This window comes from Microcaecilia unicolor, chromosome 8, assembly GCF_901765095.1.
Source record: "Microcaecilia unicolor chromosome 8, aMicUni1.1, whole genome shotgun sequence".
NCBI lineage: Eukaryota > Metazoa > Chordata > Amphibia > Gymnophiona > Siphonopidae > Microcaecilia > Microcaecilia unicolor.
In genome coordinates, this window is record NC_044038.1 from 175709869 (window position 1) to 175781957 (window position 72089).

Consider the following 72089-nt stretch of genomic DNA (forward strand, 5'->3'; position numbering starts at 1 on the left):
TCTCTTTTTTTATAATTTTTTTGTATGCTGTTGAATTACTAACTATGAGATAGTCATCTCATAGTTAGTAATTCAACAGCATACCAAAAATTATTTAAAAAAAAAAAGAGGTAAGAAGTTAAAATTTAATGCCAAGAACTACAGAGTGATGCACTTGGGGCGCAGAAATCCAAAAATGATGTCCAGGATAGGAGGGGAGAGATTGGTAAGCTTGGCTCAGGAGAGGGACTTTGGGGTGATGGTGTCTGAGATCTCAAGGTAATGTTAACAGTGTGACAAGGCGGTGGCTGCGACCAGAAGAATGCTAGGCTGCATAGAGAGGGGTTTAACCAGCAGAAGAAAGGAAAGGAAAAGGGAAATGGAACTTGATATACCACCTTTCTGTGGTATTTTGCAACTACATTCAAAGCGGTTTACATATATTCAGGTACTTATTTTGTACCTGGGGCAATGGAGGATTAAGTGACTTGCCCAGAGTCACAAGGAACTGCAGTGGGAATTGAACCCAGTTCCCCAGGATCAAAGTCCACTGCACTAACAACTAGCCCCACTTAAAGCCTTATCTTGCAAAGGATGTAAAAAGACTTGAAATGGTTCAGAGAAAAGTGATGAAAATGGTAGGGGGTTTAGGCAGCAAGACGTACATGGAGAGACTAGCTGACCTAAAATGTATATACTGGAGGAAAGGAGAAACAGGGGTGATATGATACAGAGTTCAAATATTGAAAGGTATTTATTTGCAAACAAAACCTTTTCCAGAGATGGGAAAGTGGTAGACCTAGAGAGTATGGATTGAAATTGAAAGGGGGAAGACACAGGAATAATGCCATGAAGTATTTTTTCACTGAGACGGTGGTAGATACCTGGAATGCCCTCCCGCATAAGGTGGTGGAGATGAAAATGGTAACGGAATGCAAAAATGCAAAGGAATCCTGTTTAGGAGGATCGGATCCAAAGACGCTTAGGGGAGATTAGGTAGGAAAACTGGTGCTGGGCTGACTTCTACAGTCTGTGCCCTAAAAATGGCAAGGAGAAATCAAGATCAGGTATACATATGATGTATCACATCATACCACATGCAATGAGTTTATCTTATGGGGTAGACTGGATAGACCGTACTGGTCTTGATCTGCCTCCATCTACTATGTTACTATGTTATGTTACTATGTGCAGAAGGTGAAAACCTCTTCCTCTCCCACATTTGTTGATGTATAATGCTGTTTTATTTTCCTACACTATTTTCTGTGTATGGTTCTTTTAGTACTGTAACTGCTTTAATGTTACTACAGATAATTTGTATTCTGTATACAGTATTTGGCCCAGTATGCATTTTTTTGTTTTTAATTGCCTGACAAAATGCAAGCTGGAACCTAACCCTGTTATTTCTCAACGGAGCAACGCTTCATTTTTCGCTTTTTAATGAAAACAGAGATTTGCAGGAACCCAACCCTGTATTTCCCATAGGAATGTTGCATCGGCCTTTGTGGTTTTCACGATTCGCACAATTTTTTTTGGAACCATATCTGCGCAAATAGCACTGTACATAGAAATAAAATATTTTGCAAGAACCTAAAAGTATAGCACAAAAGTAAAATAATTAGCTGTATATCTAAACATTGCGGTTAGGGACATTTGTGAACCTTGGATTGACTTCTGATAAGTCCAGAAGAGGCAAACTGGATACAAGTGACTCCAAATGTGATTAAGTGAAAATTTTATCTCATTCCAATTTTTCCCTACAACCACCATTAGATAATTTGCTCATACAACCCAACTGCCTTGATTCTGAGTCTTCTTATTGTTTCTAACACATTGCGAAGACTCTATAGCTCTGGGTGTTTAATTATGATTAATAGAAAGCCTGCAGCTGCAGCCTGCATCTTTATATAACAAGACTGGGTTTTTTTTTCTTATTTTGTTCAAGGCAAGAATCGCTTTCATTTTCAACTCTGAACGCCAGCTCAAAAGCAGCACCTAGTGGCTCAGAAAGGGAAATTGGTTTTGTCTAAAGCTCTCCACTACAATATGAACCAAAGCCTGAAAGGTCGCTACATTTCCACAATGCAAACTGATTGCCCCCTTCCAGCTCAACAGCACAAGACTACAGATTTTATAGCCCAGAAAATCTTTTGTGTCTAGTTGGATTATAGGGACACGGAGCGATCTCCATCCTTTGTGCATCACGATAGCAACACTTTCAGATTTACAATACAGGGCTGCAGATATCTTGTTGGAGTTTTGTACAACTCTTTAAGGGGCCCTTTTACTAAGCCGCGTAAGCATCTACGTGCGCCCAACGTCTGCCAAAATGGAGTTACCGCACGGCTTCCGCGTGGCTCTTGCAGTAATTTCAGTTTTGACACGTGTCCGATATGTGGGGCTGAAAAATCATTTTTATTTTCTGCCGCATGCATCGGATGCATGCCAAGTGGCATTTGGCGTGCGTAAGACTGCCTGATTACCGTGTGAGACTTTAGTGCTAGGTCAATGGCTGGCGGTAAAATCTTAGACCAAAAATGGACGTGCAGCAATTTTCATTTTGACACACGACCATTTTCAGCAAAAATAAAAAAGGCATATTTTTCCATGTGTGCTGAAAAATAATTTTGCGCATGCGCCCAAAATACGCGCCTACACTACCGCAGGTCATTTTTCACCGAACCTTAGTAAAAGGACCCCTAAATGCTGCACTTACCTTTTTTTGTAACTGTTTTATTTTTTAAAACATACAGAGAGAGATACATCATATCTAGAATATTCTTATAAAACAGCTATGCATGGTTTTCTAAGGAGTGTAAAAAAGATATGAACTGAAAACTTAAACCTAAAAGCAGTGTCTAGTTCAACTTGAGGTAACAGAGAAATTCAGAGTAGATGAGCCTGCATAAAAAGTCCACTATCCAGCCCAGTGATATTCACTCCTAGCCCTCAAGGGCCACCAACGGGTCCAGTTTTCAGGATGTTTATGTTTATTCAAGCTTGATGAATTGCCCTTTTTAACAAATAAATCAAAGTGATTAACAAATTAATTAAAAACACAGGAAAAAGGAAAAGAACATCACAAAATATGTAGGAAAGACACAATCACACCAAGAATACCATTAAAATAGAACCTACTATTACTGGATTACTCCTCAAGTTCCCCAAACCTCAAATACAGAAACACACTTAAATGAAAAAAGATGGGTTTTTTAGGGCAATCTTAAAGTTCTTTAATGAAGGTTCAGCTTTCAAATGCAAAAGAAGATTATTCCCTAACAAACACACATGAGAGAGGAGGAGTAGCCTAATGGTTACTGCAGCATGCTTTGATCCTGGCAACTTGGATTCAATTCCCACTGCAGCTCCTTGTGACCTTGACCTTGGGTATGTCATTTAACCCTCCATTGCCCCAGGTACAAAAAATTAGATTATGAGCCCTCGAGGGACAGTAGCACTAAAGAAATTATTAGTAGTAGTAGATCTGCATACCTACAACTTCCATTCCGTGTAAATCTCTCTCCTGCTGCTGTTAAGGGCATTGGGAGGGAAGTTTCAGTTTGTTGCCATCATTGCCATGTTCCACAGATATAATAACGTTAGATCCTGAGATGGACTGATTAGGCATCAGCAACGATATTAGCATTTTATCATATTACTAGTAAAAAAGGCCCGTTTCTGACACAAATGAAACGGGCGCTAGCAAGGTTTTCTTCATAGTGTGTATGTTTTGAAGAGTGTATGTGAGAGTGACTGTGTGTGAGAGAGAGAGTGAAAGTGCGAGTGTGTGTGTGTGTGAGAGAGAGAGTGAGTCTGGGTGTGAGTATGTCTGTGAGAGAGTGTGTGTGTGAGAATGAGACTGTGTGCAATTGCGTATGTGAGACACAGTGTGATAGAGAGAGAGAGAGAGAGAGTGTGTGTTTCTCACAGATACAGTGTGTGCGAGAGAGTGTGTGTGAGACATTGATTCTCTGTGACACTGAGTGTATGAGACCAAGCGAGTGTGTAAGTGACTGTGTGACACATAGAGAGTGAATGTGATACACTGTGAGACATAGAGTGTGTGAGAGTGAGAGACAGAAAGACATTGTCTGTGAGAGAGAGAGTGTGTGAGAGAGAGAGAGTGTGTGTGTGACAGAGATACCTCCCTCCCTCCCTCTCTCTCTATGGTGTCAGGCCCCCCTCTCTCTCTGGTGTCTGAGATTGCCGCCACTGCACCTAAGCAATTGGTGTGCTGGAGGCGGGGGAGAGAGAGAGTGTGTGTGTGGGGGGATGTGTTGGAGGGGGTTCAGCTTGGAAGAAGAGGGGTGTGGTGTGTTCAGGAAGCGTTGCCAGATGAGAGTGAGAGAGTGAGTGTGTGTGTGTGGGGGGGGGGGGGTTCAGGAAGCAATGCCAGATGACATTGTGAGTGAGTGTGGGGGGGGGGCAGGGGGTTCAGGAAGCGCTGCCAGATGAGAGAGAGAGTGAGTGAGTGTGTGTGTATGGTGTTTCAGGAAGCGCTGCCAGATGATTGAGAGAGAGTGAGTGTGTGTGTGTGTGGGGGGGGGGGGGGGAGGGGAGGTTCAGGAAGCGCTGCCAGATGAGAGATAGAGTGCGTGTGTGTGTATGGGGTTGGGGAGTGGGAGGTGTGTTGGGGGGTTCAGCTTGGAAGAAGAGGGGTGTGGGTGGTTCAGGAAGCGCTGCCAGATGAGTGAGTGAGTGTGTGTGTGGGGGGGGGGCGGTTTTTCAAGCATTGCCAGATGAGAGTGAGTGTTTGTGTTTGTGGCGTGGGTTCAGGAAGCACTGGCAGATGAGAGAGTGAGAGAGTGAGTGTTTGTGTGTGTGTGTGTGTGTGGGGGGGGGGGGGGGGGGGTTCAGGAAGCGGGGCCAAATGAGAGTGAGTGAGTAAGTGTGTGTGTGTGGGGGGGGGGGGGGGGGGGGTTCAGGAATGGCTGCCAGATTAGTCAGTGACTGTGTGTGGGTGGTGGCAGGGGTTTCAGGAAGCGCTGCCAGATGAGACAGAGTGAGTTTGTGGGGGGGTGGAGGGGGTTCAGGAAGTGATGGCAGATGAGATTTTGAGTGAGAGAGTGTGTATGTTGGAGGGGTGTGTTGGTTGTGTTGGGTGGTTCAGCTTGGAAGAAGAGGGGTGTGGGGGGGGGGGGGGCCTGGAAGCACTGCCAGATGAGTGAGTGTGTGTGTGTGGGGGGGCGGTTTATCAAGCATTTGCAGATGAGAGTGAGTTTGTATGTGGGGGGGGGGGGGGTAAGGAAGCGCTGCCAGATGAGAGAGATTGAGTGTGTGTGTGTGTGTGTGTTGGTGGTGGTGGGGTGGTTCTGGAAGTGTGGCCAAATGAGAGTGAGTAAGTGTGTGTGTGGGGGGGGGGGGTTCAGGAACGGCTGCCAGATTAGTGAGTGACTGTGTGTGGTTGTGGCAGGGGTTTCAGGAAGCGCTGCCACATGAGAGTGAGTGTGTGTGTGTATGTGTGTGTGTGTGTGTGTGTGTACGGGTATTCTGGAAGCGCTGCCATATGAGACAGAGTGTGTGTGTGTGGGGGGGGGGGGTTCAGGAATCGGTGCCAGATGAGTGAATGTGTGTGTGTGGGGGGGGCAGGGGTTTCAGGAAGCGCTGCCAGATGTGAGAGTGAGTGTGTGTGTGGTGGGGAGGAGAGGGGTTTGCCAGATGAGTGAGTGAGTGTGTGTGTGGGGGGGGGCAGGGTTTTCAGGAAGCGCTGCCAGATGAGAGAGTGAGTGTGTGTGTGGGTTCAGGAAGTGCTGCCAGATGAGAGAGTGTGTGTGTGTGGTGGTGATTGATTTATTTATTTATTTATTGCATTTGTATCCCACATTTTCCCACCTCTTTGATGGTGGGGTGGTTCAGGAAGTGTGGCCAAATGAGAGTGAGTGAGTAAGTGTGTGTGTGTGTGTGGGGGGGGGGGGGCGGTCAGGAACGGCTGCCAGATTAGTGAGTGACTGTGTGTGGTTGTGGCAGGGGTTTCAGGAAGCGCTGCCAGATGAGAGTGAGTGAGTGTGTGTGTGTATGTGTGTGTGTGTGTACTGGGTTTCTGGAAGCGCTGCCATATGAGACAGAGTGTGTGGGGGGGGGGGGTTCAGGAACCGGTGCCAGATGAGTGAGTGTGGGGGGGGCAGGGGTTTCAGGAAGCGCTGCCAGTTGAGAGAGTGAGTGTGTGTGTGTGTATGTGTGTGGTGGGGGGGAGTTTAGGAAGTGTGGCCAAATGAGAGTGAGTAAGTGTGTGTGTTTGGTTGGGGGGTTCAGGATCCGCTGCCAGAGTGTGTGGGGGGGCAGGGGTTTTTGGAAGCGGTGCTTTGAAGATGAGGGAAGGTAGCGCTGCCAGATTGCAGGGGTTTTTTCGTTTATTGCCGTCACTGCCTCCTCCGTGTGATGTTCCCCCCCCCCCGCCGCCATCCCACCCACTGCGATGCCCCCTCCCCCGCCGCCATCCCACCCACCGTTGCGTTACGTAGTTTTGCTGGCGGGGGTCCCAAAATTCCACCAGCAGAAGTCCTTTGTTGTCTGCTGACTCCGCTTGATCTTCGGCATTGCTAGCCTTTGCTGGGTGGGGTTCTGTGCGTCTGACGTCCTGCACGTGCATGACGTCAGACGCACAGAAGCCCTGCCTACATAGGCTAGTAAATGCTGAAGTTCACGCCGGAGTCTGAAGACAGGACTTGTGCTGGCGGGGTTTCGTGTCCCCCGCCAGCAAAGCAACGCGATGGTGGGTGGCTTTGGGGGGGGCGGCTCGGGGGGTGGGTGTTGCTCCTCCATCATTTTGTGGGCTGGGCTTCTTTGGTTGTTTTGGTGGGCGGTGCGCGAGGGGGGGGCGGTGCAGTGGGGGTGGTTTTGGACCTCCATCATTCTGTGTGCGGGGCTTCGGGTGGTTTGCGAGGTTGTTGCCCAGCGTTTCCTAGGCAGGGGGAGGAGTAGGGAAACACGGTCCGCGTGTTTCCCTACTCCTCCCCCTGCCTGGATGCGGTCCCTTCTTTCATTTTTCTTTTGGTTTTCTGCCCTCGACATCATTACATTTGACGCGAGGGCGGGGCAGCGAGTCATGGTCAGTGGCTTCACCACCATGAACTTACGAACCGTTCTGGGAGTCTGAGTGACTTCAGAACGTTGTCCTCAGAACGTTGAGGGTGAGTTTTATTATATTAGATAGTTTTACACTTTTTATTTTTTTGATGGCATATGTCTAATAGTGCATGCTAGCTGATTGTTACCTGCCGGGAAATATTATGGACGGGCAGGCTATCAATGAATTTAAATAATTAAAATTGAGAAATACATAAGCTATCCAACCACATTGCAAGGCAGGGGGTCAAGCAGAGAATTCCTGCACCACTGTTCCCAGTGGAACTGGAAGCCGAACTTTCCTGACAGCTGTGGAGCCAGAGAGGCTGCTCCAAAATCGGGGACAATCCTAGAAAATTATGGACTTCTGGTCACCCTAATCAACCTGCCACGTAGGAACTCTCACAGATCAGCTCGTTCGTACTTAAATCTCCATTACCCAATACTTTGTGGCCTCAAGTATAAGACCACCTACGCATCCACCTTCTCCTATATTAGCGCTCACTTGTGGAATGGTCTACCTAAATTGGTCAAACTTACCCCTGATCACCCGACCTTCAAAAAGCGTCTCAAGAACTTTTTATTTGGAAACGCTTACGCTCCAAACCCACCTGGCATCTCTTACTTCTGAACTGTAACTGTCATAGCGGCATTTTGATCACCACCACTCTTTCTCCTTTTCCCTCCTTTGCTATTACCCTTTCTCTCTTTCACTCCTTTGAAATTGTTTGTTTGCTGAATTGTTGTATGTTTTTGTATACTGTTGTAAGCCACATTGAGCCTGCCCGTGGGTGGGAAAATTGTGGGATATAAATGCTATAAATAAATAAATAAACTTAAAGATTTTCTAGGATTGTCCCCGATTTTGGTGCAAAGTCTCTGGCTCCACAGCTGTCAGCAAAGTTCTGCTTCCAATTCCAGTGGGAACAGTGGTACAGGAATTCTGTTTCAGGGAGCAGCTATATTTTTTAGGGCCCGTTTACAAAGGCACGCTGAAAAATGGCCTACGGTAGCGTAGATGCATGTTTTGGGTGTGCCCAGAATAATTTTTCAGTTCACCTGTAAAAAATGCCTTTTTAAAATTTTTGCCAAAAATGGACGTGCGGGAAAATGAAAATTGCCGTGTGTCTATTTTGGGTCTGAGACCTTATCGCCAGCCATTGACCTAGCGGTAAGGTCTCACGCGGTAACTGTGCGGTAATGGTCTACACGTATAGAGTGATTACCGCCCGATTACTGCCCGCATGCCAGAAAATAAAAATATTTTCCAGTGCGCCTAGTGGACGCTCGTCAAAAATAAAATTACTAGGCCACGCGGTAGCCGGGCAGTAACTCAAAATTGACAAGCATTGGGTGCGCGGAGGCATCTACGCAGCTTAGCAAAAGGGCCCCCCAATGTGGAAAAATTAGATCATACATGTGGTTTCTCTTTATGAAATGGAGAATATACATGTAGGTTTGGGGCCAGGCCCAGGTCATGTCTAAACCATATCTCAAACATGGGCATCCATGTGTTAAGTGATCCCTTCCTAAAATCACCTTTTACCCAAGGATGTTGTTTCCACAAATAAATGTCAGAATATTTCCATGGAAATTGCTAGTAAGGCTTCTAAAAGAATCTCCATAATGAACGGGAAAATTCATCTATCTCTCTTCCTACCATCTTTTTTTTGTGTTTATCTGCGTTATATAGCATTTATTATTGTAACTTATTTAGGGCCTCTTTGATGGAGTGTGTAATTGAATGACAACATTGTATTTTAGTTACTAGAAAAATAATCAGTTTTAGAACAATTTTAAGATGACAGTTTTACAATTTTAGCCCTAAGAAAAGTTCAAGGGTATTAATTCCCAGTAGGAAACATTTCATTTATGGTGATTGCAGTTTTATCTGTGTATGTGCACTGAACTATTGCTTATTTTTTTTAAATAAAAAAGTATTAAATTCCATATTGCACATAATCATCCAGAATGTATTTTCATGATTGCTTATATGAGTTTTCTAATGCTCTAGTCCCAATTTCTCAGTACAATGGAAGGTTAGATATAGCAGTATATCGGCCTATGCAATGCAATCCAGAGCTTTGCTAGGTTAGTGATCATGGGAGACTTTAACCTCCATATTGAAACTCTAGACTCCACCACCACTGCTTTCCTTGATATAACAGGTTGGACCAGCACTTTTGGGAGCCTTGATTAGAGGGAGGCCAAGGGGGAAGGGAATGGGACTTGATACACTGCCTTTCTGTGGTTACAATCAAAGTGGTTTACATAGTATATACAGGTACTTATTTGTACCTGAGGCAATGGAGGGTTAAGTGACTTGCCCAGAGTCACAAGGAGCTGCAGTGGGAATTGAACCCAGTTCCCCAGGATCAACGTCTGCTGCACTAACCACTAGGCTACACTGGGGGGAAGGGGTACAATCTGACCATCAATATGGTTCTGGCGCATGCCCCTTTACCAGCTATCACGCTGTTCATGGTGTGCACCTGATACACACTGCAAGCCACATTATTGTATTTACAAATTAATGAGCTCCTTTGCATACAATTGTATGCTTTATGTGTCATTACAATGTAACATGGGGTACCCTATTTAATGCAACAGTTGATGCACTGTACCCAATATTAGAGCTCTTTAGCATGTAGTAAGGGGTAAATAACACAGGTTAGTGTCCTAAAGCAGCCTGATATCTAGCAAGCATCTGTACCATCACACATCTCTCTGTGAAAAGGAAGAAGTGTGTATTTTGACCCTCATGAAAGCTAATTTTGAAGAACTATTAATACAGTAAAATATTCAACACAATGAGACGTGTTGCTTCTTTACAAAAAACAAAACTATTTCAAGCTATTTTTTTTATTTTTACAGAAGGAATCTTTTCAGATTAAACAGTTTTTACAGTTAGAACCAAATTATTATTATTATTTTTTTAGAACCAAATTATTTTCATAGCAATTCAATTATTAACATACATTAAACAGTCTATTTTGAGTTGCAGATTTCCAAGTGGGAAATCTTAAGCATCTGAATGGCCTTTAAACAGCTCAGTACTTCTGCCTGAAAAACAGTTTAAGCAACTTTTTAAAAAAATGGTTTCTTTATAGTTAAATCCTGTCCAGCAATGGATAAGATGAACGCTGAATGTTGCTACTTCAGCTGCCAAAATGCCTCAGTGAACAAGATATGTCATTTTTGTAGGCCAATCTTAGATAAAAATGAGAAACACATTGATAGATTAGAAACATGCTTTGATTCATTACATCTAACTAGTTCCTCTTAAGCTGCTCTCTCAATTCTGCTTAATGAAAAACAATATAATTACAGTAATTGTGGCCAGATATAGGATGTAAAGTATGTTGATTCCTATGGGAATGAAAGAATGAAGCAAAAGAGAGATTATAGGGTTGAAGGATTATATGTGGGCGTTCTCCTTTTCTCTCTCTCTCTCTGCATTCCTGAACTCCAGCTACACCTGATTGTAAAGCCTCAGATGGAAAGCATGAAGGAATACTTTTTATGCACCAGGGGCTAATCACAGTGGGCCTAACACTGAAAGGATTTATGCTTGTAATGTTGAGAGTTAGGCTCATAAATTGGCTTCCTTGAAAATTTACTTTATGCTCAACATTTTACTAAACAACTAAATTTAGGAGAATAACAAGTGGGTGGTAAAAGGGGCAGATTTAGGGCAGGGAAAAGGGGAGCTTAGCACTGATTTTAGGCACTATATATATTTGGTGTCTAAATAATCGGCAATGAAATCAGTTTTGCCTCATGTCCGTTTTTGACAAAAAAAGGCATTTTTTTGTAGGTGCACTGAAAAATAATTCCGTGCACTCCCAAAACCCGTGCCTGCACTACCGCAGGCCATTTTTCAGCGCACCTTAGTAAGAGGACCCCTAAGCGACTTACCCAGTCACAAAGAGCTTGCCTGGGAATGAATCCCAGTTCCCCTGGTTCTCAGGCCACTGCACTTAACCATTAGGCTCCTCCTCCACTCTAATTAGGATGATATTTCAGGTGAAAATATATTCTCCTATGTCTGACTGAAAAGGGTGCACAAATTTAGGATCTAACTTTCAAACATTTATTTAGAGCTCAGCTCTTTTTGAATACTGGGTCCAGTATTTTAAAAGAATACAAATATGGGAAAGAGACAGATAAAAAAATAATACAGACTGATTAAGGCCTCTCCTCCTGCATGCTAGGGGGGAATTCATCAAGCAGTGTTAGGGCTTTAAGAAGAGTTAAATGGTGCTTAACATGACTTAAATGGCCCTAACATCGCTTGACTAAAAATACCACAGCGATACTCAAGTCACTGTGGGCTACACAGTAATGAGATGCGAAATATGCAAATTTATTTGTGTAGCAGTTTTAACTACAAGTCAGTGGCGTAGTCAAGGGAGGGCCCGGGTGGGCCTGGGCCCAGCCAGTCCCCGCTCAGGCCTATCGAAAAATCTGACGCCCTTATGGCTGGTGGGGATCCCTAAACCCCGCCAATTGAAGATGTTGTTTGGCAGCCAGAACAAGTGATTTTCCTACCTGCTACGGCTGGCGGTGCTTTCCACCCGTTATCGCAGTACCAAACCCCCTCCCTCCCCACATCGTGTGTATGCTTGTTTTTTTGCACATGCCTGAAAACCGAGCATTTGCAGGAGGAGAGAGGCCAGCATGGCAGCAATGGATGGAAAGTGCCGCTGGCTGTAGCAGGTAGGAAAATCACTTGTTTTGGTCGCCGAAGGACATCCTCAGCTGGTGTGGCTTGGGGATCCCCCGCCAGCGCAGGTATTTATTTTATTCTTTGGGGTCGGTGGTGTGGAGCAGGGGCAGAAAGTGAGTTTGGGGGGGGGGATTTTATGCAGGGCAGAAAGCTCACGTGGAGGGAGGGGATTTTATGCCCACCCAGTTTGGTCTCAGGCCCACTCAGAATACTATATCTGGCTACACTACTGCTACAAGTAGAGACTCCCTACAATATAACTACATGACAATAACTTTGGACTGAGTGACTTCTCACCCAGGCATCATTGCTGAAACACGGCTGTGTTGTGTCCTTTTACTCTCCAATTCTTCATGTCATGAACATTTGTACTGGAGTGGAAAGTTCCTCTTTGTTGTTGGTACTAATAAACATTTCAAGGACATACAGTTCTTTGCCATTTTTGTCGTGGACAACATCTCCTCACTGTTCTGTTTGGAAACTCTGTAAAGTTCCACTTTCAATCAACTCTGCTTGAGATGTACATAAATGATTTTGATTTCAAGCTAATAACCTTTAGATTTTGTATTCCAAATCTCAACTCAGAAAAGAAGCTTGACCTTAGTAACCAGGCTGACATGCTTTATCCACTTGAGAGTAATTCAAATATCAGACTTTGGTGTAAAGCAGGATTAATTTTGCATGGAAATGTTCTTCCAAATGAATGACTATGCAAGTAATAGAGACAAGTACTGTAGTCGGAGTGTCGGACTTCTGATTAATTAGTTTCATCTATATAAAATTACTGCCATACCATAGTAGCCTGGTATATCAGGATTGGTTAGTAGCAAAACAGGACAGGCTTTTAAAGAGTCTGATCCAGTGCACCATGATTCATGATGCAGGCAGCAAATTGCAATGTGTGTTGATCAAGAAACATTTTCCATCAAGTGAACTCTAGAGTTAGAACACTAAGGGGGCAACCTGAAATGTTTTTCTACAACTTTGTTGAACACAGCACAGTTCTTTTGCAAAAGCAGCTGGCTTTCTTAACAGTTCCTCCAGTATTGTTTCAGATGATGATTATGGCCAAACAAATTTGGATGGGCAGAAGTAGGCTTTGACAGCAGTTCCAGTGGTTGAGAAATAAGACCAGTGCCGGGCAAGTGAACTCTATAGCTAGAACACTAAGAGGCAATTACATAATGATTGCCCAAATTTGGGTACTAAAACGCATGGTACTGAGTGCAAATTTTATAATGGCACCTGGATGCCCAGATTCACTTAGCGGCACTTTCACTAAGCAGTGGTAAGCCCACCACGGGCTTACCAGGCGCCAATCTGGAGCTACTTCCAGCCCAACGTGAGCTCCAGTGGAAGTTCCACTCCTAGCCTGCAACATTTCTGGCGAAAGCTGAAATATTCAAAAAATATTTCTGCAGGGGGTTACCAGGAGGTAATCGGGCAGCGCCGCGGGCTACTCAGTTACCGCTGGGTTAGTGCGGAATACCCTTACCGCCATCTCAAAGCGCTGCCCCAATCATGGCCACGTGGTAAGAGCAATCTTACCCCATGGCCTTTTTACCCGTTGCAGTAAAAACAGCCTCAGTGTGTAGCAAACACGGCCCCCACCGCCAACCCAGGGTCCTTTTTACCACAGCTTAGTAAAAGGGTCCCTAATAGAATACAGCATAAGTTGGCATTTGTGTGTCAACATTTCATTGCTATCACACCATGCAAATATTAGCATGTAACTGTTACACTTTAGCACACAGGTTTTCAACCCAGTCCTTGGCACCAGTGCCGTAGCGAGGGTGCCTGACACCCAGGGCGGGTCGCCGCTGCGCACTCCCCCCGGGTGCAGGGCATGGCGCACCCCCCCTCCAGAGCGCACCCCCCCCCCCCGAAACGCACTCTCCCCCCCGAAATGCACCCTTACCTTGCAGCGGAGGGCAGGCAGGAGGGCCGATCCGCCCCCAGAGCACGTCACTGGGAGCTGCGTCGGCTCTGCTGCTTCCCTGCTTTCTCTGCCCCGGAACAGGAAGTAACCTGTTCCGGGGCAGAAAGAGCAGGGAACCAGCGAGCCGACACCTCCCCAGCGGCGTACACCCGGGGCGGACCGCCCTACTGCCCCCCCTTCCTACGCCACTGCTTGGCACACCCCCAACCAGTCGGGGGGGTACCCAGTCAAAATGGCCCCAACAAAAAAGCTCCAAACAAAAAAGTTCCAGACATAATACCCCTGACATAACAGCCACTGTCAAAACAGCCTGCCCACAATATAGCCCTTGGCAAATTAGCCCCCCCCCCCCCCCCACCCCGACAAAAGGGCCCGATCAGGCTGCCCAGAATAAGGCACTGCATTTTTTTCTAGGGGGCTATTTTGCTCAAGCACCCACAGAGCCGGCTTCTGTGCTTGCATATATCAATTACACACACATTACTCTCTAGGTATACGTATGCACACATGATCAATTTGCATACACTTTAAATTTGTAACAACCCCATATGAACCAAATGCACAACCACAGCAAAAATGCGATAAACAGGGCCAGAAAAATCAACAGAAAATAAAAGACATCTCCATAAAGGTCACTAGAAGTCAAATTTCCAAAAGGATATAGATAGAACAGAAAGAGGCCAGGGAAGGGCAACCAAAATAGTGCAGAGTTTGTACCAAGAGACCTACAGAAGAGAAGGGAGAAGGATATATGATAGAGACTCCTGGAATCCCTCAGAGGCATAAATGATGGAAGAAGTATAACTAAAATCCAGGGGTGGAAAACCTTAACACACAGAGGGCCGCGTGAATTTCACTACCATCCCTAGCAGGCCGCACTCAGAAAATTAACAAATGTCAACAAAACTCAATGTGATAACTGAATGAACATAAATTATTACCAGAATGGTCCATTACTGTATACTTTAAAAGTTTAGGGCCCCTTTTACGAAGCTGCAGCAAAAGGGGGCCTGTACTAGCATTGGCATGTGTTTTTGATGCACGCCGAGGCCCCCTTTTACCGCAGTGGGTAAAAGGCAAGTCTTTCTTTTTTTTCAGGAAATTGCCACACGGCTATTTTTTGGGGGAGCACTTACTACCACCTTAATGGTGGCAGTAAGGGCTCCCATGCTAACCCAGCAGTAACTGGGCAGCATGCAGCACTGCCCAATTACTGCCGGATAGCATGGATATGACGTGCACTGGGGGTGGGCACTACCACTGGGCTGTTGTGGTAACCTGGTGGTACTTCCCTTTTAGCGAGCAGTAAGCTTGTGTTGGGCTTACCACCAGTGGTGATCCTTGGTCAGCTGCGCACCCCCCCTCCACCGGGTGCAGTGGTGTCGCCCCCCCCCCCCCCCCAGCGCAATCTTACCTGCTGGGAGCAGCCGCCCGGCTGTCGGTTCCGCCTCTGCCCCAGAACAGGAAGTAACCTGTTCCGGGACAGAGGGAGCATGGAACCAGCGGAGCCAATAGCCGCGCGGCTGCTTTCTGCACCCCTTCAGCAGCGTGCACCTGGGGCGGACTGCCCCCACCGCCCCGCCTCGCCCTCGGTAAGCCACTGCTTACTACCACTTTGTAAAAGGAGTCCTTAATGAGAGCTCTGTCACTATTCTGAAAAATCAGCAAAATTATGGTTCAGATTTATATGGGCCGTTTTCTGTAAATACTTCCCATGGTCTTATAGGCAGCACAAAATTCAACAGCGATTAGCAGGTTGCCCACCCTAGTCTAGGGAGCCACAGGGGATACAATGAGGCAGATAAAGCAGGTTTTATGGTTTTGACAGGAAGGAAATGGGGAAGTTTTGAGAACTGTACAGTCGTTTCCATCCTATATATGAGTCTCTATAAAAAGTAATTTATTTCACTGCAAAATATTATATTTATTGTAATCTAGATTGTAGTTGACCAACATTTTTTTGAAGTTTTATCAGCAATATATTTATTTTTTTTAACATACAAAAATTCAAAACTAGGTTAACCTTGCTGCTGCAGAAGGAGCTTAGCAAACTTCCCAAACCTAAGAGCATTGAGCTCACAGCAGGAGGTGGCAGAGCTTTCTGGCTCATCACCAGGGTTACATGGCGTACCCAGGCTTACAACAGGTCCTGTGCTAATTTGAAAAGACATGATTGAAATGAATTCCCAATCTTCTGCAGGGAACAGAAGTCAGAACTGGTTGAAGCTGTGAGTTTAACCATTCTGTAATTGAATTCCTATTGATGTAACTGAGGTAAGGTACAGAAAGGAATCTTTCCTGTGGGTAGCTTTGATAACGATAGCTGAGCTTCAGCCCTTCAAGTGGCAATAAATCAAATAAACTGCAGGCATTATGCACTGGAGAAACAGAAAACAATAACCACAGTAATTCATTTAAAGAGGAACTCAAGCAGATAAAACTATACATGATAAGACATTAACTCTGGGATTCTATATATGGCATCTTCATTTCTGTGGGGATATCAAAGCGTATTCTATAACAATGCGGTAACTTAATTGGTTAACAAGCAATTATCAGCACTAATTAGCATTAAAATTTATGTGCACAGCTAAGTGTACTCTGTAACGTGTGCGCCTAAATTCTAAGTCACTTAGTTGAAAAGGGGTTGTGGCCATGAGTGGGGTATGGGCATTTCTAAAATCCATACATTTAGCTATAGAATACACCCACTCTGCAACTAATTTAGGGGCCCTTTTACTGAGCCATGTAAGCGTCTACGCATGCCTAATGTGTACCAAAATAGAGTTACCGCCCGGCTACTGCATGGCTCTTGCGGTAATTTCATCTTTTGCGCTTGTCCGATACACACAGTTGAAAAATAATTTTTATTTTCAGACGCGCATATCGTACGTGCGCCAAGTGGCATCTGATGTGCATAGGTCATTACCACCTGGTTACCGCGTGAGACTTTACCACTAGGTCAATGGCTGGCAGTAAGGTCACAGACCCAAAATGGACACGCTGCAATTTTGATTTTGCCACACGTCCATTTTCAACAAAAATTTTTAAAAAGGACTTTTTTTACAAGCAAGCTGAAAAATGGATCGGCTTGCGCCCAAAACCCATGCCTACACTACCGCAAGCCATTTTTCAATGCACCTTAGTAAAAGGACCCCTTAGGCATCAGGATTTACACCAAGTAAAATATGGTGTAAATCAGGGGCATAGCCAGACCTTAAGGTGGGAAGGGGCCAGAGCCCGAGGTTGGGGGCACATTTTGAGTGCCGCCCGCCACCCCCCACCACTTCGCTTCGCCTCACCTCCCCCTGCCACCTCCTCGTGCCTCCTCGCACCCCCCTCACCTCGCAAACAAATACCTTTACTGGCAGGAGTCCCCAACCCCTGCCAGCCGAAGCCTTCTTCAGCGCCGTTCTCCGGCGCAGCTGCGTTCCTGCCCTGCTCTTCTTTCTTCACATAAAGGAGCGTCAGCGTGCACAGGACAGGAGGAGCAAAAGAAAGAAGAGCGGGGCAGGAATGCAGCTGCGCCAGAGACCGGCACTAAAGAAGGCTTCGGCTGGCGGGGGTTAGGGACCCCCACTAGCTAAACCAGGGGCCCAGATGAAATTTGCGGGGGCCTAGGCCCCCTTAGCTATGCCCCTGGCATAAATGGCTGTGACTACATTTGGTTGCGTGGAGAGACATTTGGCGTTATTCTATATACCATGCAGAAATTTAAGCCTATTCTACAAAATTTAGATGAACTTTACAGAATATGCCTAGGCAAATGATTTTTTTCCATGCTGAATTTTCAGGTGCCATATATAGAATCTAGCACTAAATTCTATTTCCCCATAATAAGCTTCTCAGTTTAGTTTTCTATATTGCTGCCATAAATGCTCAAAATTATTTTAAGGGACGGTCTCCCTCCTTGGGGCTCATATTCTTATGCAGTAATCATCAAACAGTATTCCTTAGTAATTCAGGCACAGAACATGAATCGATCACCAATGGTAAAAGCCATACTGACAGCACATGTACCACATGCTTTAAAACGACGCAGTACGCATGGACTCTAGTGGAAATTCTTGTCCTTCAAGTTGATAGTTTGATAATGAATGAAAATGTTGTGTCATTTAGGAACTGCAAAGCAGACCTTCCAATGTGTTGTCATAAAAATGTATGTGAGGTGAGTGGGGGGGGGGGGGGGGGGGGGGGGAGGGGGAATGAAGAATGCCACAATTTAAATAAGGCATTGTAGGGGAAGCACAACACTTGAAAGATAAGAAACTTCTGTGCCAGGGACAAGAATAAACAACCGGAAATGCTTTTCTCCAACTTTGTTGAGCCCTGCACAACACTTTCGCCACACTAGCTGCCCTTCTTCAGAATTCATCCAGTACTTTTTCAGAATCCTTTAATAGAAGAAGTAACTAACTGCTAGTCACACATACACATGAGTGACACCGGCTGCACATACTACAGGAGGATATGTTTATTCACTCCTGTGACGGTTTGTTTTATGCCTGAAGTGTATTTCTCTAGTTTGGCCAGCAGGTGGTGCATGTTTATGTTTAAAGCTGTTACAAAGAAATGACTGTTTTTTCTTTAGTCTAACACAGATAGGAAATAAGATGCAGTATACGTTTGAAAAAAAATGTTGTTCTGGGCTCTGATTGACCCAGGAGCTCAATTCATCTAGGATTTACTGGCTTTTTTCCCCAGTCAGCCATGGAGAAGAGAGAGAAAGATCTCTTTGCTGAGGCCCTGTGAACAGTTATATTTGAAAACCTGTGAGCAGTTATATGTCCTGAACTCCCCAGGTACTATTTAGATAGTAAACACATGTTTAGATAGTTTTATAATTGATCCATATTTCAGTTACCTGTGATTGTTTTGCTGATTGCACCTTTTCTGTTCATTGTTCTAATTTTTCATGACAATAAACATTTTTAGTATATTGCCTCTGCTTGTCTGGACTAACAATCCCGGTGGTTTCTGTGTTGGGTCTGTGGGTGCTTTCAAGGAACTGTGCGACTACTGGGAGTGTGGCCCTAGTAACCTAGGAATCCCTGAAGATAATTTGAGAACGAGAGACTTCTCCAGAGGCGGTTGGGATCTAGTCGGTGGGAGGAGGGTGCTAGTGTACAGCAGAAGTGGCAGGTGCAGGCGGACTTGAGCTGTGCTGGAGATAGACCTTCTAAGTGACTGCAGGTTTACTGCATCTTAGTAAAAGGACCCCTTATTTTCTTACTTCTCTTACTCTGTTTTATCAATCTATATTGTTCCATCTTTGCTTACACCCTGTGCTGTCTATTAAAATGTTTTATTGCATGTTGTGTTGACATTGTAAGTAGTATACTATGCCATACTTTGTATTGTTATTTGAATATTTTTACTGCTGTAATTGTCCATCACTTATGTTTGACTTATTCTTGCTGTACACCGCCTTGACTGAATTCCTTCAAAAAGGCAGTAAATAAATCCTAATAAATAAATAAAATACCGGCTGTATTCTGTGAAAAATGAGCAGTGAAGTCTATTCCATAAAATATTAGAGCACACAATAAAACTGCTTTTCTGATACTTGACGTTCCACAAGAAGAAAATTCCAAGAGGAGGAAAATTATTATGATGTATTGAAAGGGTTTTTTTTTTTACAGAAAATCAGATTTGTCATGGTAGCTGGTCAGTTGTTCCACACCTAATTTTCTCTGCCCGATGTACTGATTTTGTCCTATGCCCAGCAGAAAAAAAAGACAAGGAGCGTGATGCTTAAAATGATGTAAATGGCCAGGAGAGGATCCTGATGGTTTAAGTCCCCTGTCTGGGGCTAAACCAGCATACTCAATTAGGTTTCAATTTGCTGGTTTCAAGTTTACCTCATTTAGGGGGTCTTTTACAAAGGCGCGTTAGCATTTTTAGCGTACGCTAATAATTAGTGCACACTAAATGCTAAAGACACCCATAGGAATATATGGGCTTCTCTAGCGTTTAGCACATACTTATTTTTAGCATGCACTAAAACACTAGTGTGTCTTTGTAAAAAGTGTCCTTATTGTATTTGTGTTTACATTTCGTCATTTTACTATTGCTATGCTGTTCACAAAAGTGATGAACACCACCTTGGGTGAATCTCTTCGTAAAGGTGGTTTATAAATCCCGATAAATAAATAAATGAATATTCGGTGACACTTAACTACTTAATACAGTTGAAAATGTGCGGTTAGTGCCCATGTTGAAATCAATTCCTTTGGGGGGAGTTACGGGGCAGAGTTAGCATTTGGCCAGTTAAGGGACGATTTTCAGCACTTAACAGGCCAAGGTAACCGCATAAATAGGACCGCAAAAAAGTCAGTCCTATTGTTATGCGGTTCACCATAGTCGGTTAAGTGCTAAACATTATATTTAACTGGCTATGTTTTCGCTGCCCCCATAGACTCAGAAATTCAATGCCAGAGCCAATTCCGGGGTTAACACCAGCAACAGTCTGCACAACGCTGATTGCTACTGGCTGAATATTGGGACTAATATTTCTCTCTCAGAATCTAAAAAGAAAAAAACTGTTCAAGCGAAACCTACCTGACCATTGGATAGGACCCAATACAATCCAGTTGAGATCTGATTGGTTAATACTAGAACAAAGGAAACAAAATGACACAGTTTAACACAAGTTTTATAAATTGACACTGCAAGCAGTAGGCAAACTGTCAGACACTTTATTTTTAACAATGATACACTGTCAATTAATTATTTAAAAAAATAGCATCCAGGAGTCTAGTTGATTAACTATGTAACTACCTCAGCCTTCTAAGCACTGCTTGGAGCCACTTTGCAAACCGCTGGCGAGAGAATAAAAGCCAAAAGGAGAGGCCTAGCAAAGTCACATCTGTGGAATTCAGTCTTGAAAACAGTGAAGATGTGAGGAAATGTGCAGAACTTGAGACTAAGAGTAATTGTGAATTCCTTGGTTAACAGCACAGAGGAAAATATTGTAGACCCAAAACATTACTAACAAGTGGTGATCTAGTGGTTAGAGCTGCAGACTAACCATGGAAGTGAGGTTTCAAATCCTACTAATGCACCTTGTGACCTTGAGTCATTGCCTCAAGTACAAATTTAGGGTTAGATTTAATAATGCTCAGAATTGCCCATTAATACAAAATATGCATGTAATTAGAAAATATACCCTACTGATAACGATAGGACTTTCATAAAAAAACATTAATGTATGTTAGTGGGTCTATCCCATAGATTATAAGCACACTGGAGAGAGACCTACAGTACCTGAAAGTAACTTTTCTTGAGATACGAATTTAAACTAAATTCCACCTACATCCTAAGCAAATCACAATAAGACATACATAATGAAACCAAATAAAATTAATACATGGCAACAATATTGCAAAACAGACAAAAATGAATGCAGAAAGATCATATGGCCCACCCATGCCAACTACTCTCCTTTCTTCTTCCTTAAAGATCACTAATTCTTGAATTCAGATAAGTCTTCAGCACCCCCCTAGGAGGCTGTTCCAGGCATTCACCAGTCTCTTCACATTTCCTCAGGTTACTCCTGAGACCGCCCCCTCATTTCAGAGCTTCTTTTCAATTGAAAGAGACTCACCCACCTGTGCATTCGAGGCTCGCAGAGGAAGAATTACTGTAAGCCACATTGTGCCTGCACTTGTGGGAAAACGTGGGATAGAAATGCACTAAAATAAAATAAATAAACAAAATAAATTGTTAGTCTCACTCACACACACAAGGAGTGACTCGGGCTGCACATACTGCAGCAGGACATGTTTATCCATTCCTACCCTAGCTGAGATAATATTTAACCATTTCTCTGACCTCATGAGCAACTTTCTTTAAATCAATCACCTTACTTTCTAACTCTTCCTACTTCTTACCTATCTATATGTTACATCTTTGCTTTACACTTCACTATCAATTATAATGTTCTATTACGTATTGTGTTGGCGTTGTAAGTAGTATACTATTGGTCTCATTTTTGAAAGAGAAGGACGTCCATCTTTTGACATAAATTGGAAGATGGACGTCCTTCTCCCAGGGATGTCCAAATCAGTATAATCGAAACCAGATTTAGGACGTCCCCAACTGCAGTCCGTCGCAAGGACGGCCAAAGTTCAAGGGGGCGTGTCAGAAGTATAGCGAAGGCGGGACTTGGATGTGTCTAATACTTGGACGTCCTTGACCCACAATCGGATGTCCCTGACGAACACTTGGACGTTTTCACCCGGACCTGTTTTTATTACGACTAAGGCACAAAAAGGTGCTTGAAATGACCAGATGACCACTCCCCCAGTGGTCACTAACCCCCTCCTACCTTCAAAAAACATCTTTCAAAATATGTCGTGCCAGCCTCAGATGTCATACTCAGGTCCATGACAGTGCATGCAGGTCCCTGGAGTAGTTTTAATGGGTACTGCAGTGCACTTCAGACAGGCGGACCCAGGCCCATACCCCCATTACCTGTTACATTTGTGGAGGAAACAGCGAGCTCTCCAAAACTCACCACAAACCCACTGTACCCATATATAGGTGCCCTCCTTCACCCGTAAGGGCTATGGTAGTGGTGTACAGTTGGGGGTAGTGGGTTGGGGGTAGTGGGTTTGGGGGGGGGGGTTAGGGGGCTCAGCACACAAGGTAAAGGAGCTATGTACCTGGGAGCAATTTATGAAGTCCACTGCAATGTCCCATAGGTTGCCCGGTTGGTGTCCTGGCATGTCAGGGGGACCAGTGCACTACAAATGCTGACTCCTCCCACAACCAAATGGCTTGCATTTGGTCATTTCTGACATGGACATCTTTGGTTTTAAAAATCGCCAAAAATCAGGAACGACCATGTCCAAATCTAGGGATGGCGAAATTTAAAGATTTAGACATCCCTGATGGTATTTTCAAAATGAAAGATGGATGTCCATCTTGTTTCAAAAATACGGGTTTCCCCGTCCCTAGATTTCGCCGTTTTGCAACGACATCCAAATGACAACTTGGACACTTCTTTCGAAAATGCCCCTCCACGCCATACTTTGTATTGTTTTTGAACTGCTGTAATTGCCTATTGCTCATGTTTGGTCTATTCTTACTGTACACCGCCTTGAGTGAATTCCTTCAAAAAGGCGATAAATCCTAATAAATAAATAAATAAATAAATAATCCCAAGATGTCAAAGAATGGAAAATATACCTCAGATAACATATGACAAGATGCCAAATGGATAGAGGTCCATATTAGTCATGAAAAAGAGCCAAGTACTCAGTGCAAAAACCAAGACAATAATAGATGGGATACATTAGAGCAAACAACATAATTGAGACCAGAAATGCTATTTGGTCAGTTTTGAAGAGTTGATTCACTAAGACTGGATTATTCTTCCATTGGAAGACACTTTAACAAATCAAACCCATGCAGCCCAGCAATTTCCCCAAACCTCTACTAAATGGCAGCACCTTCCCATCCATCTGCTTTATATTGCTTTTCCTAATTCATTAATGACTTCAAAATGCAGATGGCACCAGCATTAGGACAGTATGCACCTTGTACTTCACAGACAGACGAATTAACCAATCAGATCCCAATTGGAATTGCATGACGTGGTTGAGTAGGTCTCATGTAGCAGTTTTGTGTCCTTAAATTTTGAGGGTGAAACCTTATCTTTTTAATAACACTGTAGTTTTAGTTGCCGGGTACAGGTCAAAATCAATACATTAACATGACAAAATTAGGTATGGAATAAACCAACTAGATATCATAATATAATTGATGTTGTTAAAAAAAAACTTTCAATACATCTTAATAAAAAGTTGTCAGAAAAGCAATTTTAAAACAGCTGAATAATTAATCACTCTGCAAGCTATCAGCTGAGTTAGTCTCTATGCTGGTTTTCAAAAATGAACGAACCAAATTTATATATCTGCAAGGTAAGCCTAATTAGTCCAGCACACAAAAATGCAATATCCGATTTTTAGAACCTAATGTGCTAAAGAAAAGATCTAAGCTTTTAAACATATTAGGGAAACAGTTTTGTATTTAATTAGTTCTCATTTGAGTAGGTAATCATTTTAATTTACTTGTATAAACACAGGACATTGTGCTCCATCAGCAGATAATGTTCCTCATTAAACAGAGTAAGAACTTTGTGCATAGGGGCAGATGAAGAAGTAAAACTAAAATGAAACAACACTAGGACTTAAAAATTGTTACCTGACATTTTGTTTTTAATGGAAGCACAATGGTGGTAGATTGCTTGCAGTTTGCTGATCATAAACGTAATGGGCTAGATTCTACATATAGCGCCTGAAATTTCTGCATGGAAAAAATATACACCTAGGCGTATTCTCTAAAGCATGCCAATATTTTATACAAAAGACTTAAATTTCTGCGCATTATATAGAATACGCCAAGTGCCTCCACATGCCCAAATTTATGCCATGTTTTACTTGGTGTAAATCCCGATGCCTAAATTAGACGCAGAATGAGTGTATCGTACAACAAAGTGTATAGATTTTAGAAACGCCCACATACCCGCCCACTTTTCAACAATTCAACTTCGAATTTAAGTGCACACGTTACAGAATACACTTAGCCAGTTGTGCAAGTAAATCTTGATTAATACAATTAGTGCTGATAATTGCTTAATATCTAATTGACAGTGCTGATTAGCTAGTTAACCAATTAAGTTACATGCACTGTTATAGAATATGCTTCGATTTCCATGCGGAAATTAAGGTGCGATATATAGAATCTGGGGAATATACATAAAAAAGGACTGACAGCCTGTGTCAATGACATTAAGGGATCTGTTTATTAAAGTGCTGTAAGCTTTTAAATTGTTTTAACAGCACAAATTAATAAGCAGTAAGCGCAAAGGCTATGTGGTAACTGTAGGGATGTGCCCAACATGGCCCCTGCACTTACCACACAGACACGCTCTTTACTGCATGTTTATTTGCAATTTGCAGAGATGCACTTAAGTTGATAAATGTACCGTGCATTAAGTGCAATGTACAGTCCACATCCGTTCTTACCATAACCCATCCAGTTCCTGTTCCCACTGAGCATATTCATTCATTTAAGTATTTAAATACCACTTAAGCTTGTTTCATTGGGTCTGCCCCTAGTGGGCTCATAATCTAAGTAGTACATTCTACTATTGTAGTACCTGGGGCAATGGAGGGTTAAGTGACTTGCCCAGGGTCACACGGAGCTGCAGAGGGAATTAAACCTGGTTTCCCAGGATCTCAACCCACTGCTGACCATCAAGCAGCAGTGGGAATTGAACCCAGATCACCAGGTTCACAACTTGCTACACTAACCATTAGGCCATTTCTCCATGATTTAGAATGCTGGCTATTTTTAAGTGTGCAGCAGCCATTACCATAGGCCCATGCTAATGGTTAGCTTGGGTTAAATCCTACATTACTTAATGCACTTTGGTAAACAGGCCCCTGTTTTCTTTGACTATTTGGTCAGTAGTGTTACACACCTTTCCAGAAGTTTAAAAGATTATACAAAAATGTTAAGTGGTATTCATAAGTTTGAGCTGAATGCACATAGGCTGTGGTGGTTCTCATCTCCTCAGAGCCAGATGCACTAAAACCCCCGCAAAAAGCTCTTACTTTAGCAAGCCTCGTTGCTGCGAACTGATTTTCAAAAAGCAGGGCATGCATGAAGGAAATCACATGCAAATGAACTGCTCGCTGTAAGCTCATTTGAATGTGATTTCCTTCTTTGGAGGGGAAGCCAGTCAGTCAGCTGAGTATGTGCAGATCAGCCAATCGCTAAGCGCAGCTGATCTGCGCATGCTCAGAGCGTCTTTCATACAGGCACAGAAGCTGCGTATATAAAAGCCGTATAAAACTTCTTTTTTCCTTCTTTGTTCTTGAAAACTGTGCCGAGCAGCACACAGCAAACAGACGAGGCAGCAAATCACTACTCCAGTTACTATGAGAAGATCCTGCTGCCAGCCAATCACAGCGAGTTTAGCTGACACCAGAGAAGCTGAACTCGCTGTGATTGGCTGCTGGAACACGAGGAGGCGGAACACGAAGGAGAGCTCCGGAGGGGGATTTGTAGCTGAGACGTGCAAAACTTTTTTTTTAAACTAATGTGGTTGAGGGGCAGCAAACAGAAATGCTTGCTACACACACGTGGAAGGCAGTCTTTAGCAGGCATTTTTATCCCTCCGGGCTCCAAACACTTCACTGTCATCCCTGTTCCATCCTGTCTCCTCTAACCAGTGTCCTTCTCCTCCTGCAGAGTGGCAAAGGTGGATGTGGAACTGTCAGGACCGATAGCTCCAGACCTCACGTTAAGATTTCAGTGCTGAAGGTAGGGTTTGCTTCTGTGCATCTGGTCGGAAAACGGCTGTGCATTGCCTTGCTAGAACATTTGTATAGTAATCAGCTCATTATAATAGCTTTGCATTCCGTTTTCATTAGCTACTACCATGATAGGAGAGAGCCCTTTTCTGCATGCTGCGATTAACTCCTTGCTCGCTAAACTGGATAGAACTAGTTTAAAAACCACATTGCTGGCTCATTAGGTTTAGTGCATCTGGCCCTTAGTCTCTTGATTATATCCAGCAGTTGCTTAGGGGACACAAAAGAATGCATGTAGAAATAGAATACACCACCTCAAGATATTTTTCCTTGAAAGGCAAAGAGCACATATTGCATCAACATTTAACTTTTGATCACCTAGGCTGAAATTCTAATATAAGCAAAAGTCAACATTATTAAGCCAATAATTGTGAAGTGCATTTCAAGGTACAAATGAAAAGTAGACCTACAAAAGACTGAAAGAAAACCAAAAATACTACTCAGTTGATTAAAATCCTTTACCCCCTTTGACAAGTAGTGCACTGCTAAACAATTGTATGACAGAAGTTATTAAGCCTTGCATTATATAAACCAGATTTAATTAAACAATTTGCCAGTAATACCTTGTCTAAATTTCTAAACAGCATGAAATGGAAGCTATTGTTCAGTTCCAGGGCTTGATGGCACACGAGTCAACAGGTTTATGCTACACGTTTGCCACTATTTAAAAGTGAATAAATCTGGGGCATAATTTGACTCTAAAGTTATCATTGAACAAAAGAAAGCAAAACAAAGGCAACTGAAACAGATCCACTAAATGATCTATTGTTAATCCTTTGTCAGCTGATAAACTACTGTGCATCTCAAGTGAAGGCATCTTCATATACATGGTGATGTTCACGCAGCAGGAAAACTGAAAATTCTACTTGTAAGACTCACAGGTTCAAATTTATTTGATATTCAACCAATAAAAAAATATTTAAGCGGTTTACAATAAAATCAAAATAAATGAGTAAAGGGGAAAAGATATATGAATACGAGGCCTAGGTTACGATAATTCATATAATAGTATTAAGGGGTAAGGGTTAATATTGGGACAGGAAAGAGAGACGTAAGATACAAAAGGAAGGGAGGAGGTGAAGCAGCGAAACATAGACAAAGTGTGAGAGTTTCACCCAGGGCAACGAGAACTAATTCTAAGACTTAAAAAGCAAGTCTAGTTAAATTAAAATATCAGTTGCTGGAATTAAACACTTTGGCAAAATGGTAAGCCTTCAGAAGGATTTCACATTACATTTCATTGCCATTACCTTCAAAGTTCAAGGGGGTTAACATCAGAAATACATAATATCACTTCTTGTTCTGTTCCCTGACAGCCTTGCACTAGTTCATAACGTGATCCTAAAATGTGTGTAATGTCTTTACTGTTATTCTCATTTCTAAGAACTTTCGCTGCTGCAGTCTCTCATTGTAAAGATATATGAGCAAGGCACTGTGGTTAATGTAGTTCACAGGCAGTGCAGGCACACTTGCTTGGTTGTGCAAGAGTTGTTACCACTGGTTGTAAGGCTGCCTGGACCTCCCCTCTCTCTCTCTCTGCCAAACTTGGCTCCTCTGTCTCCCTGCTACCATTTCCTGTTCAGCCTTACTATCTCTGTCCTAAGAAGTCAGCCAGGTATGACCTTTCCTTCATATCTCTAGGACCACCCCTTGCCACCCGATGGCAAGCTCTGTTCCCATTGGCCTCTATCTGCACCCCCCCCCCCCCCCAGCCTGTAAAAAGCCCCATCACCTCTTTGTCCTATCAGCCATGAGGTATGCTAACACCATCCAGCCAGGGGCATGGAGATGACCCCATCTCGCTCCAGACAGCTCTGTCCTGCTGAAAATCCCTGTAACGAACCTGGATTTTTTACCCTGTAAATATCTTCTTCCAAATGAGATATCGCACATTGCAGTCACCCAGCTTTGGACTATTTCTACCTGTTCAACTACCTTCCCCTCCCCCTGCAATACAACTACCTCTCTTCAGATCTCCACCTCCCACAGCCTCCAGATTAAGAAGTCTCTGTATCCTGAACATCTATCTGTGAGTAAATTATCTGTGATTTATTCAATAAAAGAGACTTCATAAAATAATAGAGACTTCAGGTGATTGCTGCGCCAGGGTTATGCTCCATGATATTGGGGCTTCTAATTACCAAGCTCCAAGAGTCATGACACTTCTAGACAATCCATTAGTTCTGATTCACAAGGAATACTGTTGCCTGTTATTTAGACAGGATATACTTTTCAAATAAAAAACGTTTTCCAGGCTTTCCTAAGTAAGATATAACTTCCTTGAAAACAAATTGAGGATGGCAGAAAATTCCAAACCAGAGCAACTTGGTAAGGTAAAGATGACTTTAACAATTTACAAGATTTATTTATTTATTAGGATTTCTTTACCACCTTTGTGAAGGAATTCACTCAAAGCGGTGTACAGCAAGAATAAATTAAACATGAGCAATAGACAATTACAGCAGTAAAAATATTCAAATAATAATACAAAGTATGGCATGGAGGGGCATAATTGAACAGCGCCGGCCAAATAGATGGCCGGTCATCTATTTGGCCGGCGCCGCAAAGAGCAGTCCTGCACCATATTATCAAAAAATATGGCAGTCATCTTTTGTTTCAATAATACGGTTCAGGCCGGCCAAATGTCAGAAATAGCTGGGTTTCAGATGGCCGGCATCGTTTTTTGCCGGTAATGGAAACTAATGCTGGCGATCTCAAACCCGGCCAAATCCAAGGCATTTGGTTGTGGGAGGAGCCAGCATTTGTAGTGCACTGGCCTCCCTCACATGCCAGGACACCAACCGGGCACCCTAGGGGGCACTTCTAAAAAGTAAAAAAAAAAAAAATAAAAATAGCTCCCAGGTGCATAGCTCCCTTACCTTGGTTACTGAGCCCCCCAAATCCCCCCCAAAACCCACTCCCCCCAACTCTACACCATTACCATAGCCCTTATGGGTGAAGGGGGCACCTAGATATGGGTACAGTGGGTTTTGGGGAGGGTTTGGAGGGCTCCCATTTACCACAAGTGTAACAGGTAGGGGGGGATGGGCCTGGGTCCACCTGCCTGAAGTGCACTGCACCCACTAAAAACTGCTCCAGGGACTTGCATACTGCTGTGATGGAGCTGGGTATGACATTTCAGGCTGGCCTAGAGGCTGGAAAAATTTTTTTTTTTTTTTGGGGGGGGGGTTGGAGGGGGTTGGTGACCACTGGGGGAGTAAGGGGAGGTGATCCCCGATTCCCTCCAGTGGTCATCTGGTCAATTGGGGCACTTTTTTGAGACTTAGTCCTGAAAATAAATGTACCAAGTGAAGTCGGCGAAATGCTTGTCAGAGCCGGCCATCTTTTTTCCATTATCAGGCGAAGCCGGCCATCTCGTAACCATGCCCCGCCGAAACGCCCCCTTGAAGTTTGGCTGGCTCCGCGATGGAACACAGTTGGCGCTGGCCAAAATCGGCTTTCGATTATTCCGATTTGGCCGGCTTCAGGAGATCGCCGGCCAACTCCCGATTTGTGTCAGAAGATGGCCAGCGATCTCTTTCGAAAATAAGCTGGATAGTATACTACTTAACAATGTTAACACAATATGTAATAGAACATTTTAATTGACAGTGAAGGGTAAAGCAAAGATGGAACATATATAGATAAGAAAGAGAGTAAGAGGAGTTAGAAGATAAGGTAAGTAATTTAAAGGTGTACATGAGGTCAGAGTGATGGTTAAATATTATCTCAGCTAGGGTAGGAATGGATAAACATGTCCTGTTGCAGTATGTGCAGCTTGTGTCACTCCTTTTTTACTGTGGGAAAACGTAACAACATCTGGTTCTGAGAAATACCTAAAGAGTTTCCATTTAAAAGTTGGAAAAATGGTCTAAATATTAGAGTGCAAAGTTTAAATTGCACTCTGGCTTCAAACCAAAAATACATCTTTTGTGGTGCATTTTTTATGTCTGCCCAGAAAGTTGAAAAAGTCACAGGTACTTGTACCTATAGGCTTTGCAAAGCACTCAAAGTATGAGAGAACTTTCTCCTTTCAAACTGCCCTGGGATAAAATACTTCCAGAGATTTGCCAAATGACTTTTCTTGAAGGCACACCTCCCTTGAAAACAGAGCACAGATGTTTGAAAATGGAGTCCATTAATTATTTCCGTCTCCTCCTATGTCTTACCCAGCTGATGTACATTCGATGATGGTCCTGCAGAACTTATCCTCATACAGGGGTCCTTTTACTAAGGTACGCTGAAAAGTGGCCTGGGTAGTGTAGGCGTGGATTTTTGGGTGCATGCAGAATCATTTTTCAGCGCACCTGTAAAAAAGGCCTTTTTAAAAATTTTTGCAGAAAATGGACGTGTGGCAAAATGAAAATTGCTATGCGTCCATTTTGGGTCTGAGACCTTACCGCCAGCCATTGACTTAGTGGTAAAGTCTCACGTGGTAATGAACTACGTGCACCAAATGCCACTTGGCGCGCGTACGATACTCGCGATGGAAAATGTTTTTGGCCGCGCACCAAAAATGAAATTACCACATGAGCCACGCAGTAACTCCATTTTGGCGCGCGTTGGTTGCGCATAGATGCTTATGCGGCTTAGTAAAAGGGCCCCACAGGTTGGTAATGCTCAGATATCCCATGAATTTGGATAAAGGGCTTTTGAAAATGGCTTCAGACTTACAGAGGACCTTCTAGTGTTTGCTATTAGGGCTTCAATTCAAAATTATGACTAGTGAGCCAAATCCTATCCCAGTGGTGAGGCTCATGATGATCTTGTACTGCAATGCATACATCTTGTAGCACTACAGAAACGATTAGGAGTAGTAGGAAGAGAAGTTTCAAGAGAGATATTTTCTTTTAACTGTAAAATTTCTACCTATCTGACCCACTGCCAGCTATAAAGCACAGAAGCTTAACTCGAAATAGAAACAGACTAACAACTGTAACACCCAACTCCATGTAATTTAAATGCTCAAGCTTCTTCTAGTCATTCTGAAAGTGCTAATTATTTCTTGGAAAACATTCTGCAATGTACTCTGTATACAATAAAAACTCCTATAATTTAAGAAGTCAAAACATTTTTTTTTAGTTATTTTTCATTGTTAACTACAATGTTCTGAGAAAAGCAGAACAAAAAAATATATTTTTCAACTTACCTTACTGAAGGTTTGCTGTCATGTGCATTATTTTAAACGTTATAAAGCATATTTGGCCTGATGTTCAAAAGTTATGTGAACATATAATTTTTTTTCCAGAAATTTTATTGAATTGAATTTTCAAAAACATAGTAAAACAATAAAAACATACAAACAAGGTAAATAAGTACAAATGCAATATATTATGTATAAGAGGAAGAATCATAAAATTAAGTACATTATGACTAAATTAAGTAAAAAGCTGGTAAGACGATGACTTTCCAGAAATCTCTAGTGAGTATATAGTCATTAAGAGGGGACCATATTTTTAAATTGCTGATCCTGATAGATGAGCTGATGCTAATTCATATTTATGGTATAGTAAGACTGCCACCAAAAATATTCATTTAATAAAGAGAATTTTTTCCAGTTTGCCAGTAACATTTGCTACATTTTAGTAATTGAAGTATCAAAAAGTGATCTTTGATCATATCATATAATTTCTTTATCTGTAGATTTTTAGAATTTTACAAAAATACAACTGAATGGCCTGATATTATCTAATCAAGAAGGGGCAGAGGGAGCACCAAAACAAACAAACAAAAAAATTTCAAAATAGCTATAAACAAAGTGTGATGCTCCCACCACTGATAATACATACATTGAGTAAATGAATACAGTTGCCACACCAGCTGAATATTGACACCGTTGTGGTCAAGAATTCCAATACCTCTTATTCCATGAAGATATGTCACCCTAGGAATGAACATGCCTCTCCTATTTAGAATAGCACAAGCCTTGGACTGCTCCACTATCTTTGTAAAAAGGGGAGCAGAGTGATGTCACTTTAATGCTCTCAGCCAAACTGCATGGAACTTGCCTCTTAAACTAGTAAAAAATATTCACGCATTCTATAATTATCTCTATTAGCCCATTTCAATTAATCCAGGTCAGGGGTTCTTAACCCAATCCTTGGGACACAACTAGCCAGTCAGTTTTTCAGGATACTCTCCATGAATATGCTTGAGATAGATTTGCATAGAACAAAAAGAGGTAGCACATACAAATTCATCTCATGCATATTTATTGTGGGTATCCTGAAAACCTGATTAGCTAGTTGTGTCCCAAGGATTGGGTTCATAACCCCTGACCTACAAAAATGTTTAAATGCGAACAGCCCTTGCTGTGAAGGTTTAAACTCTCTTTCACATCTCAGCATACACTTAAATAATTCTGCATTCCTTTTATAGTTACTAATCCTCAAATCCTGTATATGTTACCTATAGTTGCGCTAATTAAACTGGGCATGTGCACAATTTATATGCACAACTTAATTGAATAGTCAATCGGCACTGATAACTGGATGGTAGCAATCAATTACCAGCACTGATTGGGTTTGATTGGAAGTTAGGCGCACATCGGATATGCACCTATGATGTTACAGGCACATCTAACATGTGCCTAACTTCAATCCCATGTAATTGTATAGGGGCGTGGTTAGGGGGGGTGTTGCAGGGACATTCCCAGGATTTGCACGCATAAATCGAGAATCGCGTCTTTAGCAGGCCTAAGTCCAGACACCTACAATTAGGCGTGGTTTGCGCTAACTGTGATTCTATTAAGGAAGCATACCCTTTATGGAATTGCACTAAGGACTTTTTCAGCACCAATTTTATAGGCACTATAAATAGAATTTTGCTCTAATTGTCTTAGATATGCTTTATTTCTGGAATGTGAAGAGACACACATGAGAAATAGATGCATGATGAAGAACATGAAGCGGGCCAAGTCGTATCACTTAAGACACAGAACCAAGCCAAGGTGTCTGGCTTTGATGTGGGGGCCAGTAACTAGCTAAATCAGAACAAACAGCTATAGCTCTGCACATCGTGGAAATTATTGAACTATATTTGTAAGAAGGCCCATCATATTATCATCTCAATAATATCACAATTTGACCTTCTCTAGACTTAAATCTCTGGTCATGGCCAGTTCATCCTACATGGGTGATAAAAAATTATATATTAATTTTTATTGCCTCAAAATTTGGTCTATATTGGCCCCAGTTGCTTGAAATAAGAACATAAGAATAACCATATTGGGTCAGACCAATGGCCCATCTAGCCCAATATCCTGTTTCCAACAACGGCCAATCTAAGTCACAAGCATGTAACAGAAACCCAGATAATACTGAAATTCTATATTACCAATTCCAGGGTAAGCAATGGCTTTCCCATGTCTATTTCAATAGCGGACTATGGACTTTTCCTGCAGCAACTTGTCCAAACCTTTTTAAAGCCAAAATACATTAACTGCTTTTACTACATCCTCTGGCAACGAGTTCCACAGCTTAACTATTCACTGAGGGGATCTTTTACAAAGGTGTGCTAGCACTTTTAGCATGCACTGATTAATGTGTGCTACATGCGAGAAACACTCATAGGAATAGATGCCTCTAGTGTTTAATGCACGTGCTAAAAATGCTAGCACACCTTTGTAAAAGAACCCCTGAGTGAAAATATATTTCCTCCTATTTGTTTTAAAAGTATTTCAATGTAACTTCACTGAGTGTCCCCTAGTCTTTGTACTTGATGAAAGAGTAAAACATTCATTTCCACGGTAGGAGTTACGGACCAAGAAAGGGATCTGGGTGTCGTCGTCGTCGATAATACACTAAAACCTTCTGCTCAGTGTGCTGCTGCGGCTAGGAAAGCGAATAGAATGTTGGGTATTATTAGGAAAGGTATGGAAAACAGGTGTGAGGATGTTATAATGCCATTGTATCACTCCATGGTGCGACCGCACCTTGAGTATTGTGTTCAATTCTGGTTGCTGCATCTCAAGAAAGATATAGTAGAACTGGAAAAGGTGCAGCAAAGGGCGACTAAAATGATAGCGGGGATGGGACGACTTCCCTATGAAGAAAGACTAAGGAGGCTAGGGCTTTTCAGTTTGGAGAAGAGACGGCTGAGGGGAGACATGATAGAGGTATATAAAATAATGAGTGGAGTGGAACAGGTGGATGTGAAGCGTCTGTTCACGCTTTCCAAAAATACTAGGACTAGGGGGCATACGATGAAACTACAGTGTAGTAAATTTAAAACAAATCGGAGAAAATTTTTCTTCACCCAACGCATAATTAAAATCTGGAATTTGTTGCCGGAGAACGTAGTGAAGGCGGTTAGCTTAGCAGAGTTTTAAAAGGGGTTAGACGGTTTCCTAAAGGACAAATCCATAAACCACTACTAAATGGACTTGGGAAAACCCCACAATTTCAGGAATAACATGCATAAAATGTTTGTACGTTTGGGAAGCTCGCCAGGTGCCCTTGGCCTGGATTAGCCGCTGTTGTGGACAGGATGCTGGGCTCGATGGACCCTTGGTCTTTTCCCAGTGTGGCATTACTTATGTACTTAAGCACTTCTACTCGTTCTGCACCACTCAGGATTTTATAGACCTCAGTCAAACCTTTATATTGGAAACCGATTTGATTTGCTATGCAAATATTGTCAGTATAGAAAAACCAATAAACGATAATCATATCTCCCCTCAGCCATCTCTTTTCCAAGCTGAAGCGTCCTAACCTCTTTAGCATTTCCTCATGAGAGGAGTTCCATCCCCTTTATCACTCTTATTTCAACCTTTTCTGATTCTGCTATATCTTTTTTGAGATATGGTGTCCAGTATTGAAAGCTATAGTCAAGGTGAGGTCGCACAATGTACCAATACAGAGGCATTATATTATTCTTGGTCTTATTTACTAACTCTTTCCTAATAATTCCTAGGACGTTTGCTTTTTTGCCCACTGCCACACCTTGGGCAGATTTCAGCATATTGTCTACAATGCCACCTAGATCTTTTCTGCGGTGCAGACTCCCAGGGTGGACCCTAGCATCACGTAACGATGATTTGGATTATTCTTCCCAATGTGTATCACGTTGCATTTGTCCACATTAAATTTCAGCTGCCATTTGGATGCCCAGTCTTCCAATTTCCTAAGGTCTCCCTGCAATTTTTCACAGTCTGCGTGTGTTTTAACAACCTTCAATAGTTTTGTGTCATCTGCAAATTTAATCAACTGTTATCGTTCTGATTTCCCAGATCATTTATAAATATGTTAAATAGCACTGGTCCCAGTACAGATCCCTGTAGCACTCCACTATTCACTCAACTTCATTGAGCAAAATGGCCATTTAACCCTACTCTCTGTTTTCTGTCCAATAACCAATTCCTAATCCGCAACAGAACATTGCCTCCTATCCCATGACTTTAATTTTCTCAGGAGTCTCGTATGAGGGACTTTGCCAAAAACATTCTGAAAATCTAGATACACTATCCAGCTTATAATCGAAAGTGATCACCGGCCATCTTCCAACACAAATCGGGAGATGGCCGGCGATTTCTTAAAAGCGGCAAAATCGGTATAATCGAAAGTGGCATTTTAGACAGCATTGCCGCTTTCCTGTCGCTTCGCCGGTGAAAGTTCAAGGGGGCGTGTCAGTAGATTAGCGAAGGCGGGACATGGGCGGGCATGGGCGTGGCTACCAGATGGCCGGCTTTCGCTGATAATGAAAAAAAAAAGCGGCGTTAAGCAGTATTTCGCCGGGTTTACTTGGTCCTTTTATTTTCACGACCAAGCCTCAAAAAGGTGCCCCAACTGACCAGATGACCACTGGAGGGAATGGGGGATGACCTCCCCATACTCCCCCAGTGGTCACCAACCCCCTTCCATACTAAAAAAATAAAACTAAAAACCTTTTTTGCCAGCCTGTATGCCAGCCTCAAATGCCGTACCCACCTCCATGACAGCAGAATGTGTTGTATCCTCCGACAGCCTTTCCCTGGTTGTGATGTGGCTCTCAGGTGAGTGTGACACCTTTTCTGTTAGGTGCCCTGCAGAGTCACATTAGCAATGCATTGTGGTGGGTGTAGGGTACTGGGCTCTACTCCCATGGTGCTTTTCCCCCCCTGCTAACTGGGTCAGAGTGTGCCCTGTTTTGTTTCCTGTTGTAGTCCATGCGGTAGTGGCCATTTTTGTAAGCCAGTTTTAGTTCCCTTTCCTGTGTTACCCACATTAGAGAACGTAGTTCTTACCTTGAATGGTGCTGAAAGAGGGCATTGTACACCATTGTGCCAGCTCTGACCTACTGCTAATCTTAGTACCAGGGGACTCTTTGCCAGTGGGGCACAACCTCTGATCTGCAGTTAACTGTGAGTAAACGTGCTTATTTCAAGAAAGGACTTTTTCAGAGAGATTAGTCTTCAGGTGTGAACTGGTGTGCCAAAGTTATACAGCAGCAATAAGTCCTAGAGGCTGTATGCAGGTCCCTGGAGCAGTTTTAGTGGGTGCAGTACATTTGTGGGTAGTGGGTTTGGAGGGCTCAGCTCCCAAAGTAAGGGAGCTATGCACGTGGGAGCTTTTCTGAAGTCCACCACAGTGACCCCTAGGGTGGCTGGTTGGTGTCCTGGCATGTCAGGGGGGCCAGTGCACTAAAAATGCTGGCTCCTCCCACGGCCAAATGCCTTGAATTTGTCCGGGGTTTGAGATGGCCGACATAACTTTCCATTATCGCTGAAAAACAAACCCGGCCATCTCAAACCCGGCGAACTCCAAGGCATTTGGCCGGGCTAAACCGTATTATCGGAAAAAAAGATGGCGCCAGCTGTAGCGCCGCCGGCAATCTATTTGGCCGGCGACGTTCGATTATGCCCCTCCACATCAACCTGCTCAACATGCTTATTCAAGCTTCAAGGAAATGAAGCAAATTGGTGAGGTAAGACTTCCCTTGGCTAAATCCATGCTCACCCATTAAACCATGTTTATCTATTCCATAATTTTATTCTTTATAATAGTTTCCACTATTTTGCCCGGCCCATTTCAGGCTTACTGACCTTTCATTTTTCAGATCACCCCTGGAACCCTTTTTAAAAATTGGTGTTACATTGCCCACCCTCCAATCTTCAGGTACTACGGGTGATTTCAGATCACTAACAGCATATCAGCAATTTCATGTTTGAGTTCTTTCAGTACCCTAGGGTGCACACTATCCAGTCCAGGTGATTTACTACTCTTTAATTTGCTGACTTGGCTCAGTTCATCTTTCAGGTTCCTCCGTATCGTCACCCCTGAAAACCATTTCTGGTACAGGTAGATCTCTTACATCTTCCGTAAAGACCAAAGCATTCAGTCTCTCAAATGCCACAGTTGCTCCTTCATGATGTAATGGTCCCACAGATTCCCTCACAGACTTTCTGCTTCTGATATACCCGAAAAAGTTGTTACTGTGAGTTTTTGCCTCTGCAGCAAGCTTCTCTTCATATTCTCTTTTATCCTTCATTATCAATGCTTTTTTTTTAAAAATTCCCTTTAATCTTTTGAGTTGTAGTTCTTTCCATTGTTTTTATATTTTTAATTGATTGCAAACCACTTTGATTCTATGAAAGGCAGTATATTAAATCACAATAAACTAACTTGCCAGTAAACTAATTTGCTTCTAATTTTATTTATTTGTTTGTTGCATTTGTATCCCACATGGGTCATTTTTTCATTCTTTGAAGAATATTCTTTTGGCTCTAATAGCCTTTTTCACTTCACCTTTTAACCATGCTGGCTATCATTTGTTCTTCTTTCCACCTTTATAAATACATGGAATGCATCTGGTCTGGGCTTCCAAGATGGTACTTTAAACCTTTGCAGCCAATCCTTTTAGCTTCTTCTTAATCATTTTCCTCTTTTTACTACAGTTACCCATTTGAAAATTAAATGCTGCTACAGTAATTTCCTTTGCAACTTCACTCCAGATATTAGCTCAAATTTGATTATGTTATGTTCACTATTTCCCAGCAGACCCAACATCATTACCTCTCTTTTTACTAAGGTGCACTGAATCACTTTAAAACGTTTGCCAAAAATGGACGTGCGGCAAAATGAAACTTGCTGTGCATTTCATTTTGGGTTTGAAACCTTACCGCAAGCCACTGACCTAGCAGTAAGGTCTCATGCAGTAACCGGGTGGTAATGACCTAAGCGCGCCAAAAGCTACTTGGCATGCAGTAGATATGTGCAGCAAAAATGAAATTACTGTAAGAGCCACGTGGTAACTTTATTTTGGCACATGTTGGGCACGCATAGGCCCTTACACGGCTTAGTAAAAGGGCCCCTTACTATGCCCTGCATTCCACTAAGGACTAAATCTAAAATAGCTCCCCCTCTGTTCCTGGAACATTTGGTCCAAGAAGCAGTCATTTATTACGTCTAGGAATTTTACCTCCACTCAATCACAATATAAGAGATAGATGGGTATAATCAATCAACATATCAAATATACTGTCTCATCAATGTAGCACATCACAGAGGACATTCAGCTATAACTTTACAATGAAAAAATGATGGAGAAAAAAAATACCTCAGTAAAAAATGAATTTTCAATCCACATATAAAGAAAATATTGCCAGCATTTATCAATCATTGGTCAAAAAAATAGAAACCTTCACACAGTAACTTAGGGGTATGTTTACTAAGGCGCATTAGCGTTTTTAACGTGCCTATAAAGTTAAGGCGTGTTAAATGCTAACACGCCAATCCATTCCTATAGTCATAAATATTCACGAACAGTACATAACACCAGTCTCAAACATGACATCTGAATAGTAGAAGCCAAACATTTGTCCAGAGTTTATAATCCAAATCCCAACAGGGGTTCCCTGTTTCACAAATTACCATTTGCTACTTCAGGGAGAGACACCAGAGCTCACCTCCTTGCAATATCCATGGCTCACAACATGGAGGGGTTTTTTGACCAAAGATGAATAAGTGCTGGTAATATTTTCTTTATATATTGATTGCCAGGCAGATTTTATTTTCTTTTTTTCCTCCATCATTTTCATGATATATATTTTTTTTATTATACAAATGGTAATTGAAATCACCCATTATGTTGCCTAATTTGCCAGCTTTCCTAATTTCTGTAAACATTTCTTTCTCTATCTGTTCATTCTGTCCTGGCAGTCAACCAGCCCTACCAGAATACTCCTTCCCTTCACACATGGAATTTCTAGCCATAACAATTTTTTTTTGTTACATTTGTACTCCGCGCTTTCCCACTCATGGCAGGCTCAATGCGGCTTACATATTGTATACAGGTACTTATTTGTACATGGGGCAATGGAGGGTTAAGTGACTTGCCCAGAGTCACAAGGAGCTGCCTGTGCCTGAAGTGGGAATTGAACTCGGTTCCTCAGTTCCCCAGGACCAAAGTCCACCACCCTAACCACTAGGCCACTCCTCCACTCAATTCCCTCTTTAACATATAGCACAACCCCTCCCCTCCAATTTGATCCATTATAACTGTGATACAATTTGTACCCCTGTTAACAGTGTCCCACTGATTGTCCTCCTTCCACCAGGTCTCTGAGATGGTTAGTGTGCAGTGGCAGCCAAAAAAGCAAACAGGATGCTAGGACTAATTAGGAGGGATGCACAATAAGGCCAAAAATATTATACCTCTGTATCGCTCCATGGTGCAACCTCACCTTAAGTATTGCATTCAATTCTGGTCACCGTATCTCAAAAAATGATATAGCAGAATTAGAAAAGGTTCAAAGAGTGAGCAAAATGATAGAGGGGATGGAAGTGCTCACATATGAGGAACGGCTAAAGAAGTTAGGGAAAAAAGACAACGGAGGGGGATATGACTGAGGTCTACAAAAAAATTCTGAGTGGTGTGGAGGTGAACTAATTTTTCACTCATTCAAAAAATACAAACACCAGGGGTCACTCAATGAAAGTGCACGGAAATACTTTAAAAACAAATAGGAGGAAATATAATTTTCATACAAAGAATAATTAAGCTCTGACACTCATTGCCGGAGGATGTGATAATGGCAGTTAGTGTATCTGGGTTTAAAAAAGGTTTGGACAAGGGGTCCTGGAGGAAAAGTCCATAGTCTGTTATTGAGATGGGAGAAGCCACTGTGTGCCCTGGGACTGAGTAGCATGTAATGGTGTTACTAGGTTTCTGCCAGGTACTTGTGACCCGAATTGGCCACGCCTGGACCACTGATCTGACCCAGTATGACTATTCTTATATTCTTACCTCTTCATTTAGTGTTATATATTCAAACTCTCCCATCTTATCTTTTAGGGTTCTAGCATTTGCATACAGACACTTCAAAAAATTCTTGCCTCTACAAGCCGCTTAGAAGTTGATGGGAATAATGTGATCCTTTACTCTGCTCTCTCCTTAAACACTCCAGGCTTCCTTTCATCATTGCTGAAACCTCTCTTGGGCTTCCCTATATGTCCTGTTTCAATTTTATCCTTCAAGGATATGCCACACCGAACCACGCAGCCCTAGGTCACCGTCAGCTCCCCCCTCCCTCCATTTCAGTTTAAAAGCTGCTCTATCTCCTTTTTAAATGTTAGTCCCAGCAGCCTGTTTCCATCCCGGTTAAGGTGGAGTCCATCCTTGTAGAATAGGCTCCCCATTCCGCAGAATGCTGCCCATTTCCTAAGAAATCTTAAATCCCTCATCCCTGCACCATCATCTCAACCACACATTGAGACTTCAGAACTCTTCCTGCCTCTTGGGTCCCGAGTGTGGATTAGGAAGCATTTCTGAAAATGCTACCCTGCCGGATCTGGATTTCAGCTTTCTACCTAAGAGCCTAAATTTGGTTTCCAGAACCTCCCTGCCACATTTTCCTGTGTCATTTGTACCCACATGTACCAAGACAGCCAGACCCTCCTCAGCACTATGTAAAATCCTATCTGGGTAACATGTGGCAGGCAAGTGGCTCAAGAGATCCTCACATCCATCAGCCGCCTATCTATGTAGGATTACTAAGTACAACAGCTGTCCTAACCCCTTCTGCCCTGGGCGGAAGTTCCTGGAGACACATCCTTAGTGCAAGAAGATATTGCATCCCAGGTACAGGTTGATGTTCTCCTTTTAGGAGACCTCCCTCTTCCAAGGTAGCACAGGGGCTGCCAGAATGGAGGTAGGTCTCTTATGTACCTCTCTCTTCCTCTGCTCCTCCAAGTCTACTTCTGTAGCCACAAGAGAATTGACTCACTCTGTAAGAGAAGGGGCTCTTTGCATCAAGCATACACATATAACCTCTCGCCAACTGGGAGATAATCATACACGCGACACTCAATGCAAAAGACTGGATAGCACCCCTCGCTGCTAGACTGCTGTCTGCATTTTAGTATTATCAAGTTAATTAATTAAAACTAGGGACATTAGACTAATAGAAAGAGCCTTAAGATTATATGGTACAGTGCGTGATTTATTGTTTGCTTCTCAGAAAGTAATGAAATGTAATTAAAACTCAAATGAAAACGCCCTCCTGTTATTCTAATTAGAATAATTGACTACACTGAGAAAAGTCTGCGAGAAATACAAGCTGCCATCTCAATAAAAATGGGTTCAAAAATATTATTCTGGTACATTTCAAATCACATGATGTTGTACAAATACATTTAATCAGTAATTATAACACTGTTCGATAAATACTGTTTGTAAGTATCTGCACATATGGCAAGAATTCTATGCTTTCCACTTGACATAGAGAGCCAACATCTAGATATAATCCAGAAGTTTTGGCTCGATTTGTTCACTATCACAAGACAGGTGCCTGTAAAGCAGAATAGACCAATTTACTGGGATTTTGAAATTCATCATCGCAGGTTTAAGATCCAATAATTACTCTCTTCTGTGCCTTATGACAATTTGCAAAGTAAATGGATTCATTTATTCTTGGCTTCATCTTAGACCAAATACATCAGAAAAGCAAGAAACAAAGGCAACCTGCTGGAGGTTGGAAACACTAAATGCTCCTTGTTTTACTCTACGTAAGTCTTTATTAAAGCTATGGACAATCCTGTCAATTAGATATTTAAAAGGTCTATACAATATGAACACAGATATACATGTTTATATCCACTGCTCCCTCACACAGTCACAAGATAAGTCTGCATGATAGTGGTGGTAATGCTCAGTGCAGGTCCATTTTAATTATTCAAAGGTCTCTCTCCTTTGTTTGGCCCACTGAAGTCCAACGTCAACACTACCCAGTTCAAAACACAGAAATAAGGGCAAAGACTCCGTATAATAGAGCACAGGGGTAAGCAACCAGGAGCTGCTGTCCTTCCATGGCCAAGGCAGAGATGAAGATCTTGGAAGCAGAAAAACTACACCACCCAATAATAACTGCGGTAAGAATAACTCCCATCATTCCTCTGTAAGGGAAAAAAAAATTAAAAGGCAGTTGAACATCTGCAAGATAATATGAACAGTCGTAGTAGCTACATTAAGAATTTTCATTTGTGTTTTATGTTAACACACCGTTTTCTTTAAAAATCACTATCGGTCCTAGGATTGTGAACAAATGAGTTGTAAGGACTAGCATTCCTAAAATTACTCCTGAATGTGTGAATCTGCAGCAAGCATAATTTTGAAGGGAGTGTGTTCTAAGCTGGCCTGAAAAGTGTGACATCAGCAATATACACATACTAAAAAAATAAAATAAAAATTTACCCATTGATATTTATACCTGCTCTAGGTCACATATGCCAGTTAACTGCTTGTTGGAGCTTAGGCTTTGGAGAACAGAATGGGCCAGTAGTTCCTAAACCTGGTCCTGAAGGCACCCCAGCCAGTCAGGTTTTCAGGATATCCACAATGAATATTCATGATAGTGTATGCAAATCTCTCATGAATATTCATTGTAGAGATCCTGAAAACCTGACTGGCTGGGGTGCCTCCAAGACCAGGTTTGGAACCACTGGAATGGGCAATGTGCTTGGTTAAGACTACATCAAAAAGCTAAAAAGTTCTGGACAACCAGTTTTACACTCAAGCTAAGTAGCTAGAGGATTTTGAATTGAAAATTTAGAGATCACGTGATTGATAGAGGGATATAAAAATAAAAAAAATAATAATTCTTGCCCTAAGAACTGAACACAATTTTAGTGAAGTGTATTTTGAACTTATATTGTGAGAACTTCACTTCTTTTCATTTGTGATTTGACAAATCTCTCATATACATAATGATTATGGATACAATAACTTAACAGAACAGATTTGGGAACCACTAATTGTAAGAGCTAAAAACCATAAGTTTTCAGAACCATGTGATTTCAAGTTCTGTATTAGATCTTGGAAAAGTAAATTTGAACAGTGAACTACCTGCTTAATCCTCAAATCAGATGTGTATTTTAGTCATCATCAAAACACTAAGTACACTTAACTACAAAGAAATAGAAGGAAAAAAAGTCTGGAATATTTAAAACAGGGTGATGGCAAATTATGATACTTACTGTAAAGAAAAAATGGCTGCAAAGCTAGAAAGTATGATCATAGGAAGGAGACAGTAGCCCAAGACACTAGAAACACAGCCAAATGACACACCAGTCATGCTCATTAAGTTGAGAAGACAAAACATCCCCAAACATCCGATTGCACTGATCCCATACACATAGCCAAACTGGATTTTACCAGCCTGCAAAAGTAAGCAAAGAAACAAGTTATTTTTAAAAACACTCAACAATTTCCAATAATTATCCACTAATTATACCTGGTGATGCTGTGAAATGATTGAAAAGACCCCGTTTACATTGAACGAAAAGCCACTGAGCAGCGACTGTAGCTACATTACAGCTGGCTGAAGTTTAAGCATGCTGTGTGGTTATTGCAGCCCATGTATCCTAAAACGACCCCATAGATCTTCACAGCAATAAGTATTACGAATCCCAGATGGGAAAATTAGGTTCTTACCTTGGTAATTTTCTTTCCTTTAGTCATAGCAGATGAAGCCATTACGTATGGGTTATGTCCATCAACCAGCAGGGGAGATAGAGAGCACTCAAACTTTCACAGTGCCCTCTTGGCCAGCTAGCTCCACTGCCTCTTCAGTATTTGAAGCTTCCAAAGCAGTATGGCAAACCGCAATGGGAATCACAAGAGCTTTCCTCACAGCAAACGATGGCCCATCACAAGGGCATGAACTCATAAAGGAGGGAATGCACATCCTCCTGGAGGGAATAAACTCATCCTCCTTATTGTATAAGTGGAGGGGAACACACGCGCCTCCTGGAGGGAATCACACATCCTCCCAACACACTGGAGGGAATGAAGTCATCCTCCTATTTATAGAACTGGAGGGGAACACACGCGCCTCCTGGAGAGAATCAACACATCCTCCAAAAAAAACATGCTGGAGGGAATGAACACATCCTCCTAAATTTAAACTGAACATGAATCCTGAAGATTGTTTTCCAACTTTCTCCCAAGGAAGGAACTTCAGGAAATTAGAACAGAACCTGAAAAACAGATTCACAGCATACAGACAATCATACAGGCTTCATCTGCTATGACTAAAGGAAAGAAAATTACCAAGGTAAGAACCTAATTTTCCCTTCCTTGTCATCAAGCAGATGAAGCCATTACGTATGGGATGTAACAAAGCAATCCCTAGATAGGGTGGGAACAAGCCACACCACGCGCTAGCACTTGTGCACCAAAACGCGCATCCCTCCTGGCAGCCACATCCAGCCTGTAATGTCGGGCAAAGGAGAGCTTAGAAGCCCATGTTGCTGCACTGCATATCTTGAAGAGAGAGTGCTCCAGTTTCAGCCCAAGAGGAAGAAATCGCTCTAGTAGAATGTGCCTTAAAGGCTACATGCGGAACCCTGCCGGCCAGCAGATAAGCTGAAAAGATAGTTTCTTTGAGCCAGCGGGCAATAGTGGTTTTAGACGCTGGAGACCCTCTGTGAGAACCGGATAGCAAAACAAACAGATGATCAGAAGTCATGAAAGAGTTAGTAACTCGCAGATACTGCAGCAGAGTCCTGCGCACATCCAAAAGGTGCAGCTGCCCAAAAGATTCTGGAAACTCTTCCTCTGAAAAAGAGGGCAAGAAAATAGCCTGGTTTAGGTGAAAGGCTAAAACCACCTTAGGCATAAAGGAAGGCACGGTCCGAACCGTGACTCCGGACTCTGAAAATTGCAGAAATGGGTCTCTACAGGACAGCGCCTGGAACTCTGACACCCGTCTCGCCGAGGTAATGGCCACCAGAAAAACGGCCTTCAGTGTCAAATCTTTCTCCGATGCTCGCCGAAGCGGCTCAAAAGGAGATGCCTGCAGGGTTTTCAAAATTAGCCTCAGGTTCCAAGCTGGACAGGGTGCTCGCACTGGAGGTCGGAGCCGAAGCACCCCTCTAAGAAACCGTGCCACATCTGGGTGAGCAGCCAAAGGCACGCCTTCCACCTTACCACGAAGGGAGGCCAACGCTGCCACCTGCACCCGCAGGGAATTATAGGCCAAGCCTTTTTGTACACCTTCCTGAAAAAAGTCCAGAATCGGCGAGACAGGAGCCCGCATTGGAGCAATGGCTCTGGAAGCACACCAAGACTCAAACAGGCACCAAATCCTGGCATAAGCCACGGAAGTGGACCGCTTGCGGGCTTGCAGGAGAGTGGAAATAACTTTATTGGAATAACCTTTATCCCTCAATTGCGCCCTCTCAATAGCCATGCCGTAAGACCAAAGCGGCCGGCGTCCTCCATGGCTACCAGTCCCTGAGTCAACAGGTTCGGTACCAGAGGTAACGGCAGAGGAGCCTCCAGGAGCATCTGTCGGAGGTCTGCATACCAAGGTCTCCTTGGCCAATCCGGGGCGATGAGGACCACTTCTGGGTGCAGCCGAATCCGCAAGAGCAGGCGCCCTATCAAGGGCCATGGGGGAAACACATAAAGTAGACCCGGAGGCCAGGGTTGAGCCAAGGCATCCAACCCCGCCGAGCGAGGATCTCTCCGTCTGCTGAAGAAGCACGGGACTTTGGTATTGGCACTTGTCGCCATTAGATCCATCACGGGCTTGCCCCATTTGGCACAGATCTGCAGGAATACTTCGTCTGCCAGATTCCATTCTGCTGGATCGATCTGATGCCTGCTCAGATAATCGGCCTGCACATTGCTCTGACCTGCAATATGAGCTGCCGACAGACACTGAAGATGCAGCTCGGCCCAGTGGCAAATCAGTTCGGCCTGCGCGGCTAGTGCTCTGCACCTTGTTCCGCCTTGTCGATTTATATAGGCCACCGTTGTCGTGTTGTCCGACATCACTCTGACAGCCAATCCTTCCAGGGTCACTTGAAAGGCCAGAAGCGCCTGAAACACCGCTTTCAACTCTAGGCGGTTGATGGACCACTCCGACTCCTCGGGTGTCCATAGACCCTGGGCATGCTTCCCCTTGCAGTGTGCGCCCCAGCCCTTCAGGCTGGCATCTGTTACCACTAGGCACCAAACGGGGAGCGTCAGCAGCATTCCTCGCCGCAGCATGCTGTCCGAGAGCCACCACTCCATGCTGAGACGGGCCGCAGGGAGCCAAGTAAGTCTGCATTGGTAATCCTGAGAAATAGGAGACCATCTCCGGAGTAGGGAATACTGTAGAGGTCTCAGGTGCGCTCTCGCCCAGGGTACCACTTCCATCGTGGCTGTCATCGATCCCAGCAGCTGGACAATGTCCCAAGCTTGCGGGCGGGGCATCCTCAGGAGCAGACGGACCTGATTCTGAAGCTTGCACCGCCTTAGCTCGGATAGGAACACATAGCCCGAGACTGTGTCGAACCTGGCCCCCAAAAACTCTAGAGATTGAGAAGGGGACAGGTGACTTTTGGCCATATTGACGACCCAGCCTAGAGATTGCAGTACTGAGACCACTCTGGCTGTAGCTTGTAAGCTCTCTGTTGCAGAGTCTGCTCTGATGAGCCAGTCGTCTAGGTATGGGTGAACCCTGATACCTTCTCGCCTGAGAAAAGCAGCTACTACCACCATTACCTTCGAAAAGGTTCGGGGAGCTGTGGCGAGGCCAAAAGGCAAGGCCCTGAACTGGAAATGTTTTCCCAACACCGCAAACCTCAGAAACTTCTGGTGCGGGGGCCAAATCTGTGCAAGTAAGCTTCTTTCAGGTCTAGAGACGTGAGAAACTCTCCTGGCTATACCGCCGCAATGACGGAGCGCAGGGATTCCATGTGGAAATGCCGCACTCTCAGGGACTTGTTCACTTCTTTTAAGTCCAGAATAGGGCGAAAGTACCCATCTTTTCGCGGCACCACAAAGTAGATGGAGTATTGGCCGCAGCCTTGCTCGGCGGGAGGCACCGGGGTCACTGCCCCTAACTGAATCAGACCTTGTAAAGTCTCCTCCACCGCCACCCGTTTGACGGCAGAACCGCATCGGGACTCCACAAACACGTCTCTTACTGGGGCGTTGAATTCTATTCTGTATCCATCTCTGATCAGGTCCAGAACCCACTGATCTGAGGAAATCTTGGCCCCTCCTCGACAAAGAGGGAAAGCCGTCCTCCGATGACAGGCATCGAGAGGGCCGGCGCACCATCGAGAGGGTCGCCCCTGAACTCCTGGTCTTGAGCCACCGGCTGCTGAACGCTTGTCCGAGCGAAAGGAGTTCCTCTGCTGACCACGGGCACGTGAAGTGAACCCAGCAGAACGCCCCGGGCAGTACCTTCTAGCTTCACGGAAGCGAGGTCTGTACGAGAAGTGGACCGCCTGGCCCTTAGAGGAAGGCCTCTGCCTATCTTCGGGCAAGCGCTGGGGTTTTGGATCACCCAGGCCTTTCACAATTTTCTCCAACTCCTCACCAAATAGGAGAAGTCCTTGAAAAGGCAACTTCACCAACCTTTGCTTAGAGGCCATGTCCGCTGCCCAGTGTCGTAGCCACAGACGACGGCGAGCCGCCACTGCTACTGCCATTTGTTTAGCCGAAGCTCTGACAAGGTCATAAAGGGCATCAGCCAGAAAGGACAAGGCCACCTCCATCCGCGGAGCCACATCCAAGAAGGGCTCCGCTCCATCTCCGGGCTGAGCCACTGCCTGTTGCAGCCAAGCTAGGCAGGCTCTAACAGCATAACAGCTGCATGCAGACGCCCGAACAGTGAGACCTGCAATTTCAAAGGACCGTTTCAATGCTGTTTCCAGCCTACGGTCTTGAACATCCTTCAGGGCAACACCTCCTTCAACAGGGAGGGTAGTTCTCTTTGTCACCGCAGTGACTAGGGCATCCACTTGTAGGCATTTGAAAACGAGCCATATGTCCCTCACGCAGAGGGTATAACTGCCCCATAGCCCTGGAAACTCTCAAAGGTCCCTCGGGGTCAGCCCACTGAGCCGAAACAAGCTCTAGGATGGAGTCATGCAAAGGGAAGGCCCGAGCAGCTTTCTTGGTACTAGCCATCCTGGGATTACCCGAGGAGGCCATGCCACTGTCAGGATCTTCAATCGAGAGGGCCTGCAGGGTATCTGAAATAAGCGCTGGCAGCTCATCACGGTGGAAAATCCTCACCCCGGAGGGATCATCCAGATCCTGTGGTAAATCCGCACCTGACTCTGGTTCCTCAGACCAAGAACGTCTGTCAGAGTTCTCCGAATCCTCACACCCCGACCAAGGGGGGGAAAAAGGTGCACCACAATCTGAAGGGGAATTAACCCTTCTGCGCTTCTCTTTAGGCCAAGCATCCGGGAAAAAAGCCTCACTGGGCAGTCCCAGGCCAGAATCCATCGGGGGGGGGGCAGAGGAGCCTCAGGCGACCCTTGAGGAAGGGCTCTTTTCATCATGTATGCTTTATGCAGCAAAAGCACAAAATCCGGGGAGAAAATCTCACCCTGGACACCCAAATCCTGTCCGGTGCTAGCCACTCCTGAAATAACCTCATCTCGAGGTGCCCCACCCGGCTCAGGTCTCTCCGTGTCCACGGAGGCCGCGCCATGTGGTGTAAGCAAAATGGCGCCCGCTGCCAGCTCAGAGCGGGAAGAAACATCGCTCGCCACGCTCGGGCTGGCTCCTACGTCAATACAGCATGATTTACAGAGCCCTGCTGCTGATTTGCGCTTGCCACAAGTGGAACAGCGCTTTACATTGTCCGCAGCCATCGCCGAAAAACGGTGGTAAAATCCAAAATGGCGGTTTCGCGCCAAAATCGCCCCGATCGCGGGCCCACCCCGGAGGAGTTGGAAAACACTCTTACCTCAAAGGATCTAGTGTACAACTACGATCCTGCTGAAAATCAGGTCAAAAACCTCTGTTCCAGCGTCTCTGTGTTTAAAAACGCGACGTGACTTTTTTTTTTTTTTTAAGCTGTGAGGAAAGCAGAGGTATTGAAGACTCCGGAGGCTCAGATGAGTGGGAAAGGCAGGGAAAGGGCGAACCTATATGCCTGCATCCACTGTTGGTGGGTAAGGACAGGGAAAGCAAGGCAATATGTCCACATCCACAGAGGTATGGGTAAGGCAGGGAAAGGGCTAACCTATGTGCCTTTAAAGTGAAGCTGCTATAGCCTCCAACACCCCGGTTAACAACTGGCAAGCCAGGAACCACCTCCCGGCAGATTTTTCTGGAGCTCGAACAAGCTGCAGCCACCCTGCTAGGGGAGATAGAGAATACTGAAGAGACAGTGGAGCTAGCTGGCCAAGAGGGCACTGTGAAAGTTTGAGTGCTCTCTATCTCCCCTGCTGGTTGATGGACATAACCCATACGTAATGGCTTCATCTGCTTGATGACAAGGAAAAAGTCTATTTACAATTTACCCTGCTGGCATGCTTTTGGTATCATGGAGCCTATGCTGTGGAACATGATTCCCATAATCACTCTCAAGGTGAGAATCAACCTTCAATTCTGGAAAAAGGTTTGGGTTTGGTTATTTGGCAAGGCGTTTGTTAAATCAGGGGACAGTAAAGGGGTATTCATTATAGACATTTTTTGGATCTGAAATACTAAGAGCTATGAATATTGGATTATTTTCCCTTCTTTTGTGCATTGAGGGGAGGAGGTGGGTAGGAATTGTACTGTTTTATATTAATGTTGGATTGTAACTCACATTGGTAAGGCATTGCCTCCAAAATGAGAAAGAAATTTAACATGAATGTCAAAAACCCCAAACTTACCAGCAATAAGGTGGCTCCAAAGGCTAAGCAGAAAACCATTGGTCCTGTCAAATCTGTTTCATTCATTATACTGCCATCTGCTGCTTTTAGCGGGTGCAACACTGTTAATGTCTTCTGCCAGATGTGGTCAAAGTTTACTCCTAGTTCTGCAACATTACAATCATAATACAAATGCAAAAGTTCTATACCCGTGACAAGAGAATTATTACTGCCACTACGAGAACTACAGATTGGTCAGAACACTGCAACTAGTACTAAGCAGTGAGACATATTTCTCATGATACTACTACTACTTCTTACTTCTGTAGCGCTACAAGGCATACGCAGCGCTGTACACCATACATGAAAAGACAGTCCCTGCTCAAAGAGCTCACAATCTAAATAGGACAGGCAAACAGACAGAACAACTAAGAGGTAAGGGAATTAAAGAGGTGGGGATAAAAGGGTACAGGGCAAGTGAGTAGTGGTTAGGAGTCAAAAGCAGCATTAAAGAGGTGGGCTTTTAGCCTAGATTTGAAAACGTCCAAAGACGGGGCTAGACCTTGTTAGAAGAACATGTTCACTATGCTCTCGTTTTACCTCTGGTACCTCGGCTGTGTCTCCACTCGCAAATGCTGGAAACTCAGGGGAGAATTCATAAAGAGGCATCTATTTTTAGGAACCTACTTGAAGTGTATTCTGTAAAGGACAGTAAGGACTAGATTCTATATATCACACCTAAAAAATCGGCACCAAAACAAAATACACCCAAATTCAGGTTTATAGAATATGCCGAGTGTCAGAATATGCTGAGTGTCCATCTGCACGACTAAAATTAGTCACGGGCAGTTACGCCAAGTATAACTTGTTGTAAATGCTGACATAGTACGTGCAGACCAGGTGTGTTCTATAACCGCATTGAGCCTGTCATGAGTGGGAAAGCGCGGGGTACAAATGTAACAAAATAAAAACTACAAGTGCTTCACTGGCTTGTGTGAGAGACAAATTCAGTTGACAGTCATTATGCTGCCTTTTTAAGACAAAGTTGGGCACGTTTCTTCCAGTATATGTTCCTGTTGGGTACTATAAATCCACTTTGTCAAGATTGCAGACACAGGGATTGAGAGCTGAAAACAGAATGCTGTCTGTAACAGGCCCAGGCATTTGGAATCAATTATCAGCTGACATTAGATTACCAACTGATCTACTTGATTTTCAGAAGCAAGCAAAAGCACGTTATTTTGTCCCAGGAGGTCTGACTTCTTAATGTTATTGCCAGAGCCAAAGATATTATTAACGAACATATAACAGCAAACTTATTATATAGACACAGGGATTGAGAGCTGAAAACAGAATGCTGTCTGTAACAGGCCCAGGCATTTGGAATCAATTATCAGCTGACATTAGATTACCAACTGATCTACTTGATTTTCAGAAGCAAGCAAAAGCACGTTATTTTGTCCCAGGAGGTCTGATTTCTTAATGTTATTGCCAGAGCCAAAGATATTATTAACGAACATATAACAGCAAACTTATTATATATATATATATATATATATATATATATATATATATAATTTTATTCTAATTAAGTGAATGTTGCTCTGTTTTATGCGATGATTTATTATTTCATGTTTGTGAGCCACCTAGAACTTTCAGCGACTGATGAGATAGACAGGTTTTTAAATAATGGTATAAAGTGGATTTGGGAAAGTAATCCTTGTTTTAATACACAAAGTTTATGCAAGCTTCATTAATAAAGAAAAGAAAAAAAGTAAAGTCGGGCTCCCTGGCCTTGAATGTGGTTCTCTACAAAATTATATATATAATTTCCGAGGATAACAAATCATAAGCAACCTTGAAATAATCCTCTTCAGATGAGTATTAGTCAACTTTTTAATTTTTATAAAACCTTATCAAATTTTTATCAATTTTTCTGTTAGTTTTACTAAAAAAAATGGGAGGAAAAGCCTCAACTGACTCCTTCTTGGCAACAAAGCCGATCTAATCTAGGAGTTCATATAGTCATCACTGGCTAAAAAACCTCCAAAGCTCAGCTGAACAGCCACGGAGTGGAGTGAGCTTATGTTCCACGGGCCCTGATGAAGTTGTCAAAACTTTGGCCATTATCGGCCATGGACTAGAGATATGAGTAGTCAATGCATCTGTAAAAGCTAAGAGCCTGTTTTTTAGCCAATGAGGACTATATGAGCTCCTAGATCCGATTGGCTTTGTTGCCAAGAAGGAGTCAGTTGAGGCTTTTCCTCCCGTTTTTAGTAAAACTAGAAGAAAAATTGATAAGGTTTAAAAAAAAAAAAAAAAAAAAACTTAAAAAGTTGACTAATAATCATCAGAAGAGGATTATTTCAAGGTTGAATGTGATTCTGTAAAGAAGAGATTCAGAACTGGCCAGTTTAGGTGATTTGTGGAAGGATGAAGGAAGGAAGATAGTTGCCACTACCATGAACACTTGCTGGTCAAAAAGGAGGTGCTGTTATGCACCTTGAAGGAAGTATCACTCTATCCTGGGAGCCACAAGCATTTGTTTCCTGGGTTTGCACAGGCATGTCAACAAGGGAGATGTTGATCAAAAACAGAAGATGAGAAAGAAAAGAAAGAGGCTCTTAGTCTACGTAGAATTAAGCTTGTGTTTATGATACCTTCCCAAGTAAACAAAATATCAATGCAGCCAGATGCTTACAACTTACATTACCAACATCTAAGCAATACTCTCTGGGAACAGCAGAATCAGTCAGTTTAATCTGTTGGTTGAGTTGTGTGGATAACATAATGGAGCAATGGATAAAAAAGGTGAGGACTGCGCATAAAGGATCTCAGGAAATCTTTAATATCAACAGCTAAAAAATGGGTCGTTTTTTAGCTGTTGATATTAAAGACTTCCTGAGATCCTTTTTGTGCAGTCCTCACTTTTTTATCCATTGCTTTTGTTGCACGTGAGGGTTTTCCTTCTCCTTTTTGTTTTCCTAACATAATGGAGCACCAGCATTGGCACAAGGCAGCATGTGTGTGTATATAAAGTGTTTATATATGCTCTCGTTCTCCCTGCAAGGAAATGGAGGATCTGGCAAGTCACAAGAAACTCAAAAAAGCGGAACCAGAGGAATCAAAATTTTAAGAGGGGAGGGAAAGCAGACTGAAGAAAAATGTGTAAAAAAAAAGGGGGGGGGGTGGTGGATGACCTTATTTATGAATTTTGTATTTAAAAAAAAGACTTTTGGCCACATCTGTTTAAAAGAAGACCAACTGATGGATATGCTATCATATAGCATTCTATATTCAAGCAAACCAGTGCACACATGCAAAGTTGTTTTGGCACCCTACAGGTTTATTACCTGAATTGGCAGGTTACAGTAAAGAATGAGAAATATGGTATTTGCTTATTTATTCAAAATAAAAATTGTACCTTCCAATAAAGGTGGTTCATCCTCAAAGCTGCTCCCATACACAGATGGGGATGCGGTAGGAGTGTATGTCTGTGTTGGCTGATAAATTTGTCCTGTATAAGGCTGCTGTTGATGCATCATCTCAGGAGGGACAAACCCACCTTGCTGGGGATACTCATAAGCACCATACTGCCTGCAAAGAACAAAATTCTGTCACATGATCCAATACAAATACAAACACAAAAAAATGCACTCCACATTTCATGGAGCAATACAAAGGCAATGTGTAAATATATATACAGAAATTCCTACGGTAATCTTTAAAGCAGAAGTACATGTATATTTTCATTCTGAAAATTCACATAGCTTAAGTAGGAGTGCTACTTATGTGTCCATGTGCTTATAAAAGTTACCCCCTGCCCTCAGACAGCAACAAAGTAAACAGTGCTTTACATGCACAAAATAAGCTCTTGGATTACTGACCACTCTGTAACTGGTAACATTAACTTTATGTAAGGTTTCTCAACAGAGGCATCCCAGACCAAGAAGAGGGCAGGAAACGGAAAAGTGTAGTTAAGCATGCAAGAAAAAAACAAAACCCCTCAAATAAAGGTTAGGCATGAAGAAAGCAGGAGCAAATCCTCAGTGCATCATTTTCTTCCCTTAGGCAATAATGAACATGAATCTGCTGGTGTTTTGCCCTGAAGGTAAAAGACCCATGTAGTATGCACCAGAGCACCCAATTTTGATCATGAACCCCTAAATATACTATGGATATTTTCACAGTGGTATGAAAGTTAATGACTTCAAAACTTCCTCTGCAAAGAATTTACAGTTAGATTTACTAACTCTAATGTGAGTTGAGTTATGCATTTAGTAAATGGGCCTCAATGACAATAATGGGGCTTGTGTTAATGAGCATTAATATGACTTACATTCACAAATATTGCCCTTAAGTTGGCAAAATGCTCAAAGTAGGAGAGAGAAACATGTATTCTCAGCAAAGTCACTAGAGTGATGCCAGACCTATCCCAATTTAAAAAAACAAATCTACATTTATAAATTAAAATGTTTGGTATTGGAGGCTTATTAATGCTCAAACTCTCCCACAGCACATCCATGCATGAAGAAAACTGACAATCTGTGTATGCAAATCTACAATGTCTATGCAAAAGCTTCCTTGCATTTGTTTACATTTTAACATATGTAGTGTAGTAAGTGACAGCAGATAAGACCTGAATGGTCCATCCAGTCTGCCCAACAGTCACCTTCGTTATCAATTCAAGATTGAATCAACAATGAATGTGACATTATATACTTGATCATTGTCTTTCTTTGGTGTTTTTGGGACATAGACCGCAGAAGTTCACCTGGCTCTGTCCTCATGTTAACAACTACTGGAGTTGCCGTTAAAACCCACTCCAAACTATCCGAATCTGTCGTGTCATTTGCGGGACACACGCCATAAAAGTCTGCCCGGCACTGTCCTCACATTCCAAATTATTGGTGTCTCCGTCTAAACCCTCTCCAGCTCACCCTAAACTGGATTGCTATATGCGGGACATAGACCGTACAAGCCAGCCCAGCATCGGCCTTAGCTGATAGAGCCAGAGTTGCCATCTAGCACCGCTTGACATGCAAACACATATGCAACCCTTTTAAGTTTTGTTTTTTATACCATTCATTTTCTAATTAGAGATCCTTTCTGGTCATCCTACACCTTTTTGTTTAGACTGCAAAATCACAAGATTTGTTTTATCAAAAGCACAAAATGTGAAATTACTTTCTGTACGGTCCACCTGTTCCTGCATTGTAGTCATGAGACTGTGCCTGGTCATCAATGCTGTAACTCGTTTGGTAGAAATCTGTGTTAAAACCGTCAAAGCCCGACATTGCAAACCTATTAAAATAAAAGTTTAATATTAGGTTTATTACTGCCTAAACACTACATAGTCTTCTCGTGACATTCAGCTAGCATAGGGCTCCCCAAACCTGACCTGATCTCTCCCCCACTCCAAACAGCTGGGTTTTAGGATATCCACAATGAATAAGCTAGATCTGCACACTTCTCTCAGTCACATTTACTGTGAATACCTTGAAAGCCTGATGAACTGTGGGATCAATGGGCCAGGTTGGGCAGCTGTAATCTAACACTTAAAAAGTACACATGTATGGCTAGACCATGTTAGTAGCTATGTATGTCCTATGTAAAGCTACCTAAAGAACCCTTCCTGCTTGGGTGGAGCCATATCTGCTGTTCAGTAGGATCTCTCTTTTCCAGATTCACAAATATGGGGGTGTCAAAATGTGAAATAATAAAGCACAGGTTGCACAGAAAAAGCAAAGGCAAGCCAGATGGCAGTGTCCATCCCGTTAAATGCAGCAAAACTTTTTCTCACCATTAACGAATGTGAGAACATGCTTGATAAAACGATATGGATGACAAGGAAAAGGATATCCATTCTTAATATATGATTTGATCATTTAATTTAACACAATGATCTTTTAAAAATATCAATAATCATCATCCTTCAAAATAAAATCTAGTTCCTGAGTGAAGGGAACTGCACAGAGGGTACAGAGTAGGCAGTCATACCTAGGAACCCCTGGTTCAGAGCCCATGCTGGCACAATACCATAATCCAGAAAGATGAGCTTTTACTCTACTTCTGAATTAAAAGTGAGATTTTGAAACCTAAAACAACAGGAATAACAGAGTCAGGAACCCCCTCCTTCTCAATCAAAGAGACCCCCCCTCCCAACAACCACTACTAACTAATGACTTGGTCGTCACTCCCAGTTCTCAAGGGCTGTCAGTGGGAGACGTTTTACCTCTACTGTATTCAAAAATTTTCCAATACATGCTCATTATTTCTTAGGATTTATTTATTGCCTTTTTGAAGGCATTCACTTAAGGTGGTGTACAGTAGAAATAGTCAGACAATAGACAATTAAAGCAGTAAAAATACTCAAACAACAGTACAAGTTATGGCATAGTATGCTAGAATGCAATGTCAACACAATACAAAACAAAACATTTTGACAGCCAGTAGAGTTGTAAGCAAAGATGGATCACATAGACAGATAAAGTAACAAGAACTAGAAAATGGGGGACTAATTTAATCAAGGGTCCCTGAACATTATCTCAGCTAGGATAGGAATGGATAAGTATCAGTTTGAAAACCTGACCCATTGGTGATACTCAAAGTCTGGAATGAAAGATAAGGCATCAGCTGGATTACAGAACAGGTGGCCTAGTTAGAATGTGGGGGTCCCGGGCTGGAACAGGGACTCTAATTTTTTTAATCAGTGGTTAGAGGTTTAAGTTTTACCCTAACTTTCACTTGTAACCACTGAAAGTAAAAACAGGAGTAAAGTTAGCAATGTTGCTACCATTTTAGACCACCTTCTGATGTAAAAAAAAAAAAAAAAGTCTACCTTTCCACTCATGCCCAATACATTTTTAGTCACCATTTTTCCTAATTTTTCATTAAAACAGCACCTTTATGAGGCTTGCAGACTGAGGGACTATGTAAGACATTAATGTTTAAAGTGCCCGTGACTGAATTTTTACAGACCGTGAAAGGGATCTAGGCGTCATTGTTGATACGTTGAAACCCTCTGCTCAGTGTGCAGCGGCGGCTAAGAAAGCAAATAGAACGTTAGGAATAATTAGGAAAGGAATGGAAAACAAAAATGAGGACGTTATAATGCCTTTGTATCGCTCCATGGTGCGACCGCACCTTGAATATCGTGTTCATATTCTGGTCAGTGCATCTCAAAAAAGATATAGTGGAATTAGAAAAGGTACAGAGAAGGGCGATGAAAATGATAAACGGGATGGGACAACTTCCCTATGAGGAAAGGCTAAAGCGGCTAGGGCTTTTCAGCTTGGAGAAAGGATGGTTGAGGGGAGATATGATAGAGGTCTATAAAATAAGAGTGGAGTGGAATAGGTAGACATGAATCGCTTGTTTACTCTTTCCAAAAATACTAGGACTAGGGGGCATGCAATGAAGCTAAAAAGTAGTAAATTTAAAACGAACTGGAGAAAATATTCCTTCACTCAACATGTAATTAAACTTTGAAATTCGTTGTCAGAGAACGTAGTAAAAGTGGTTAGCTTAGCAGGGTTTAAAAAAGGTTTGGCCGGCTTCCTAAAGGAAAAGGCCATAGACCATTATTAAAACGGACTTAGAGACAACCCACTGCTTATTTCTAGAATAAGCATAAAATGTACTGTACTGTTTTGGGATCTTGCCAGGTACTTGTGACCTGGACTGGCCACTGTTGGAAGTAGGATGCTGGGCTTGTTGGACCTTTGGTCTGTCCCAGTAGAGCAACACATAGTAACATAGAAACATGACAGCAGATAAAGGCCATATGTCCCATCCAGTCTGCCCATTCTCTGTAACCCCTAATTCCTCCTGTTCCTAAGCGATCCCACATGCTTATCCCAATCCTTTTTAAATTCTGGAACAGTCCTCGACTCCAGTGGGAGGCTATTCCATGCCTCCACCACCCTTACTGTGAAATAATACTTCCTTAAGTTACTCCTAAGCCTATTCCCTCTTAACTTTGCTGTATGCCCCCCTCATTCCAGAGCTCTCCTTCATTTGAAAAAGGCTCTCTTACTACTACTACTACTACTTAACATTTCTAAAGCGCTACTAGGGTTACGCAGCGCTGTACAGTTTAACATGGAAGGACGGTCCCTGCTCGAAGAGCTTACAATCTAAAAAGACAAATGTACAGTTAATCATATAGGTCAGACAGATTGGGGCAACCTATATGTTCGAAAGGTTAGGTTCCGAATGCAGCATTGAAGAGGTGAGCTTTAAGCAAGGATTTGAAGATGGGTAGGGAGGGGGCTTGGCGTAGGGATTCAGGAAGACTGTTCCAGGCATAGGGTGAGGCAAGGGAAAATGAGCGGAGCCTGGAATTGGCAATGGTGGAGAAGGGTACTGAGAGGAGGGATTTGTCATGTGAGCAGAGGTTACGGGCAGGAACGTAGGGGGAGATGAGGGTAGAGAGGTAGGGTGGAGCAGCAGAGTGAGTGCATTTGTAAGTAAGGAGGAGAAGCTTGAATTGGATGCGGTATCTGATCGGAAGCCAGTGAAGCGACTTGAGGAGAGGAGTGATATGAGTATATCGGTTCTGGCGGAATATGAGACGTGCGGCAGAGTTCTGAATGGATTGAAGGGGGGATAGATTGCTGAGTGGGAGGCCAGTGAGAAGCAAGTTGCAGTAGTCGAGACGAGAGGTAATGAGAGCGTGGACGAGAATTCGGGTGGTGTGCTCTTCCTGTACATAAATGCCCTTGAAATATTTAAATGTTTCTATCATGTCTCCTCTCTCCTGTCGTATACATGTTGAGGTTCATAAGCCTGTCCCTATAATTTTTGCATTCAAGACCGCTTACTAATTTTGTAGCCGCCCTCTGCACCCACTCCATCCTGTTTATATCTTTCCGTAGCTGCGGTCTCCAGAACTGCACGTAGTACTCCAAATGAGGCCTCACCAGAGACTTATACAACGGCACTATCACCTCCTTTTTGCTGCTGGTCATGCCTCTCTTTATGCACCCAAGCATCCTTCTGGCTTTTGCAATCGTTTTTTCTACCTGTTTGAAAGCTTTAAGGTCGTCAGACACGATCACCCCAAAGTCCTGCTCTTCCTTCGCACACTGAAGCACTACAGCCCCTATACTGTACCGGTCCTTTGGATTTTTGCGACCCAAGTGCATGACCCTGAATTTTTGGGATTAAACAGCAGGTACAAACTTAGATTTTGAGCCCTCCTGATACAGAGAAATATCCAGTGTACCTGAATGTAACTCACCTTGCGCTACTACTGAAAAAGGTGTGAACAAAATCTAAATAAATACATCTAATAAATGTAAGCATAAGACTATCCTACTCCATAAAAATGTGGCCCTACTCCCTATAAACCCTTCGCTAGCCCTGGAAACAGCCTCCAAGTGAAGGCCCCAAAGCGAGGCCACCTCTAGGCTGAAAGAAAGCGCAGGTTGCAGCGAGGACGGGGGAGCGAAACAAGAAGCCGTCCCGCCCCAAACGGATCCTGAGGGAGTTCCACCATTTCACCTCCCCCCCAACCTCAAAAAAACCCAAAGGAAAAGAGGGTTAGTTACCGTCCCCGCACGGCAGGCGGCTAACACAACACCGGAGAATAGAAAACAACTCCCACCCGCTCTCACAGCGGAGAAGAAGCAACACGTCCCCCCGCTGCTTCACCTCGTTGCTACGTGTCAGACCTGGAACAAGTTCCACTTCCGGGTCGCAACAAGCACCACGGAGAACCCGCCGTGTGCGCATGCACTTTACCCCGGTGGAACTACTGCGCAGGTGCTGACAGGAGGCGGGGTTTGATTGGCTTAGGACTGGAGAAGTGCCAGTGTGCGCAATGATAGAGGTAGCGGTATTTTCCCTTCTAGTTCTCGGACTCCGGGTTATGTGTGTGGCTGAGTGGCAGCAAAATTAAGAGGCGAAGTTAACTATGTTAGCCCACTTTAAACACCTAGAAACAAAGCTTAGCAAATAAATTGTAATCATTTCTTTTATTGAGCTTCTTGCCTAATGTATTTGTGACCATCACTCCTTTAATTAGTCGTTGCAGCGTGTCCCCCTGGCTTGAGAAAAGAGTTTTCTTAAGTAGTGTAAAAGATAGGTTGCTTTATTGTTCCATTTCTTTAGGAACTCCTCACTGATGAAAAACAAGAATCAACACACATAATAGTACAAAGCTTTATAAAAGCAGCTACCATACAACGACATAGATAGGCAGAACTAATCCAACCCCCACTTGAACAATGCGTTCTATCTAGGAAAAAACATGCAGGACCGTTCTGAAGGGGAAGGGTGATGACTGAGGAAGGATCCTCCCCCTCAGTAGCCATGCTGTTCCCTGCAACTGGTGGTCATACAGTCTGTGAGAAGGCAGCATTGCTGATATTATACCAGTCATTCCTCCCCGCCTCCCTCGGCATTTCTCTCCCTCCCTCTTAGAACACATTTCTTGGAAAAAAAAGAGAATGAGCTGGACTACAAATTCCTACACAGAAACTACATGCAAAATATCTTACTTTTGTCACATTTGCAAAACTTGGATAAAGCCCAGGTAGAAATGTCAGAGATGCTAACCAGGGGTGTAGCCAGATACCCAATTTTGGGTGGGCCTGGACCCAAGATGGGTGGACAGAAGAACCCTGCCTCATCCCACAGGTGATTTGGTCTCTCCTCCTCTCATCTGTATGCCATATGGTCTCTAAAATATCCCCCCTCTTCCGCATACCCTTTAAAAAGCAGATTTTCACTGGCAGCAAGCAGCAAATAATATACACTACTTAAGTTGGCCCACAGCCTTCCCACTGATACAACTTCCTGTTTCTGCATAGGCGGGAATACATCAGAGGGAAGGCTGTGTGGCCGGTGCGAGAACTATATATCTGTTGCTGCTCGCTGCAGGGGAAGATCTGCTATTTACAAGGCATGCAGGAGGAACAGTTGTTGGGAGTTTTCGGCTGGTGGGGCTTGGGAATCCCTGCCAGCCACATCATAGGTGTGCTGCTACTGGGTGGGCCTGAGCCCAAAGTGAGTGGGCCTGGGCCCACCCAGGCCCACCCTTGGCTACGCCACTGATGCTAACTCTCACTCTTTATGGATATGTCACACTCATTGAAGACTATTTCATTCTCACACTCTGAGCTCCTTTCACTCATCAGAGCCTCTGTGCCAGTGCATTGATCTTGATCACAGCTTTCATGAGAGGCATACCTAAAATGAGACAAGCCTGAGAAACTATGCACTCACATTTACACCCATTTGGTAGGAACAAATTTTACTATCTACTAGAATTTTCAATATTGCAATGCTGTACACTCCAGTATAGAGCAGGAGTAGCCTAACGGTAAGAGCACAGACTGAGAACCAGGGAAGTCTGGTTCAAATCCCACTGCAGCTCCTTGTAACCTTCTGCAAGTCACTGAAAGCGGGCAAATCTAGAACATGGTGCTCCAGGTAGATGCCCTGATAACGTGCAATATCAGTGTATTCTATAACCAAACCTGGGCACCCAAATGTCATTATAGAATGCTAACATAAACTGATATCGGCACACGTAACATTTAGGTGTCCACAGACCAGTCTTAGACTTGGCATAACTTTGGGCATCTAAATGCAGTTGGGATTAGCATTTGTTTGCAATGATATGGGAAATGTCAACAATATATCCCATGTCTTTGCATGTCATTATCAAAAATAAGTAGAAAGAAACATGAAAATTAACATTTTATTTGAGAGAGTGCAGATTATTTGCAAAGAGTTTGCCTTCTTAATACATAGTGCACCCTCTTTCAAAAGAGTGCACACTCAATGACTTTCATCTCGCAATGAAAAATGGCCAAACAAAAACGAATAAAAGGAACATTCCTGGAAACAACATGGGAAATGATACAAAATTAACATTTTCTGGTTGCCGATCCCTATGGGAATGCACGTAATGTACAGTATTCTGTAAGTTATTTATTTATTAGGATTTATTTACCGCCTTTTTGAAGGAATTCACTCAAGGCGGTGTATAGTAAAAATAAATCAAACATGAGCAATAGACAATTACAGCAGTAAAAAAATATTCAAATAACAATACAAAGTATGGCATAGTATACTACTTACAATGTCAACACAATACATAATAGAACATTTTAATTGACAGTGTAGGGTATAAGCAAAGATGGAACATCTAGATAGGTAAGAGAGTAAGAGGAGTTAGAAAATAAGGTGACTAATTCAAAGAAAGTTGGAACGCCGTCCCACATGCATGCTCTCCCATGCAGTTGCATAGTAACATAGTAGATGGTGACAGAAAAAGACCTGCATGGTCCATCCAGTCTGCCCAACAAGATAAACTTATATGTGCCACTTTTTGTGTATACCTTACCTTGATTTGTACCTGTCTTTTTCAGGTATAAGTCTGCCCAGCACTATCCCCGCCCCCCAACCACCAGCCCCGCCTCCCACCACCAGCTCTGGCACAGACCGTAAAAGTCTGTCCAGAACTATCCCCGCCTCCCAACCACCAGCCCCGCCTCCCACCACTGGCTCTGGCACAGACCGTATAAGTCTGCCCAGCACTATCCCCGCCTCCCACTACCGGCTCTGCCACCCAATCTCGGCTAAGCTCCTGAGGATCCATTCCTTCTGAACAGGATTCCTTTATGTTTATCCCACGCATGTTTGAATTCCGTTACTGTTTTCATCTCCACCACCTCCCGCGGGAGGGCATTCCAAGCATCCACTAATCTCTCGGTGAAAAAATACTTCCTGACATTTTTCTTGAGTCTGCCCCCCTTCAATCTCATTTCATGTCCTCTCGTTCTACTGCCTTTGCATTAAAAAAGAGTCTGCCTGAATCAGCCCGTGAACAGCACCATCTGAAAGAGAAAACTGCGCTCCACAACACCGACATGCCTCCGTCCCGCAATGCCACCACTAAACAGCCATCCACCCAGGTCAAAGCATGCCATACCTAGTATGCTTGATGCGCTACTTTTTCTTTATTTCTAGGAAATTGAGTCTTAATAGTCGCTTAAAAGTATTGATATAATTATTTATTCATTCGTATTTTATTCATTGTCCAATCGTTACTCGCAATCACACTTATTTACATTCTTAAAGAATAGTGCTTAAGGAGCTTACATGCATATGTGCTCATTTTCTCTGCTTGTACATGTGCAAGGGGTGCTTACTTATTGAATTATCTCCTTAACCCTCCGTTGCCTCAGGTACAAACTTAGGTCCAGATTCAGTAAATTACACCCCTTATTGAGTAGTGCCTAACCCCAATTCCCAGATCTAACTTTGGTGCCAGACTTAAGCCAGCTGAAACCTGATGTAATTCTGGCACCCAACTTAGGTGCAGAAATGGCAATGTTCTGTAAGTGTGCCCAATTGTTGGGAACGCCCCTGACCTACCCATGTTCCTCCCATGGCCACATCCCTTTTTTGGTTGTACATGAGAAGATGTAGGCATGGTTCTTTATAGAATCACGCATAGGCAGTTATGTTAATGTTATACTCCCCTCAACACCTTAATTAGGTTCAGAGTGGATTACAATATAGAATAAAACCAGTTGACCAAACTGGGATCTTACAATGTCCAGCAAAAATGAATACAATTACAACTCAATAACTAATTGGAAAGTACATATCTTCTAAATAAGCTTGTCTTCAACATTTTACAAAAAAAGTAAATAATTACATTGACATTTCAATAAAGTTGTTAAAGAATTCCAGATTTGAGGTGACTGGTAAGAGAATAAAATGCAATCTTTTAAAGAAGGGAGTAGATATATTAAATCTGCCACGAGTATCATGTTTTGAAAAGCGTGTAGTAATCAAGGCAAACTCGCGCTAAACCCTCCAATATCTTATGAACCAGACAACAAAGTTTATAAAAAAACTCTAGCCTCTATCGGCAACTGAGAGCTTTTCATAGCATATAGAAATTCTATCAGATTTATCCACTGGAGCGTCTACATCTTGGCACCAGTTTATACAATGGCACCATGATGTATAATTGCTAAGAGGCATTCACAGGGGAGAGGCATGGGCCGAGGCAGGGCTGAGTTAGGCACTTAAATATCACATTTAGGCATGCCCATTTACATCAGCCACAGACCTGGCATAGACGTGCATGCCTGTATTTAGGCATGCAAAGGCCAGTTTACGCTCGTATTTTGTTAGAATGCTTATGCGTGTAACGGTTCTTATTGGATGGCCTCACTACTTGCACAAATATTCAGCCCATGGCGGTATGCGACATCAGAACCGCTCACAACATGGGTTGAACTGAGCCTGGATATCTGGGCCTGACTGGTCACCCGAAAGATAACCAGGCACTGGCTGATATTCAGGCAGGTGCCCGGTTAACTTTAACACATAAAGGGGTCCTTTTACAAAGGCATGCTAGCATTTTCAGCATGTTCTAAATGCTAGAGGCACCCATAGGAATATACGGGTGTCTCTAGCATTTAGCGTGTGCTAAAAACGCTAGCGCTCCTTTGTAAAATACCCCCAAAGTTAGAAAAAACTTTTTGTGGTTCTAACTTTATGCAGTTGCTTAGCCAGTTAGCAGACTGAAAATTGTCGCTAAGGGGTGAATTCTATATATGGCACTGAAAAAAAGCCTTGCGCTTAAAGTTAGGTCTGGTTTATGGAATAGTGCTTACACCTGGGACTGACACCTAATGTTAGGCACAGCCATTTGCATCAACTGAAACATGTATGTGCCTAGATTGATCACATATCCTCCGTATTCTGTTACAATGCGTGTAAGTACTGGAAACGTCCCCATTCAGCCCATGACCCTCCCATTTCTGCGTCCCCTTTTTAAAAAATGCATGTAAAATTTAGGCATGGATCCTATTCCTAAATTTATGCACATAAGTTCCAATTAAGTCTAATGTGCCAATAATTTGCTTGTTAAAACGCTAACTGTTGGTGATAATTAGTAGATGATTGATCCATGCTCCGCCCCTGACCCATGCCCAACCTAACCAGTTAGGAGATGGCCAGTGCGTGATATTCAGCTGCTGCACTAACCGGTTAACTGCAAATGAGTATCAAGTGCTTAGCGGGGTTTAACCAGGCAGTAGCCTCTCGTTCCCAAAGGCACGTAAGGACCTACAAAATATTGAATATTGGGTGGATATAGGGGCCCTTTTATAAAGGTGTGCCAAAAACTGGCCTGCGGCAGTGTGGGTGCCTGTTTTTGATGTACGCTGGACCCTTATTGTACCGCGTCTGGAAAAAAGGGCTTTTTTAATGGGCCAGAAAATGGATGTGCGGCAAAATGAAAACCAGCGCACATCCATTTTTGGCCTGAGATCTTACCGCCACTCATTGACTTAGCGGTAAAGTCTCACGTGCTACCCAGGCAGTAAGCATGCAGATATGCACCAACTGCTGTTTACCGCCATGTAGGTGACCTGCTGTAGAAAATAGAAAATATTTTCTACCATGTGTTTTTGATGCATGCCAAATTCGGCATTACCACCCAGGGCATGTGGTAGCCGGGCAGTAATGCTGATTTGGTGCGTGCTGGACATGCGTAGGCCATTATGTGCCTTTGTAAAAGGGCCTCATAGTGCTTAACTGTTAGTGCCCTGTAATAGAATCTGCCTCTTATGTGTGTAAGTGAGACAGGGAGAGGTGCCAAGATTCATACATACCCTGAAAAAATAGCTTCAATTATGTGCTTTCAATGTTTGCTGTTGATTGGTGTTTGGATGCCATGCCCCGGGTGCTTGACCCTTTACTGAAACATTAATTTTCATTTTTTGAATGGATTAGAAAAGTCTGCAGGTGGGAAGGACTGCAAGGTGGCTAAGAAGACCCATTAGCTTTGCTGGCCTGTGGTCATACCAGTCTCTCAGCACGTCTGTGAATTCAAAGAGCTTTAGTAATCTTTCCATTTCATTTCAGAACTTTCAGTCTAGAAAGCCATATTTGATTACAGTTCTCTGACAGAGTGGCCTTCGCAGCAGGGAAAATGAAGAGTTGCAGGCTGTAATTTTCCCCGAAACACGTAACTTTTGGGGAGGGAGGTGGACACAGATTTTCATTATTGTAGGGAGCTTTGAAGTCATAATAGCATCTTTGCATTCAAGTCCTCTGCTGCCGTCTAGGTTATGGAGTTCTAATTCTCAGACAGTGAGAATAAACCAATACTGCCATTGCATTGTTCTGAGACAGATGGGTCCATTTTCTTTCATTAAAAAAAATCTTTGAGTGATGTTAACAATAGCAGCTGTACTACATAGCAAGTCAGGACTGAAAGAGTGTACACCCACACAGAACCGTGTTTTGTAAAATCCTGTGCAATTGTAATTCTGTGCAAGACAGAGCTGAAAGCCTGTGACAAGTTCTGAACATTTTCTCATGCTGGCTGAGAAAACAAGGCATTGGGCCAAATATTTGGCCATTTATGGCACTCAGTAATGTTCTTCCATTATCTCAGTGGACTCAGGTGTGATTAGGCATTGAAAGGGCCAGTAGGGACTCTAATAGGACCCTTTATTTGAAAAACATAGAGGCCTTTTTACTAAGCTGTGCTAGGGCTAACACTCGCTTAACGCACGCTATATTGACGGTACCACCAGGGTGGTAGTTTCGAAGTTAGCATGCACCATTTCCTGCAGTACTACTACTACTACTTAACATTTCTAGAGCGCTACTAGGGTTACGCAGCGCTGTAGAAAATAATTCTCCATTTTGTACTGCGGGTGGGGGGGGGGGGGGGTGTTCCCAGTGGTAATCGGCAGCGTGGCCACATTGTCGTGTGCTGTGAGCCCTTACTGCCAAGTAAACAGGTGGCATTAAGGACGAAAGCAGTAAATAGACACAAGCTACTTTTAATATTAGCGCACAGCCAGTTAAAAAAAAGGTCTTTTTACCCGCCATGGAAAAAATGGCCTGGATTTCACGCAGGCCACTTTTTACAGCAGCTTAGTAAAAGGCCCCATGTTGAGATCCTATTTTTTGTGTGTCTCTCTCCAGTCATTACAGTCACAGCCCTGGGCCAGCAGCTGTAGACCTGAGCCCTTAACGCCATCCATTGACTTAGCGGTAAGGGCTCAAGCGTTACCCCTGCAGTAACCATCCAGCACACACCAACTGCCAATTACTGCCGGGAACACCCCATGGTGCGTTTTTGGTGCATGCCATATTTGGAATTACCACCAAGGGCACATGGTAGACAGGCGGTAATGCCAATTTGGCACATACTGGATGCTCTTAGGTCCTTACATGCCTTTGTAAGTTGGACGCTATGTAAGTTGGCATTAGCACACCTGAAGTTATATGTCAACAGTTACATCAAGTCAGTGGCAGTTGTAACTGCTGGTGCCTAATTGTGCCCTGAAGTGCGCTTAACTTGTAATATTCTATAAGTTATGCATGTATCTCAGACACACACCCGTGACCCACCCACACTGCAACCAAGTTTAAGTCCCTTTGTACTTGCGTGCTAAGCAATTTTGGCGTGTGTTATAGAACAGCATCTGGCACTTATGCATATAATTGTCGATTAGTGGTGCCAATCATGTCTGTAAGCACTATTATTCTATTACTTGTGTGCATAATTAGGCCTAAATTCAATACTACTACTACTACTACTACTACTTAACATTTCTAGAGCGCTACTAGGGTTACGCAGCGCTGTACAAATTAACAAAGAAGGACGGTCCCTGCTCAAAGGAGCTTACAATCTAAAAGAACAAAATGTCAAGTTGGGGCAGTCTAGATTTCCTGAGTAGAGGTGTAGTGGTTAGGTGCCAAAGGCAACATTGAAGAGGTGGGCTTTGAGCAATGATTTGAAGATGGGCAGGGAGGGGGCCTGGCGTATGGGCTCAGGGAGTCCGTTCCACGCATGGGGTGAGGCGAGGCAGAAAGGGCGGAGCCTGGAGTTGGCGGTGGTGGAGAAGGGTACTGAAAGGAGGGATTTGTCCTGAGAGCGGAGGTTACAGGTAGGAACGTAAGGGGAGATGAGGGTTGAGAGGTAAGGAGGGGCTGCAGATCGAGTGCATTTGTAGGTTAGAAGCAGAAGCTTGAACTGAATGCGGTACTTGATCGGAAGCCAATGAAGTGACTTGAGGAGAGGGGTGATATGAGTGTATCGGTCCAGGTGGAAGATAAGGCGTGCAGCAGAGTTCTGAACGGACTGAAGGGGGGATAGATGGCTAAGTGGGAGACCAGTGAGGAGTAGGTTGCAGTAGTCAAGGCGAGAGGTAATGAGAGAGTGGATGAGAGTTTGGGTGGTGTGCTCTGAGAGGAAAGGGCAAATTTTGTTAATGTTAAAGAGGAAGAAGAGACAGGTCTTGGCTATCTGCTGGATATGCGCAGCAAAGGAGAGGGAGGAATTGAAGATGACACCGAGGTTGCGGGCAGATGAGACGGGGACAATAATCAGCGGCAAAAAAATAATGCTAAGCGCTATTCTTTAAACGGCAGGCAAAGTTGGACACTGCTTATAGAGTAGTGTTTAACACCTGGAACTGTGACTACATTTAGGTGCGACTGTTTACACCAATGAAACCTTGCTGTAAATCTCTGCGCCTAAATTAAGCACAGATCCCCTTTATTCTATAACAACGTGCATAAATTAAAGGAACGCTCCTGATCCACCCGTGGCCGTGCCCCATTTTTGGATCCATATGTAAATTTTGCACGCAGATCCGGCCATGTAAATTTCTGTGCATAAAATTTTAAATAATGCCAATTAACACTGATAATTGTTAGGGCCCAGTTATCGGTGCTAATTGGCTCATTATTCAATTAATTGCCTGCACAAATTGGGCTCATTCTCTAATTTGCACGCGTTATTTTTTTAGCATCATTTATAGATTTTAGGAGTTGGCATCTATCTTTAGGTACCATTTTATGGAATTGCTCTTTACATGTTTTTATAAAAGCAGTTTAATATCGGTAGGGCTTGTTATAAAATGACTGTGCACCTACACAGCTCATATCTGAAGCCCTAATTATAATGTTCGTTGGTCTTATGTTCACTTGTGTGGTGGCTGACTGAAACCTTCAGGAGAAAATTACTTTCTGCAGAATCCACATAGTTTAGACCCTCGTTTTTCTCTTATCAGAGAAGTAAATAATTTACTGCCTCTCAGGAGTCAACACAAAGATGGACAGGCAGTGCATGCTGTACCAATTGATTTATTCTTCAGCTGGAAAGGATTTTTATAATATTTATTCCAGTACTGTGGGATGACCATACCCCATCCATCATCAGGCATGTTAAGAAATTATGGGCTTCTGTCTATGCCTTGAAGTTGCTGTGGTTACCGGGTGACAGCCTATTTGTTAATGAAGAAGTGCCACCTGTGTCCTAAATACAAGACTTTGCATGCAAAAAAAAACAAACCAAAACAAAACCCTCTGCTGTCTTAGAATCGCCAGCTCTTTGTTCTTTGATTGAAACAGAGTTTCTGACCGTTATTGATTGTGTGGAATTGTCATAATCTTGGACATTTCTAAGGCAGTAGTTCCAAAACCTGCGACTGTGTTTACTAAGGCGTGCTATGGGCGCTTTATTTTTAACACATGTAAATGGTTTACGCGCATTAAATGCTAACGCGTCCATAGAAATGTATAGACGCGTTAGCGTTTTAATGCGCGTTAAATTTAAGGGTACGTTAGAAACGCTAACGCACCTTAGTAAACATACCCTCTGGTCCTGCAGGCACCCCAGCCAGTCAGGCTTTAAGGATCTCCACTTTGTAAAGGGGCCCCTAGTGTGTAACTGATAATAGCAGAGCATGGGTTTGTCATCATGTGATGGGCACAACTTGATTGCACACACTGCGTAGTGCATTTAAGTGTGGCACCTTATACCAGCCACCTACGTGGCTTACGGCATATTTTACTAAGGCACGCTCACGTTTTTAGCGCGCTAAACGTTAGAGACACCCATAGGCATGCATCGGCGTCTCTACAATTTTAGCGCATACCAAAAACATGAGCGTGCCTTAGTAAAAGACCCCCTTTGTCTTTGTATTCTGTAATGGGTTAGGCTCCTGGGGGGGGGGGGGGGGGAGGGAAGGGCATAGTCCTTGTAAAAGGTGATACAGGGTCCCAGTAGGAGTCCTGATGCATGGTTCCTGGACTTAGGAATATTGTTGCAAGGACTAGACTAGGAAGAGTACAAAGATGAAGCTACTAAAAACATGGAAAAAATAACACCCAAGTAGTTGCAAATGAAGCCCTCATGCTACAAAAATATTAGCAGCGATTCAGAATTGAGCTGAAAATAAAAGGAGGAACAACAGAACCAGAAACCTAAATGAAAACCTATGTGGGATCCTGTATTGAACGAGTCTGTTATTGTATTACCCTCTTCAGCAGGAGCCTTGAGACTGTAGAACATCAAATTATGTGTCTATTCGTTATTGTAGTTGTTGGGTTTAAACTCGGTAAGCTTGACATATGGGCTGATTCTGTCTGCTTACACGGCTAGTGTGTGACCAAAGCATCTCCATTTTGTGTGCTAAAAAGAAAAAGAGCAAAACCTATTCAAGCAGATGTATTGGTTCACTGTTTTCTGGTGAATCTAAATGGGGTTCACAGCTGAATGACAGCCACACATCTAGTCTGAAAGGGCTTGATAGCGTTCAGTTAAGCTGATGATTGCTTTCAAATTTTTTTAAATGTAATTTTAAGACATGTTTTTTTAGAATGTACTTGGATGGTACATTTCTTTTCATGTGCAAAGCAGAGCTGCTCACATCTAGCAGTGCTATAGAAATAATAAGTAACAATAGTAATTTAATGGATGCGTATATGTAAGAGGGGGGAGATTCCCTTGGCTCAGGGCAGTCCACAAGTGGTTTCATACTTCGGGCCCCATAGAACATTTATTTTAACCCAGACTCTTCCTCTCTTCACTCATGTCCAGATGCTCAAAACTCTGGCACTGTACTAAACAGCTCCGGAAAAATACCGTCACAACAGCACGGCAAAGGAACTCTCTAATGGTCAATGCTAATGATATGCAAATTTATGCACATTTTTAGCATTGAGCATTAGGGACTTCTGCGGGAGGATTGTGCCTGGGCATGCTTACAAGAGCTGTGCGTTAATTACACTTTCCGACACCTATTTTCTAGGCAGTAAGGGGTCACGTGCTGATCAGTTAGTGCACGGAGTGGTAAGCTGCGCTGATTAAAGCAGGACACACCTTCACTCTGCCCCTAGGCACTAAAAAATAAATTATATTTTTTAGCAGTTAGGAAGCTCGCGCCGATCCCAAAACTACTGCAGGACACTTGAGTGCACCACACAGTAGTGCTTTGTATCCAGCAGTAAGCATGCATTAAGTACATAAGTAATGCCATACTGGGAAAAGACCAAAGGCCCATCAAGCCCAGCATCCTGTCCCCGACAGGCTGGCAAGTAATGTTTTTCATCACAGTTTTGAGGGCTGGGAGGAGGTTAATGACCACTGAGGGATTAAGAGGAGGTCATCCCTGATTCCCTCCAATGGTCATCTGGTTATCTAGAGCACCTTTTTGTGCCTTATTCGTTATAAAAACAGGTCTAGCTCAGAACGTCTTAGTTTTAGTCCTGGATGTTTTTGTTTTGTTCCATTATGGCTGAAACATGTCTAAGTCTCAGGAACGCCCAAGTCCCACCCTGAATACGCCCTGATACGCCCCCTTGAGATTTGGATGCACTTCTGATGGACTTCAAAGAAAAACATCTAAAAATAGGCTTTGAAAATACTGATTTGGACATTTTTGAGAGAAAAACGTCCAAATGCTGCTTTATGCTACTTTTTTAGACATTTTTCTGTTTTGAAACTGAGCCCAAGAGTCACCTCCCAGCACTGATTGCTGATCAAAACCCAAATTTTTTTCTTTGTACATTAATTTTACAATATTTTATGGTCTGGTGTCAATGTATTTGGCAGAACTAGTAGAGCTGCCTTCTCA

The 72089-nt window shown here is 43.2% G+C and overlaps 1 protein-coding gene across 3 annotated transcripts; it reads right to left on the reverse strand.

The window, feature by feature from the left end:
- Positions 1-41495: 41495 nt before the first annotated feature.
- On the reverse strand, positions 41496-59875 carry YIPF5 (Yip1 domain family member 5). 3 transcript variants are annotated; one of them, XM_030212742.1, is made up of 6 exons: positions 59724-59874; positions 55357-55473; positions 53594-53766; positions 50191-50336; positions 43549-43730; positions 41496-42468 (listed from the first exon to the last, which is right to left on the reverse strand). In XM_030212742.1, the coding sequence occupies exons 2-6, from the start codon at positions 55464-55466 to the stop codon at positions 42306-42308; spliced, it is 774 nt and encodes a 257-aa protein (XP_030068602.1). In that variant the 5' UTR covers positions 55467-55473; positions 59724-59874; the 3' UTR covers positions 41496-42305. The 3 variants fall into 3 exon arrangements, with proteins under 3 accessions (XP_030068602.1, XP_030068603.1, XP_030068604.1); XM_030212743.1 differs by having other exon boundaries at positions 59827-59868; XM_030212744.1 differs by lacking the exon at positions 55357-55473 and having other exon boundaries at positions 59724-59875.
- Between the last annotated feature and the right edge of the window lie 12214 nt (positions 59876-72089).

What these genes read in the sequence shown, in the direction of transcription:
- YIPF5 (XM_030212742.1), bottom strand. Translation starts at nt 55,466, where the DNA reads ATGTCGGGCTTTGACGGTTTTAACACAGATTTCTACCAAACGAGTTAC. An exon ending in ACAGGTGGACCGTACAGAAA is followed by an intron (nt 53,767 to 55,356) that starts GTAATTTCACAT and finishes TGTTCTTTGCAG; the next exon opens with GCAGTATGGTGCTTATGAGT. An exon ending in TTGGAGCCACCTTATTGCTG is followed by an intron (nt 43,731 to 50,190) that starts GTAAGTTTGGGG and finishes TTACTTTTGCAG; the next exon opens with GCTGGTAAAATCCAGTTTGG.